At 39.8% G+C, this 72,089-nt stretch overlaps 3 protein-coding genes across 15 annotated transcripts in view; 2 read left to right on the forward strand and 1 right to left on the reverse strand.

Annotated features, from left to right (window-relative positions):
• Positions 1-3,863: 3,863 nt before the first annotated feature.
• LOC135111858 (zinc finger protein AEBP2-like) lies at positions 3,864-5,375 on the forward strand. The gene is made up of 4 exons (XM_064025571.1): positions 3,864-4,001; positions 4,316-4,560; positions 4,811-5,064; positions 5,255-5,375. The coding sequence occupies exons 1-3, from the start codon at positions 3,902-3,904 to the stop codon at positions 5,003-5,005; spliced, it is 540 nt and encodes a 179-aa protein (XP_063881641.1). The 5' UTR covers positions 3,864-3,901; the 3' UTR covers positions 5,006-5,064; positions 5,255-5,375.
• A 2,935-nt stretch (positions 5,376-8,310) lies between these two features.
• On the forward strand, positions 8,311-33,279 carry LOC135111539 (uncharacterized). Of its 13 annotated transcripts, none has more exons than XR_010273779.1 (6): positions 8,311-11,097; positions 17,309-17,407; positions 20,871-21,032; positions 22,357-22,514; positions 22,705-22,982; positions 27,899-33,279. XR_010273779.1 is itself a non-coding variant. In XM_064024951.1 (6 exons), the coding sequence occupies exons 4-6, from the start codon at positions 22,482-22,484 to the stop codon at positions 28,122-28,124; spliced, it is 537 nt and encodes a 178-aa protein (XP_063881021.1). In that variant the 5' UTR covers positions 11,022-11,097; positions 17,309-17,407; positions 21,631-21,780; positions 22,454-22,481; the 3' UTR covers positions 28,125-33,279. The 13 variants fall into 13 exon arrangements, 5 of the variants coding, with proteins under 5 accessions (XP_063881021.1, XP_063881022.1, XP_063881018.1 ...); XR_010273773.1 differs by lacking the exon at positions 20,871-21,032 and adding an exon at positions 21,631-21,780 and having other exon boundaries at positions 22,343-22,514; XR_010273774.1 differs by lacking the exon at positions 20,871-21,032 and adding an exon at positions 21,631-21,780.
• A 24,625-nt stretch (positions 33,280-57,904) lies between these two features.
• Positions 57,905-72,089, reverse strand: part of LOC135111538 (protein argonaute-2-like) — a 253,733-nt gene continuing 239,548 nt past the window's right edge. Inside the window, exon 16 of the mRNA XM_064024947.1 lies at positions 57,905-59,385. Coding sequence (XP_063881017.1) covers positions 59,235-59,385 — 151 coding nt within the window. The 3' untranslated portion in view covers positions 57,905-59,234. The remainder of the gene's footprint in view (positions 59,386-72,089) is intronic.

Below are 72,089 nucleotides of genomic sequence, written 5' to 3' on the forward strand. Positions count from 1 at the left end.
AGTGCGACAAAACAGAGAATGGAAGAGAGACTTTGCTTCACAATCTCTCTCTCTCTCTCTCTCTCTCTCTCTCTCTCTCTCTCTCTCTCTCTCTCTCTCTCTCTCTCTCTCTCTCTCTCTCTCTTTCTGATTCCTCAATAGCACATCTGAGAATCGACTGTTTGCCGTCAAGAGGGGAGGTCATGTGAAACTAATAAAAAAGAGACGATAAGGTGACTGAGCTTTATTACAGGAGTGTCAGTGATGATGATGATGATAGTGACGATTATGGAGGTGGTGATGATGATGATGATGATGATGATGATGATGATGATGGTAGTGGTAGTGGTGGTGAAAGTGGTGATGACAATGATGATGATGATGATGATGATGATGATGATGATGATAATAATAATAATGAAAGACAAAAAAAAAAAACATTTACTTGAACTGAAATAAAAAAAATAAAAACCTTTTCCACACAACTAATTTCCACAAGCTCAAAAATAAGAAAAAGAAGAAAATACACCAAAAATTAACGAAACCATAGCTAAAAAAGAAAACAAAAGAAACATGATAATAATAATAAAACAAATTAAAAAAAAAAGTGGGAGGTAACACAAGCTGGTGCTGCTGATGATGATGATGATGGTGGTGGTGCAAATAAAGGCAGAAGGAATATGAGAACGAAAACGAAAATGAAGACATCGCCCGGAGCATAAAAGAGCATGGGGAGGAAGACATGAAAAGAGCATAAGAGTAAGTCAGGAAGCATGAGGAGCGACACAGACTCGGCACAAAGGAGCAGCACCTGGCCTGGACACGGCACAGACAAAACCCTCCAGGTAACGTGTGTGTGCGTGTGTGTGTGTATGTGTGTGTGTGTGTGTGTGTTGTGTGTGTGTGTGTGTGTGTGTGTGTGTGTGTGTTCTTACCTAATTGTTCTAACTTAATAGCATTTTCACAAGTATGAGTCTAGCTCGCTCTTTTTCGTCGCTCAATATTCACTCTCTCTCTCTCTCTCTCTCTCTCTGGTAAACTGTATGTATTTAGATCTAAAGAAAGCTTTTGACAAAGTTTCCCACAACAGGTTACTATGGAAGCTACAAAATATAGGATGATTAAATGGAAAAAAAAAAAAAATGAATGTAAAATTACTTAAAAGGAAGAGAAATGAGAAAGTTAGTAAAATGTAAAATCAAAATGGAGAAAAGTAGATAGTGGAGTACCACAAGGATCAGTGCTAGCACCAATACTTTTCCTGATCTACATAAATGATATGTCTAAAGGAATAAAGAGTTACATGAGTTTGTTTGCAGATGATGCAAAATTACAAAGACTGAAATTCTACTTGAATAAAACCTGGGACTGGAGTTTAATGGGGAATGGAATTTAATGTGAAAAAATGTCATGTAATGGAAATGGGAAAAAGTGAAGAGACCAAAATAGACATATAAAATGGGAAATGAAGAAATAATAAAAGTACAAAAAGAGAAAGATCTGGGAGTGATAATACAGGATAGTCAACAGTCAGAGAAACATGTAGAAAAGATATTCAGAGGTACATTTAAAATGGCGAGAAATATTGGAACAGCATTCCACTTCATGAATAAAGATATGATGAGAAAGATAATTACCACTATAATTAGACTGAAGCTGGAATATGCTGAATCAGTGTGGTCTCCCCACAAGAAGAAACATGTAAAAAAAATAGAAAGGATATAAAGGATGGCAATGAAAATGGTTCCAGAACTGGAAGAATTAACATATGAAAACAGGTTAAAGGAAATAAGCCTGCCAACATTGGAACAAAGAGAAAGGGGGAGACTTAATACTGATTTATAAATTGTGGAATAGAGTGGAAGAAATTGAAAATAAGAAACTACTGCTAAGAAAAGTAGAAAATACCAGATACACATGAGGACACAGCAAAAAAACAAGAAAAGGAGGATGCTTGAATAACATAAAGAAATATAGTTTCTCACAGAGAAATTTAGAAGTTTGGAACAAGCAAAGTGGGGATGTAGTATTGGCAATGAATGTGCACAACTTTAAGGAAAAACTGGACAAGTGTAGATTTGGAGATGGGACCACATGAGCATAGCTCAGGCACTGTAAATTACAACTAGGTAAATACACACACACACACACACACACACACACACACACACACTCCTTAAGATTTTACTGAAATCCATCTTAGCCAGCTATCTATGTAAGTACATAGGCTCTTGGAGGAAGAGGGGGCTGATCTTCACTGGGACAGTAAGTTTCATACCCTACTCAAGTCTTTCTGCATCTGAGCCTCTGCAACAGAACTGGCTTACTCCTTTTGCATCATAAGAGACCCATCCCCTTTTCTCCAAAGGCAAAAAAAAAAAAAAGCAAAGTAACATGAAAGAAAATTTCAGAAACTGTCAATGTATATTATGGCCGATTTTAATCTTCCACACATTCAATAATATGTATTACAAAGTCATTTTACAGTAGTACCTTGATATATGTCCTTAATCCATTCCAGATTCTTGGACTTATACCAACCAGGATGTATACCAAACAAATTATTCCCATAAAAAAATAAGGGGAAAATTATTAATCCATTTCCATGAAAAAAAATCCTATTGTTATTGTTATTCTATACAGTACATTGATGGGGTTGTATAAAATAATTCAAACACTGCTTGATACTAAAATGCATACCATATTTGATGGCATATAAAATGCATCCCACATTTTAGCAGGGCATATTCAGGAAAAAAAGTTTTTTCAATGTATTTTAGCATGTAATGTTTAAAGTAAGCTAGTGGTACAGCTGAACAAAAAGCAAGCAATTGCAATAGTAAAAATATCCTACATGATTGCAGTAATAAAACAGAGGTAATGGCCTAGTCACAGAGTTGAGATGAAAAACACAGCCCAGTTGCCAAGGTGTCAACAACACATTTGGTGCACCACTGAATAGGGCTGCATTTTTATTTTCAACATTTCTTTACATCATATTATGGCTGAAAAATATGATAGAGCACCTTTGCCTATTATATGGTTGTGTACTTCTTGGGGTGTACAGGTGACGGAAATATCAAAATTAAATATATGGGAGGCCTCACATTACCATATAAGAAGCAGGGTGATTTATTGTGGCATTTTTATGAAAAAAAAAAAGGTGTGTCTTATATGTTGTCAAATATGATAAATACAAAAGCTATTAGATGAAATAAATGAAAATTTAACCTTACTTTACCTTGCTGAGAAGAGTCCAGTGCCTACTAGGGTGGTGTTGAGAAGGGGGGAGATGCCAATCTGGCAACAGTGCTCATGGGCAGTCATGACTTTGTCTTGAGAGAGGTAAACAAGAGTAGTGTGCAGTGTCATGACTCATTTTGACCTATACAGTTTCTAGCATGCAAGTTTTATTCAAAACAAAGGTTGTATAGCAAGCAAATTTTTTTGCGTCCAAACAGGACGTATACCAAGTTGGACTTATTCCAAAGTGGATGTACACGGAGGTACCACTGTACATAAAAGAGTAGGTGGGCAGTCGCCATAACATTTGTTTTGAAATAAGAAACTGTAATATATAGTGGAGGATGCTCATAATGTTGCATAGAAGGTACAGACATTGAATAGCTGTCATCCCTTGTATTTTCTGTATTATGCAAATACTTTGTTCTTCATTCCATGGGTAACTAAATCCATTTATAGTCTTATCACATCATCATCTGTTTGGTCCTTTTCAAGCTGCTTCACTCTCAATTTTCTTATTAAATTTGGTTTCTTATTATGTACTTACCCTAGATATATGGAGGCACTCCAATATGATACCAGTGTAGTTGGTCAGATAACTGTACAGACATTTTCATGAAAAATGTAGTGGTGGTAATTATAATTTGTATTTTTATCAACAGATTCTGGTTCTGAGGGAATGAGCTTGGGACCAATGGTAATCAGCGGACAAATGTCCAATAGTCAGGAGGCAGAAGTGGTGGAATATTCTCCAACTAGTATTGAAACAATGGAATCAGGTTGGTTGTCATGATTGATTAGAATATATAGTATACTGTCAGTAAATCTCTCTCTCTCTCTCTCTCTCTCTCTCTCTCTCTCTCTCTCTCTCTCTCTCTCTCTCTCTCTCTCTCTCTCTCATTGTATGGCTATATGAACATGCCTTAGTAAACTATCTTCAGGAGACAAAAATTTGACCTACAGAACCTATATATTTATATCCACTTAGCCACATATATCTATTATGTAATTTTATTGTTTCCTGTTTCAATTATGCAATTTTATTTCTTGTTCAGTATGTTATGGATTATCTGAAAGTTGCTGAATTTTGCAGGAATCTCTTTGTCATCTCCTCAAGAGCTAAGTGGAGATGAAGTTGAAATGGAAGAATCCATCTTGTCTAAAATGGTGGAGATAGATGAGGAAGAGGAAGAAGATAAGCAGAGAGGAGCATCCATGATGGATGTAGAGTCGCTGTCTTTGCAGGGCATGAGTGGAGCACAGCCCCCAGAGTCACATACTGGTTTGCCAGTTTCTGATGCTGGAGATGATGATGATAACTATGAGGACGATTTTGAGGTGAGAATGATTTCTGGTGTTGTTTTTTCTGTTCTATTTTATTTATGTATTTTCCTCTCGTATTTAAGAATGAGACACAGCAGCCAAGAAATGATGCCTTAATGGTGCTGTATATAGGTAGTGGATTACTAAAGGTGTTTGTTATTGTTCATGCTGTTATAGTTATGAGCAGCAGCATATCTATGCATCATTGGTGTGTTTATTGTTATACAAGTGGATAGATGCCATGAACATCTGGTGGTGCTTTCAGGATTATGAATCAGATTTTGAAGAAGACAGTGGATTAGGGGTGGAAGATGAGAATAGCTCAGGAAGTAGTGAAGATGAAGAATCAGGAAGTTCTCCTGAAGAAAGTGATGTAGACTCTGCTGATTCTGAAGTAGCTGCTGTTCTGCTTGCCATACAAGAGGAAAATAGATTTGAAGAGGCTGGAACGTACCTTTAGTGTTGATGTTCCAGAAGAGTCCAGGAACTCAATGTCACCTGAAAAGAAAATACAACCAGGTGAGTTATCACTGTAATTCTAAACCTGTTTATTATTCTTGGCAAGGTTGGTAACTGACAGGAAAAGACTGATATAAGTGACTGATGATAGTGTTTAATGACAATGAAAGGCTTTCTGTTTTTGTTATGTCAGTTTATTCATTTGTGTTTTTAGTAGCTTATTTTTTTATTTTATTTTTATTTTTTTCAGTGCCAATACCAGAGGTTGAAGATATTATAGATAAACAAAAGCCACAAACACAAGTTGCCAGACCAAAAACTTCACAAACTTTTGTTAACTTTGAAAGAGCAAAGAAACAGCAGAAGATGGCACAGGTCAGTGTTTATTTACTGAACTCTGTTTCATTGATATTGTCCCTAGTATGTAGTGCTAGTCTTGTTTCTTTCCCATATTGAAGATTTTCTGGTGAATATGACTGCAGGTTATTTGATGTTTCTATGTGTAAAACTACTGTTGTGTGTGTGTGTGTGTATATATATATATATATATATATATATATATATATATATATATATATATATATATATATATATATATATATATATATATATATATATATCAGAATTAAACATGGTCATACTTCCCCCTTTAAAACATCTTACTAAAGCTATGCATAGATTTTTTTGTAGGTATCATCTACTGTGTGCAAGCATAGAAAATTCTTAGGGATAGATTTGGAAACAAAAGCATCATAGTTGATGCTTACACAAAAAAAGTTAATGAATTGGCTACCAATCTCTCCGCATAATGGTCCAGCATTAACAGCATTCTCAGATTTTTTGAAGTGCTGTTTAGCTGCAATGAAACACACTTCTCATTTGTCATTTCTGAATGACCCTAGAGAGCAGAGAAAGGTGCTAGCAAAACTCCCTGAACGTATTGTTCATGACTGGAGAAAGCAAGTAATGATATATCTTGATACTAACAGTAATAACAACACTCCTAGTAGTGATGAAGAGCACCACCCACCCTTTGAAATGTTATGTGAATTTGTCCAGAAAGAAGCAAAAGGAGCAAGCAATCCCTTTGTTTCCTGGGATTCCCTAAATAGGGAAGTAAATGATTGGATCAAACCTCAAACAAAGACAACCAATTGGAAACCAAGGGAATCAAACATCATGACAAAGAATAGAGGGAGTAGAACTTTCATGGCTAAATCAATTGAGGAAAAACCAATGAAGTCATTCCAAAGTAAAGTAAATGTACAAGCCAACAAACAGTATCCTAAGGACCAGGAAAGGAAAGGACGATTCTGTCACTACTGTACAAAGGATCATGATTTAGATGATTGCAAGGAATTTGCCAAACTTGATGGTAATACTAGGTACAAATTTGCTAAAAAAAACATAATGATGTACAGTGTCTAAAAATGGGTCACAAAAGAAAGGATTGTAGAAGAAGGAAAGTTTGTAAAGTATGTCAGAGATACCATCCCACAGCTCTTCACAATGATGATATGACAAGAACTGAGAGCCAAAGGGTGCCAGCACAAGCAACTCAGCCTAAAAATGATAAACCCACAGTAGTAGCAAATAAGGTCAAAGTTACAGAATCAGTGACACATGACATGCACACCATGATAGTTCCTGTATGGTTACATCATGTTAGTAATGAAGAGAATAAAGTTTTAGTGTATGCCCTGCTGGATGAACAGTCTGATGCTTCATTCATCAAGGAAAGCACTCTGGATAAATTAGGAGTTAGCGGACCATCAGTATCACTCAATATCCACACAATAAGTGGAAAACAAATCACTGATTCTACCAAAATTCATGGACTTAAAGTGAGAGGTTATAATGAAGAAGAGGAAATATCAATCCCATCAGCATATTCAACAGAAAACATTTCAGCTGGACAGAGTCAGATACCAAGGCCCGAAACTGCTTGTGACTGGCCCCACTTAAAGGCAATCTCTGACAAACTAATGAAATATGACCCAAATGCTGACATAGGACTCCTCATTGGTCTTGATTGTGCAGAAGCCATTATGGCAGAAGAGCAAATAGCAGGTGATAGCAAGAAGCATCCCTATGCTTGTAGGACAGAGCTAGGTTGGGGGATCATTGGTAGAATCTCACCCCATTCAAGTCCATTGGAGGATACATTGGTAGTCTACAGAACAGTGACACAAGAAGTAGAAATCAATGAAGAAAAGAGGGTTAATTTCTTAGTGGTTCTTACTAAAACCAAAGAGATGATTAATCCTTCTCAAGTGAGAGATATGTTTGAACTTGACTTCAGTGATAGAAAGTCAGCTGACACTCCATTATCATATGAAGATCAAAGGTTTATGAGTAAGATGAAAGAAGAAGTACATCAGCTGAAGGATGGGCATTATGAGTTGCCTCTTCCTCTTAAAGATGATAATGTCAAGCTTCCAAACAACATACTATTAGCAGAGCAGAGACTCAAGAAGTTAAGAGCTAAACTTGAGAAGGATGATCAACACAAAGGTGATTACAAAGTGTTTATGGATGATATGATTACCAAAGGTTATGCAGAGGTAGTACCGACAAAGGACTTAGTTGGGAATGATGGTAAGGTCCGGTACATTCCACATGATGGAGTCTATCATCTGAGAAAGCCAAAGAAGTTGAGAGTTGTATTTGACTGTAGTGCAAACTACAGAAACCAGTCATTAAACAGTCACCTGTTACAAGGCCCAGACTTTACCAACAAACTTGTTGGAGTGTTGTGCAGGTTTAGGCAAGAAAGCATTGCACTTATATGTGATATAGAAGCAATGTACCATCAAGTGAAGGTCAACCCAGAACACAGAGACATGTTAAGATTCCTTTGGTGGGAAAATGGTGACCTTAATAATGAGATAGCTGAATACAGGATGACAGCTCACCTGTTTGGTGCTACATCATCTCCAAGTGTAGCCAACTTTGCACTTAAGAAAGTTGCAGATGACTATGGGTATGGATCTGATGCAGCCAAGTTTGTAAGAAACAACTTTTATGTTGATAATGGTTTGAAGTCAGTAGCTACAATGGATGAAGCTGTCACTCTTATTCAGCAGAACAAAGAATTATGTTACAAGGGAGGTTTTAACCTTCATAAGTTCTTATCAAACAACAAAGATGTATTAGCTGCAATTTCTCCTCATGAGAGAGTAGATGGAATTAAAAGTTTGGATTTTAGTAAAAATGAACACACACTGCCTATAGAAAGAACTTTGGGGGTTGAGTGGTGCATAGAATCTGACACATTTCAATTTAGAATAAAGCTGAAAGACAAGCCACTCACCAGGAGAGGCATTCTGTCAACAGTGAACTCTATATATGATCCATTAGGTCTAGTGTCACCTCTCATACTGACTGGAAAGCAAATTTTACAAGAATTATGTAAGAATGCAGTTGAATGGGATGATGAGGTGCCATATTATGTCAAACCTAAATGGATAAAATGGAAGGACGAGCTGCACAAACTAGATCAGCTAAAAGCACCTAGATGCTACAAACCTTATGACTTTGGGGAAGTAGAAAAGGTTGAACTCCATCACTTTTCAGATGCCTGTCAAGAGGGATATGGTCAGTGCTCATATATTAGATTAATTAGTAAGACTGGCCGAATTCATTGTGCATTAGTAATGGCAAAGTCACGTGTCACACCTCTAAAAACCATGACAATTCCCAGATTAGAACTAGCAACAGTAGTGGTATCAGCTAGAATCCATAAACTCTTAAAGGGAGAACTTGAGTATAATAATGTGGAAGAAGTATTTTGGACGGACAGGAAAGTAGTCCTTGGTTACATTGCAAATGAAGCAAAGAGATTCCATGTATATGTTGCTAATAGAGTAGAAACAATTAGAGATTGCACTTCACCAGATCAGTGGAAATTTGTAGAGACACAGTATAACCCAGCAGATCATGCATCTAGAGACATGACAGCAGATGAATTGTGTAACAGCAAGATCTGGTGGAATGGCCCAGAATTCCTTTGGCAACATAGCAAAATGGATAACCATTCCCAGTACAAGGTCATAAATGAAAATGACCCTGAAGTGAAGAAAGTTGTATGCCATGGTGTAGGTACACAACAGCCCACAGATATACACAAAGACTTGAGTATTTTTCTGATTGGTTTAAAGCAAAGAAGGCAGTTGCTGTATGCCTCAAGCTCCTGAACAGTTTCAGAGGAAAAGGTGATGGCACTACTAAAGTAAAGGGAGACACATATGAGCCAGTAAATGTAGCACAAGTGTCAAAAGCTGAAAATGAAATTATAAAACAACTGCAAGTAAAGGCATTCCAAGGGGAGAAAAATGTACTGAAATCATCTGCTAACCATAATTCTTTGATTAAAGGGGACAATGGCAAGGGAACAAAAGTGATAGACAAGACCAGTTCTCTCTATAAGTTAGATCCCTTCATTGACAAAATGGTATCATGAGAGTAGGAGGAAGATTGAGGCTTTCTAATCTGACAGATGAATCCAAACATCCAGTCATCCTCCCCAAAACATCACACATAACCCAGCTGATAATATGCCACCACCACAAAAGGACAAATCATCAAGGCAGGGGCATAACTTTAAATGAAATCAGGTCATGTGGATACTGGATAGTAGGAGGATCATCCCTAGTATCAAGGCACATTTCAAAGTGCATTATCTGTCATAAAGTTAGAAGTACAACACAGGGACAGAAGATGGCAGACCTGCCTATTGACAGACTAGAACCATCACCTCCTTTTACATACTCAGCAGTAGATTTCTTTGGCCCTTTCTATGTCAAAGAGGGGCGTAAAGAGCTTAAAAGATATGGAGTGCTCTTTACTTGCATGGCATGTAGAGCTGTGCACATAGAGACAGCCAACAGCATGGATACAAGTTCCTTCCTTAGTGCATACCGTCACTTTGTAGGACGAAGAGGGCCCGTAAGACAGTTGAGATGTGACCAAGGAACTAACTTTGTAGGAGCCAAATCAGAGTATGAGAAATGCTTGAAAGAACTAAATAACAATAAAGTCAGACAAGAACTCATGAAAGATCAGTGTGACTGGATTGTTTTTAACATGAATTTACCCAATTCCAGTCACATAGGAGGTGTTTGGGAGAGGCAGATACGCACAGTGAGAAATGTACTCTCTGTGGTACTTGATCAGCATGGTACCCAGTTAGATGACCAAGATCTGAGAACCTTCTTAGTCGAAGCTGAAAATATAGTTAATGGTCGTCCTCTAACTGTGGACCATCTTAACTCCTCAGAAAGTCCTACACCGTTGACACCCAGTAATTTGTTAACTATGAAAACAAGGATAGTACTGCCTCCTCCAAGTATTTTCATTAAGAAGGACCTGTACTGCATAAAGAGATGGCGCAGAGCACAATACCTGGCCAACCAGTTCTGGTCCAGGTGGAAAAAGGAGTATGTGCAGTTCCTACAACTTAGAAATAAGTGGACAACACCAAAGAGAAATCTCAGTGTAAATGACATAGTTATCCTCAAGGATCAGAATGTAGCAAGGAACCAGTGGAAATTGGGAAGAGTAACAGAAGTATCTCCTGATCATGATGGCCTAGTAAGAAAGGTTAAGGTCCTGGTGTCAGACTGTAATCTCAACAACCAGGGAAGACGCACAAAGGCAAACAGGACCATCATAGAGAGGCCAATACATAGTCTAGTATTGCTGTTAGTAGGTAATGCATAATAATAGACCGGAGCATCTCCGCAAAGGAGCCAGTGTAACAAAACATATTATGTGCTAATCCTAGTTTTAAGGTACGTACTAATGTTAATTTAAGGTAAATTGTTACACAATTTAGGGGAGCCATGTTACTGTATGTAAAGTGTATATACCTCATGTCATTATTCCTCAGTAATCATAAGTGAAATGTTCAATAGTTTTCTATTTGCATGAAAACATGATTGTAATGTGTGTAAATATCAGTATTCAATGGTATATTAAGCACCGAAGCCGATGCTCACTTGTTGGTAGAGTGTGGTTAACCCACTGATCGCCTGCGGGTGTCACTCACGGCCAAGTCGCGCTCAGACAAAGACGGGCAGGATGGTGACCGAGGTAAATACTTTAATTTTCTAGTAAAAACTGAATGTCATAGTGCCAAGTTGATTGCATGTATTGTTAATGAATATTGTAATATGTTGAAAGTGTTTAATATCAGTGTATAATGTTAATTTGTAAAAAATTGAGACTGAGAACTTGTTTGCAGTTCTTTCGGTCATGCCTATCTCATCAATAAATGTGTCAGGGAGAACTGCCTTTCCTCGACCCTACAATGATGGGTGTGATTAGTAAAATAGACCACCTTAGAGCCAATTGATGCCCAGCTGGTGTGGCTACAGAAATGGATCATGAAAATCCTTTAAATACACCCTTTCACCAGTGTAGTTTTCAATCCTAGGGACTGTTGATTTTAGTACAAGTGACTGGCCTCCAGCAGTATCCCTTATGATATTTACTGGATATTTCAAGTTATCACCAAAGGAGACTGATCCTTTTGACATAAATGGGGTAAATAACTTTTTAGATGGATCTGTTGTCGTGGTATTAAATGAGACCAGTGGTTTCGTAAAAGCACCTTTTGCTACTTTGCACTTTGGATTAGGACAATCTCTTATGAGATGGCCAGGCTTTTTGCAAAATGAACACACTGGAGAGAACTTGTTACTGCTAACGACCGACTTCCCATTGTTTACAGGACCTGCACCAGACTTTACAATTGACTCAGCCTTCCTCTCTCCCATGGGACCTGGACAGTGAATCAGTGAAAACACGTTTGCAATTTCAGTAGCTTTAAGCAAGTCTGTCTCGTCACTGCTGGTGATGTGCATTACAACTGAATGAGACACCTTGCGTTTAAATTCCTCTAAGGCGATCAAGTTTACTAGCTGGTCATATATGGTGACTAAAACCAACTTAAGTCACTTTTGCAGTGCTCTGTACTTATCTGATGCGAACTCCAAGTATGTCTAATGTTGGAGTTTGTTAAGATTCCTAATTTTTATTTGTAACCCTCTGTTGTAATGAAATATGCTGCTAGAATACCTTTCTTAACTGAGGCATAATCAGTGTTATTTTCTAGACCTCCCAAGATAGTTAAAGCTTTCTCAGTGAGCTTGGGCATTAGGAGTCATGTCCAGTTCTCCTGAGGCAATTCAAAGTGTTCAGCAGAGGATTCGAACTCCCTGAAGAAACTTTCAGGATCTTGATCTGAGAATTGTGGTAAGAGAGACAAATATTTAGGGATCTTAGCCTTGTTTGGTAGTTGTTTTTGCAACAGGAGTTACTGGTGAGCTCTTTCTTTCTTTGCTTGTTTCTCCTCATGTTCTCTTTGTCTCTTCTCTTTCTCATATTCTCTTTGTCTGTCCTCATGTTCTCTTTGTTTCTCCTCATGTTCTCTTTGTCTCTCCTCCTTCTCATATTCTATCTGCATTTGCAAGGCTTTCATTTTAACTTTTTCTATTTATAAAAGGATATTAGGATCTTTAGTCTGACTCTCTATCTCGAGTCCTTTACTAGGGCTAAGTTCTTCTCCAAGATGAATTAAAATGAGTGTCAAGAGGTCATCTTCTCGAATGTCATGTTGGAAAGGAATCTCAAAACCACTAGCAATGTATTTTAGTTGATCCTTGGTTATTTGGAGGCTTTAAGTTCTTCTACAGAAGAATTTCCTACATATTCTCTATGGTCTAGGAATTTCGCCATTTTGATGTACTCACTTGGTAGAAAGTGAAAAGATTTGATGTCAAAACTCTTCCACAAGTTATCTCCTAAGTTTCACTTGAGTTAAAACCTTGACATAAGATTCGAGAGGATTATTAACCGTAAAGATGGGATTTGCACCCTTGGACACGAGTTAACAACCTTTGAGAGAGAGGGGCGCGATCCCTGATAAGCCTTTTCCTTCACAGACGTAACCAGCCATAGGTCAGCGAATGATGTACTTCACTTACAACAAACAGGAGCTGGCCTTAATTATTCTCTGAGTTTAGACTGGTCTAATTACTTGCGAGGAAATTAAAAATTGATTTGGAGCTTCAATGGCCCCAAATGAATGAGAATGAGTCTCGGAGCAGTATGTGAGGAAGTGGAACTACACTACACGGAATAATCCCTACCTGAAACCGATACAACTACCGATGTGAATAAACAGTTAGCCCTTTACCTATTCACCAGGCCTATCATGAAATATTTAAAGGCAAGGTCACCATGCACCCACCAGCAGATACTCGTGAAACAAAAGAAGTGACGAAAACGAGTGTGAATAATGTGGTTATGTATGTATGTCAGTGGGTATGTATGCCTGAAAACAAACCTTAACAAGTCAGAAACAGTGATTATTTAAGTAGCAGTTACATTAACATACAAATGACATACCAGTTCATAAGATATTATCCCGAACAGGTTCCCAATATATGACATACCAGTTCATAAGATACTGTCCCGGACAGGCCCCCAGTATATGTTACAAGCACGGGTAGAAGTTGGTTGGGTGTGTTGCACCCTTTCTTGTAGCATAAGTAAGGAAGTTAAACGAGTATGAAATAAAACTTACAATCATTATTATACTAAATATCCACTACCTGAAGATGGTATAGCGCATGCAACTTGCCTAGGAGACAGTAGTCCCACTTGGGTTCAAGTAAGTATGTACAGTTAACATAACATATACAAGCTATTAAGCAATAAAGGAAACCAAAAATGACGAAACATATACAAGTTAATAAGCAACAAAGTGAATGTAAGATGTACCATATAATAAGCAATAAGGGAAAACAAATAGGTGCTACTTTGGTTTGTTATCTACGTGTCATGAATATTTGGTATGCGATCTACACTTTGCTGTAATCTACGTGTCATAAATTTACTTTGGTATGCGATCTACACTTTATACTGTGATCTACAACAAGAAACGTTATACTGAGCATTGTTATCATGACACTTGTCTTGGTTTCGAGAGAATACTCGTATATGGTTAGACAATCTGAAGCATGAGTGGCATGTCTGTTTGAGTGTCGAAACTCCGGGTCTCAACTCAACAAGGTACATATGGAAACAGCACACTTCATTCCAGCATAGACATCAGTCTCGACAGCTTTGGTATGTTATCTACAAGCTAGTTTGTTACCTAATTTCCAGAGATATGCTTGCTATCTAGTTTGTTATCTAGATTTTAAATAGACCAGTCCTTTACTTTTCTTAATTCCTCCCAACCTCCGTAAATCCTTATTTATATTTCAGTCATTGACATGGCCCTTAAGATACTCGCAAAAGAATTCTATACATAAATCAGCAACGAAAATAGATCACTGGCATTTTTAAGAAGACGTGGACTTTTGAATGAAGAACAAAGTGTTGCACTGTGTTATGGATGTGGCGGAGAGATGAGGGACGCTCGGAAAAAAAAGACGAAATGGCGAATTTATGCCCCTTTTGCGTTGCAGAAACCGTGGATGTCAAACTTTTCGTTCTGTTCGCATAGGCAATGTATTTTTCCACTTCACAGATTTATGTGGCAAAGTAAATTGCAAGCTCTCTCTTTGCCAAATTTTAAAATTGATCTTTTATTTTATACATGACCTCTCTTATGATCTGGTTCAAAGTTTAACTGGTAGAGGTAATGAAGCAATATGTGATTGGTTTAACATGTGCAGAGAAGTGTGTACAGCAATTGTTTCAGCCCAAAATCGTGGTCAAATGGTAGGCACTGAAGGAGAGCCTGTGCAAATTGATGAAGCACACTTTGCAGGATGGTGAAAATACAATAGAGAGAGAATGTTGAAAGGAGACCAGTCTCCAAATTCAACAGACAGTGAAACCGAAGTGGACAATAACCGTAACCATGGAAAGTGTATTGATGGTCCTTGGGTGTTCGGTTTCAAGAAAGGTTCAGATTGTTGATATTTTTACGTTCAAAGAAGAGACCGTGAGACACTTCAACCAATTATTCAGAGAGAAGTCACTGAAGGCTCAATAATCTATTCCGACAAATGGTCAGCTTACGCTTATCTTAACCAACTCAATTTTCGTAATTTTTCTGTAAATCATCACCAGTATTACATCAATCTTAACACGGGAGTCCATACACAAGGAATTGAAAGATCCTGGCTTGATGCGAAGATTCGTATATTGAAGGAAATGAGGGGCTGCAGTCTAAGAACATTTCAGTCGCACTTAGATTACCTCTGTTGGTGGATGATAAGAAGAAGCTCCTGACTTATTTTTTCCTCCACGATCTTGAGCAATTGGTGCAACACCCTACTCATATTCCTGACTGTCTTGGAGATACGCCCAACATTCTTCACCTTTTCTTGACTTCTAATCTTTCTGCTTATGCTGTCACCCTCTCTTCTCCGTTGGGCTCCTCCGATCCTAGTTGGGGGGACCTGAGGAGGTAATATGCTGATTTTCCTTGGAATGACTACTGCTTCCATGTCAGAGACCCGTCTTTGTGTGCCAAGCGCATAAAAAAGTTGATAGTGTCTGGCATGGAGGCATACATTCCTCACTCTTTTTCTCGACCTAAACCTTCCAAACATTGGTTTCACACAGCTTGTTCTCGTGCTATACATGATAGAGAGATGGGCCACAAAAGGTACTTAACCCTTCCATCACCAGAATCTCGTGCACTTTATATTTCTGCCCGGAACCATGCCAAGTCCGTTCTCCAACTAGCCAGAAATTCCTACATTAATAGAAAGTGTCAAAATCTTTCAAGATCTAACTCCCCTCGTGACTTCTGCCAAAAATATCTCCAATAACTTTGCTTCTTCTTCAATTAGATGGCACCACTGCCATCACATCTAACTCTAGAGCTGAAGTCTTCGCTCAAACCTTTGTTAAAAACTCTACCTTGGACGATTCAGGGCTTGTTCCTCCCTCTCCTTCACCCTCTGACTACTTTATGCTACCTATTAAAATTCTTCACAATGATGTTTTCCATGCCCTCGCTGGCCTAAACCCTCGGAAAGCTTATGCACCTGAGGGGGTCCCTCCTATAGTTCTCCAAAACTGTGCCTCTGTGCTTGCACCTTGCCTAGTCAAACTCCTTCAACTCTATCTGTCAACATCAACCTTTTCTTCTTGCTGGAAGTTTGCCTACATTCATCCTGTTCCTTAAAAGGGTGACCGTTTTTATCCCTCAAACTACCATCCTATTGCTTTAATTTCTTGCCTATATAAAGTTTTTGAATCTATCCTCAAGAGGAAGATTCTTAAATGTGTATCATTCCACAACCTTCTATCTGATCGCCAGTATGGGTTCCACCAAGACCGTTCTACTGGTGATCTTCTGGCTTTCCTTACTGAGTCTTGGTCATCGTCTTTTAGAGATTTTGCTGAAACTTTGGCTGTTGCCTTGGATATATCAAAACTACCATCCCATATCTTCTATGTGATGTGATGTGATGTTGGATAGAAAAGTGGGGGGGGGGGTAAAGAAGATGTATTGATGAGGGAAAGTGGGTGGGAAGAGAAGTGTGAAGGAAAGTAGGAGGTAGATAGTATGTGGGCTTAACCACATTGCTTATTTTTTATTTATTTACTTTTTTGTTATTACCAGTGACTCAGAGCACGGGGCCTGAAGGAGAGGGGAACCCGCGGCTGTCAACAGATTGAATATATGATTTATGATTTAATGTGTATATATTGGAGTAGGTGGCTGTTGGTTTGCGGCAATTATTGAGCTAGGGAACCAATTGTGATTGAAGTCATTATTTCTTTCGTTTATTAAGCTGTTGTACATATCTTCATTATTGTGTTTTTTTTGTTTCCCATATGTTTTGTGCTTTATAGTATATGGATATGTTTATAGGAGTGACCTTATATTTCAAATGCAATTGTTCAGTGTTTGATATCCTATCATTGTCACTCCAGTTAATAAATCGCAGAGCTCTATTTAAAACTATGCAATTTTAGTTTCTGACTATTTATAGTAGCGTTTATTGGTATGGGTGGATATTCTAGGATGGGTATTAATAGCGTTTTTGTAAGTGTTGTTTTAATGTGGGGAGTTAAATTTTTAAACCTGTATAGTTTACTTAAAGCTGCTGTTCCTCTGTGTATTTTCTCTGTTATGTGCGTTGTAATTTCCTTCCGGTGTATTTTAAATCACAGTAGTTTTCCATCATTGTTTGGCTCTATAATTTTGTTATTTATTGTAAGCTTTTCTGATTTAATTTGGGCTATTGGGATAATTTTAATTTTTTTTCTCACTAGTTTTAATTTTCCACATTTTTTCAAAACAATTAATTGTTTATTTCTCTTTCAGCTTTGTATTTCATCATGAGTTTTGATTTACTGTTTGTGATAATGACCTGTGTTACATCGTCTGCATACATAGTGTCGAGGCAAGATGGTCCAGCTGCAGGTAAGTCATTAGTGTATAATGTATATAATGTAGGTGATAGCACACTGCCTTGTGGTACTCCGCTCAATAAATTTATACAGCTGCTGCTTTTTTATTGCCCATATAAATGGTGGATACTCTGTTATCTAAAAAAGGTAGAAAGTATTTTTTCTAGAGATGATGGTAGATTGACTTTTAATGTTTTATACTTTAGGCCCTTGTGCCACACCTTGTCAAAGGCTTTGGTGACATCTCTTAGTATTAGTGTGATTTGTTGTTTATTGCTCAGTGCGTTGGATATGGTTTCGTAAGTTGTGGCTATTGTTGTAGTTGTACCTTTTTGTGGGCGGAAACCACGCTGCCTGTCTTTCAAAACATTATTTTCGATGAGGAATGAGTTCAATCTTCCTTGAATGATTTTCTCATATAATTTGCCTGGCACTTCTAAAAGTGAGATAGGTCTGTAGTTGATGGGATTTTTAGTTGATTTATTTTCTTTTGGGATGAATTTTATTATTATTATTATTTTATATATATATATATATATATATATATATATATATATATATATATATATATATATATATATATATATATATATATATATATATATATATATATATATATATATATATATATATATATATATATATATATATATATATATATATATATATATATATATATATATATATATATATATATATATATATATATATATATATATTGGGGAAGTATCCTGCAGCAAAAGAGGCACTGTATATATTTGTTAACATTTCGATGGTATTGTCTGGACATTTTTTTAATACAGTTTTATTTATTTTCGAGTGTTCCGGTGCTTTGTTTCTTGTTTGTCTTATACGCTATACATCGTCATATGTTATTAGTCTTGTATAGAAATTGTTGTTGTTTAACATATTTAAGTTTACTGTTGGTGATGGTGTTGTTCAGTGTTGGTTCATTTGTAAGTAATTAACATATACAGTGTTTTCCCTATCAAAGGCTGCTACTTCTAAGGGGGTTATTCTAAAAATTTTCTCTCAAGTTCTTTTCATAATATCACATTTTTCTGCATCTGAGTAATATTTTCTTCCATTATTGTCTTCCAGATATGTAATTTGTTGTGAATGCATGTCTCTAAGCTTATTGATTTTATTCCAGAATGTCTTTGTGTCCTTGCATGAATGAATTATTTTTTTTATTTGATCATCCTATTTTTTGTTATACTCTTCTTTACATCTTTCTCTTATTTCCAGCCTTATTTGTGTGTATCCCCTATAATTTATGTACGTCCAGCCATATCATTGTGCATCCGTTTTGAATGTCTGGTATTCTTCTTGTAGGTTTTTTTTTTTATTTGGGGAGTGATTTTTAGCTCATATATTTTACCTTTGCTCTTAGGAATGCTTTCCTCCACTGCATTTTTAACGGTATTAAGCCAGTTTTGAGCCTCGGCCTCTATTTGTCTTGTAGTAGAACCTTGTAGGCTTTTAAACGTAATTTTATTAGTTAGTGATTCTTTAAAGTGATCCCAGTTAGCTTTTTTAAAGTTATGTGTCTCCTCTTGTTTCTTTTTTTATTGCTGTTGTGGAAATTTTGAAAATTATTGGAATGTGGTCTGAACTAGTAACATTGCCTGGTTCACTATAGGTATTTAGGAAGTGATGTTTGATTGCTAAAATTTTGTATGGGTTGGTGGCTGCACCCTATCGTATAAATGTTGGGTAATGTGGACCAAGGTGTATCAAGTTTCCAGTGTTAATTAATTGAACTAGGCTTCATCCCACTGTGTTGCTACTACTGTTTCCAAACAGAGTGTGTGATGCAATAAGATCTCCTAATAAATATGTTGGAATATTGTTGTTCATTAAGTTGTATATATCTGGATATGGGAGATATGGTCTTCTGGGTGGCAGATACATGGTGGCTATTATTATTGGTCCTAATGTAGTATCTATTTCTACTGCTAGTACATCTGTGAGAAAATCATCATAAAATTTGTGTTGTATTGTATTTTTTATTGCTATTGCACTTCCATCATTTGCCTCTTGAGTGGTGTTAGTTTTGTATATCATATATCCCGGTAATTTTAATGATTCATTGCTTTTAAGGCCATGGCTGTTCAGGAGTGCTATATCGGGTTTGACATCAAGTATATTTAACGTTATTGACTGCTTATTAGTTTTCCAGTGCATTACATTGTGCTGTAGTATGGTTATTGAGTGTATACTGTTATTCATTATTCCTTGTTTTCCTAATGTGTGGGTCTCGCAGCTCTATAGGTGATCTTTCTATAACTAGCCCTGGTCTTATCTTTCTAAATTGTCCTTTATCAGCTGTCCTCCAACATCCTTTCAGTATTATTCTTCCACTTCTTATCATGTCTAATACTTCTTTGTCACTTGCTTCCTTTGATGTAAATGTAAATTTGTATTTCCCTGATTCAATTCCTAGTAGATCTGTTGTTGTGAAGTTGCAAAACTTTTGGCCAGCCTCTGTCTTCACTCACATGTAGCTCTAGGCCAATGTTTTTTGCTTCAAAGTTTGGAAGCAATTCTTGTTCAAGTTCGTCTAGGGTCTCATTAATTATTGTCTCATTAATTTTGTTACTTGTGTTTGGTTGGTGATCTCTGGCTACAGTGGAGGTTTTTGCTTGAATCTAGGGATTCAGGGATCTTTATTTCTGGAAGGCCATTTAATTTTAAAGTTGTATTAAGAACTTCTTGGTATATTCCTGGCTTTTCATTATTTTTGTAGTGTGTGTGTAGGATGCAAGTTTGTATTTTTAGCATCTCTTCTTAGGTTATTTCTGGTATGGTATGTTGTGCGTGTAGTGGGACAATGATCTGATTGTTGGTGCTTGTGATACTTGCGTATGTTGTTGACGTCTTCTCTCTCTCAGCTTTTCTTTTGTTCTTCAATATTTCTTTTCTTTTTGGGCATTTCATTGCAAGGATACTGTGGTTCCCATCACAATTTATGCATTTCTTTTGAGTCTCTTGGCACTGTTGCCAAGTATGATCCTGCTTTCCACACACTGAACAAATTTTATACTCTTTCTCTTTGTTACATTCCCCGGTATTGTGTTTTTCTAATGCATAGCAGTGCATGCAAGTGATGATAGGAATGTATGTTTCAATATGAATATCTCTAGTTGGTATACTTAGGTTGAATGCCAGGATGCCGTGTTCTGTACATTTTTTTGCAGTTGTTGTCTGGTGAAAGTTATCTTTATTGTATTTGAGTTCGGAAACTTTATGACTGACTCCATACACTCATCCCCCATCCATCCATTTTTCTTAATGATTTCCTCAGCAATGTCTTGTTCATTGTGATCATAAATCAATTCATCTACGCATGTAACTAACTATTTTACTTTTCTTTGCTCTCAGTTGTGGTGGCAGTATGGGGGTAAATCCATTTTCCTCTAGCTTTGATTTTATCTTTTTGGTGAAGAGTTTCTCAGCATGCTCCTCACTAACAGGGTGTATGACATAGCCTTCAGTTGCATTGAAGACTATGTGGCAGTCATTACCTTACACCTGCCACTGCCTGTGCCTCTGTTTGCTGAAGCTGCTGCAACATTCCTGTTTTGTAAACCCCATCTATACACTCCTGCAGCAGCCCCAAGCCTACACCTTATCCAGTTGGGTTGTGTCATAACTTTATTTATTGAGGCTGAATTAGCCTAACTCACTTATTTTTGTGCTCACTCCTGGTATTGTTCTTTTACCATTTTATCTTTATGTACTTGTGTATTTTATTTATTTTCATTTTTATTTTATTTTATTTTCATGCGTATGCCTTTGCAGCTATTTTAAGTTAATTTTGCACAGAAAACCAGTATTTGCTTAATTTTTGTCATATTTTGCCAGCAGTTGCTTATATATATATATATATATATATATATATATATATATATATATATATATATATATATATATATATATATATATATATATATATATATATATATATATATATATATATATATATATATATATATATATATATATATATATATATACAGTAAAATCCCTCTTATCCGGCATCAACGGGACCGCCGACAAACCGGATACTTGAATATTGCCGGATACTTGAATAGAAGTGAAATTATGTCCACAATCACCACCCTACACTCATGTATCTTACCATAACAAAGATCAGCTGATCTTAATCAGCAGCTGATCTGATCAGCTGCTTAAGTGTAAGCACAACACGCTTCCTCTTTTCTACAACTTTAGGCATGATGAAGGCATCAGGCGATAAACAGTGCACACGCGGGACTGAGTCACTGAGTAAACACAGTGCAGTGGGCCGCGGGTGGCATGAAGCAGTGTGCTCTGGTGGCGAGGGGACAAAGTATGCCTTGCGCAGGAATTTTAATCGATTTTGTGAGTACACATTGATTTTTTTATTGATTTTAAGGCCTGGGGAAATATGTGCCAGATACTTGAAGCTGCTGGATACTCGAATGCCGGATGAGAGGGATTTTACTGTATATATATATATATATATATATATATATATATATATATATATATATATATATATATATATATATATATATATATATATATATATATATATATGTGTGTGTGTGTGTGTGTGTGTGTGTGTGTGTGTGTGTGTGTGTGTGTGTGTGTGTGTGTGTGTGTGTGTGTGTTTTTTTTCTTTTTTGCCACTTGCTTACATTTCCCTATTTGGCACAACATTGTTCCTCTTATTATATTATTGCTATATATAGTTGTCTGGTAGGTTGTGTCAAGTTAATAGATGGAAGAATTGAGTTTTTGAGGCATTGAACAATACCACATTTGCTCTGCCTTAATCAGAAATTTTAGGGAGATCAGAAGTCAGGCATTCTATGGCTTCCCTGCATGAATTGTTTACTTCCTGAGGGGTTGGTTTAATACAGGGGCTACAAGTTCCTGGTCTTTTGCACCCTGTTAACAGACTCATAACACCAGGTTCTGCTCCCCTTTATGGTTGCCACTACTTGAGATCAGCCTCCCAACACTGCCACTTCTACACAATGTAGTGTGAAGCTAAGATTCACTTCCACAGGATCCTTCTCCTGGATTGAGTTACACAAATGAGGTCTTCAGCATGTTTCACCCACCGACAGGTAAGGGTTACAACAGCAAAGTCACTCTCTACATCTGGAAAATAATAAATAGCCATGTTCTAGGAGTGTGACAAACACTTATAAGGATTATAATATTCTATGGACTCTCTCAAACTACAAGACTAATATCCACCCACATCCATAGAATATTATCTTTCCTTCTGCCATGCAATACCATCTGTCTTCTCAGAAGATGAACCACAGCCACCCAGGTCTGACCGGACTTGGAGAAGAAACAGACACCATTGCACTGCAAAGACTCTTGTTTCCTGTAAGCCCAGAGCCCCCTAAAGAACACTGGAGTTTAGAAACATTTAACACCACAACAATGTTTACACAAACAAGATGGTTCCAAGCAGAACAGAGAGGGTCTACTGACTGCTCACAGACATGCCAAATACTCGACTATTACAGGCAAGGAGTCGTTATGGGAGGTATCTCTATACTTATGAGATACTACAATCACAGGTAGGTTCCTGGAGGCACCTATCTCTCACCTAACATCAGCAGAGGCTTACTGCTATACTAGTCAGATAGTATCATATTAATCTAATCACTCTCTAAATGTAAGCATACAAATTCTCCAAGCCTTGCTCTGCTTCAACTTGCATGTCCTCAACTCTCAGCAATCAAACAGTGACTGAAGAAGTTAAAGGGAGGGATGCCACTCTACCCATATCCACTGGGTGAGGGAAAGTCACATGACAAATAAGAGTGGGGGTACAAAGGAGAGGCCTGTCCCTGCCACAGACTCACTGCAAGTGGTGACGAAACAAAATCTTAAAAATTTTCCCTTAAAAAGCTAGTGGCAATCTAACTGCAACATTTTTTTTTTTTACTGTATATTCTTTCAAAAGACAGTGCTCCCAACATAGTGCTCAAAAGGGAAAGGAAGGAAATAATAAATCTGGTAGCCTACTCAACTGGGTTGTTGGGGGATGATCCACAGACCCTCCATTCTCTCTCTCTCTCTCTCTCTCTCTCTCTCTCTCTCTCTCTCTCTCTCTCTCTCTCTCTCTCTCTCTCTCTCTCTCTCTCTCTCTCTCTCTCTCTCTCTCTCTCTCTCTCTCTCCTCCTTTCATCTTTGTTCCCTTCAATACTTATGCCCCACATAACACACCCTCTCCCAAATTAGAAAATTTTGGAAGATATACATAAGCTTATGAAAATTTTAGGATACAACAATTTTAAACTCAAAACATAACTAATTGGGGCAATTTACATCAGATTTAAAACAGGGCCTTGCACAAATCACAAAACAGAGACTATGAAAACACTAATATGAACCATCATCAAAACATGAAACAACAGGGCTCCAACTTGGCCCTTCAAACTTAAAATGCGCAGTAAGCCGTTTCTTTCTCATCCACCTACTCCTCCTTCGAGATTTCTCTCTGCATTTCACCCAGGACCTGTGATTTCCCCTGCTACATCGGTATGCAAGCTTACCCATGGAGGGTGTCATATTGGTATTGTCTTCTCCAGCAACTATGGCTGCTCCACCTCCTTCTGTGACTCCTTATTTTCTCTCTTCCTTTTTTGTCATCCTCTCTTTCCTCAGCCTTCAGCACTCCTCCATTCACTCTCACCTCTTCTGCTCTCTCCACTGCACAGCCTACTCATTCTGTGCCTTCTCTTCTTTATACAAATATAAGAGTCATCATGCAATGACATCCCTGTGCCTTTGCAACACTCAATGAGCCCACCAGGAGCTGGTGGGCTCATTGAGTTAGGCCCACAATGAGCCTCCTGGTGTGTCATTGTCACGGCATTGTCAGACAATACTCTTCCTGGCTGAACAAACTTCTCATTTGGGCTGTCAAGCAAGTTTAATTCACTGGTCACCTCAAATCTCCTCACTCACTCTGCTCACATCTCTGGGCTATTACTGCCCATGATTTCTCTCCAACTTGCCTGCTCATGGTTCCTCAGAGCCTCTGTGTCACACCCATAAAACGAATAAAACAGAATTGTAGGAGGAAGTAGGCACCTGCTGAAATGATAATTACTCCCAGTGAGGTGAAAAGCACTTTATCAGGGGGTGCTGTGAAATTATCATTAAACCCAACTGTGACCTCACTGAACACAAGGGGACAGTCACAGCCTGCCCTCTAAAGACAACTCTCTTCCTTCACACAAAATTACAAGCACCTAATTACACACACACCCTTCACTCAAAATTCAAAATGATCATAGTGACTCCTACACCAGCCTCAGAGTTCCCATCTGGGGAGGGGACCACAAATGTCCCCAGGTCGGAGTGCTCTTCTGATATTGACCCTATGTGTCTTGACACTCCCCTCAACTTTTTCTTTTTAAACTTCTGCAACATTCGCAGTCTTAGATCAAATTTTTTATCTATAGAACACTACCTCTCCTCTACTAAACCTCATTTTCTTTTTCTCACTGAAACTCAGGTGTCTGAGGCAAATGACAGTAGCCCCTTTTCTGTTCCCTCCTACTTTCTCTATTCTCATTTTCAATCCAAAGCTGGATGTTGTCTTTACATGCACAACAACTTAACCTGCTCTCATGCCCATGCTCTTGAATCTTCTAAGTTTTCCACCTTTTGGCTATGTCTACAGAGTCACTCAAACTAAATTTATCTGTGATGTATATCTCTCACCTAACTCCTCTGACTATAAGAAATTCTTTGACTACTTTACTTTCTAAGTGGAGCACATTCTGACTCAGTTCCCTTTTGTGGAGATCTCCATTCTTGGAGACTTCAATGTTCACCATCAGCTTTGGCTTTCCTCTCCCATCACTGACCATCCTGGTGAAATAGCCTTCATCTTTACTACCCACCATGACCTAGAGCAATTGGTGCAACACCCTACTCATATTCCTGATTGTCTTGGAGATATGGCCAACATTCTTGACCTTTCCCTAACCTCTAATCCTTCTGCTTATGCCGTTACCCTCTCTTCTCTGCTGGGCTCCTCCAGTCACAATCTCATATCTGTATCTTGTCCTATTGCTCTAATCCCTCCTCAGGATCCCCCTAAGTGGAGGTGCCTCTGGTGTTTTGCCTCTGCTAGTTGGGGGGACCTGAGGAGGCATTTTTGCTGATTTTCCTTTGAATGACTACTGCTTCCATGTCTGAGACCCATCTCTGTGTGCTGAACGCATAACAGAGATGATAGTGTGTGGCATGGAGGCATACATTCCTCACTCTTTTTCTCAACCTAAACCTTACAATCCTTGGTTTAACACAGCTTGCCCACAAGAGATACTTGAGCCTTCCATCACCAGAATATCATGCACTTTATATTTCTGTCTGGAACCATGTCAAGTCTGTTCTTCAACTAGCCAAAAAAACTTCTTCATTAATAGTGTCAAAATCTTTGAAGATCTAACTCCCCTTGTGACTTCTGGCACCTAACCAAAAAACATCTCCAATAACTTTGCTTCTTCTTTCCCTCATTTATTTAAACCAGATGGCACCACTGTTATCACATGTATCTCTAAAGCTAAACTCTTCGCTCAAACCATTGCAAAAAAACCCTACCTTGGATGATTCAGGGCTTGTTCCTTCCTCTCTTCCACTCTCTGACTACATCATGCTACGTATTAAAATTCTTTGCAATGATGTTTTCCATGCCCTCGCTGGCCTAAACCCTCATAAGGCTTATAGATCTAATGGGGTCTCTTGTTCTCCAGAACTGTGCCTCTGTGCTTGCACCTTGCCTAGTCAAACTTTTTCAACTCTGTCTTTCAACATCTACCTTTCCTTCTTGCTGGAAGTTTACCTACATTCAACCTGTTCCTAAAAAGGGTGACTTTTAATCCCTCTAAGTACCATCCTATTGCTTTAATTTCCTGCTTATGTAAAGTTTTTGAATCTATCAACAGGAAAATTCTTAAGCATCTATCACATCACAACCTTTTATCTAATCACCAGTATGGGTTCTGTCTAAGCCGCTCTATTGATCTGGCTTTCCTTACTGAGGCTTGGTCATCCTCTTTTAGTGATTTTGGTGAAACTTTAGGTTTTGCCTTAGACATATCAATAGCTTTTGATAGAGTCTGGCACAAAGCTTTGATTTCCAAACTACCCTCCTATGGCTTCTATCTTTCTCTCTGTAGCTTCATCTCAAGTTTCCTTTCTGACCATTCTATTGCTGCTATGGTAGACAGTCACTGTTCTTCTAAAACTATTAACAGTGGTGTTCCTCAGGGTTCTCTCTTGTCACCCACTTTCCTCCTATTATTCATCACTGATCTTCTAAACCAAACTTCTTATCCTATCCACTCCTACACTGATGATACTACTCTGCCCTGTTCCATATCTTTTCCAAGACTTCCAACCCTTCAGTGAGTAAACATTTCATGCCACAAAATGCCTGACTTCTGATCTCTCTAAAATTTCTGATTGGGGGAGAGCAAATTTGGTACTGTTGAATGTCTAAAAAAAACTCAATTCCTTTATCTATCAACTCGACACAACCTCCCAGACAATTATTCCCTCTTCAATGACACTCAACTGTCCCCCTCTTCTACACTGAACATCCCCCAATCTGTCCTTTTCTCATAATCTAAACTGGAAACTGAACATCTTATCTGTAGCTAAAACAGTTTCTGTGAAGTTAGGTGTTCTGAGACGTCTCTGCCAATTTTTCTAACCTCCACAGCTGCTAACTTTGTACAAGGACCATATCCATCTATGTATGAAGTATGCTTGATATGTCTGGTGGGGGTTCTTCTCATACTGCTCTTTCAGACAGGGTGGAATCAAAAGCTTTTTGTCTCATCAATTCCTCTCCTCTAACTGACTGTCTTCAGCCTCTTTCTCATTGCAATGTTGTATCTCTAGCTATCTTCTGCCGCTATTTTCATGCTAACCAAACTTCTGATCTTGCTAACTGCATGCCTCCCCTCCTCCCTGCACAAGACTTTCTTCTTTCTCTCACTTCTATTCTGTCCACCTCTCTAATGCAAGAGTTAACCAGTATTCTCAGTCATTCATCCCTTCCTTTGGTAAACTCTGGAACTCCCTGCCTGCTTTTGTATTTCCACATTCCTATGACTTGAACTCCTTCAAGAGGAGGTTTTCAAGACACTTATCCTTCAATTCTTGACTGCCACATCAGACCCTATTCAGGGACTGGCATCTCAGTGGGCTTTAAAAAAAATTTTTTTTATTTGGTTTTTGTTGCTTTTGGCCAGTGTCCTACATAAAGAAAAAAATGCTACTTCTCCAACAAAAATAAGAGGTGCCTTCTGGCCACTGTTAACAAAACAATATTGTACTTCTGGGTTGTGACACGACCAAGACTGCTTCTCAACGTCAGGTACAGCAATACTATCATACCTCATTCCTCCCACTGACCACTTGACGACACAGGTATCGCCACAGTGAACTGATGGCTGCTTCTTTTCAGGGCACAGCACACCCATTCCCGCACATGGAGCCAAACTCCCTCACGTGGCCAGCACAGTACAACAAACACTGGGGTCAGCCAACACACCTCTGGGCCAGCCCCACTTGTCCCAGCAACTGCTCCTGTGTGCAGTCTTCTCTCATCAAATCTGATTCCTTGTCACTTTGAAGAGGACAGCATCCATCAATACACACTTTCCTACTCAGGCCCAGCATCTGACAATTAACAACAGCTTGCCCACATGAAGTCCCCAGCAACACTGACTGCTGTATTATTAAATTCCCCCTTCCCCTTCCCATCCCCTTGCCTTTCCCATGGCCATTTACAGTATTATTAATCTCCTCCATCCCCAGGGCTGTGTTTGAAAATGAAACAACGGGGGCAGGATAGGGTAGAAAAATGCTGACTTGGTGGGGTGAGAGACAAGATACCTTCACTTTCCCTTCATATATTTTTGGAAACAATACACTTATTGATTTGTTTTTTAGAGAAGGTAATGCGTTTATAAACGTGAAAAAAATAATGAATCATGTAGCATTTCAGACTTTGCTTATATGGATATGTTTGTAATGTTTCTGGAGACATTGGTGTTCCTGTGTGATTGTAAACATACCCCCACAGTGATGCAGCCTCCTGTTACCAGTATGAGTTGCCAGAGAGAGAGAGAGAGAAGGAGAGAGAGAATGGTATGCATTTTCTTACACACACACACACACACACACACACACACACACACACACACACACACACACACACACACACACACACACACACACACACTAAACCCATCTAGAGACATAAATGTGATCATATCTTGATCTTGCCAAGAGAGAGAGAGAGAGAGAGAGACTATAGGGAACATCATACCAGATAATGGTGTGCAGCTCCTCAAACACACACACACTACCTGTAAAAGTGAGTATCTCTTGCCAGCAGTGTGTGTGGCAAAGCATGATAGAAAGCGAGACTGGTAAACATTAGACAATGGTGTATATAAATGCATAAATCACCTGTTGTGGCATAACTGGGAACTCATACCAGCAGGCCTAGCCAGCCTCCGGGGCCCCCGCGCTCCCACGTGTGATTTTCAAGGTTGCTAACATAGCTCAGATTTTTTATTTGCTATTTACTTGTAGATTATCAACTTTATGCATTAGTTTATATTATATAATGTATATTAGTGAAAATGTAAGCAAAAAATGCATTCATTGTCTCATTTCTGAGAATTATTGGTTTGAAAGTGTTACCAACATTAAGCTTGGCCATTGTGGTGAACCTCACGCGCAGGAAGGGGACAGGGTTCTCAAATACTTTAGCCCCGTGGATGAGGTCGGGGACGGGATGGGGAAGGGGTGATTTAATATGGCCATGAGGGTACTTCCTGAGTGGCAACCAAAGCATCACCGGCAGCCTTAGTCAGTGCTGCCTAAAAGACACTGCACTCTAATGCTTTTGCCAACTACATCTTTACAACTCTTCCAGAAAGGAGGAATTGGGCTAGAAATATCACTCACAACTCCCACACTAGGGGAAACAAACCTAGACATAATGCAAGGGAGAGGGGTCCCAGACAAGAGGTCATCAGACTTGTCTGGGGCCAGAGCTTAACCCATGCAGTTACACTCAACAAGCTGGACCACACCCAGCTCCCACACCCACAACCACGCCACAAGCTCTTGAGTCATTCTTGGTCTAAAATGGCCAAATACCAGGCTGCTATGTGCTATTAGCACCCATGCCTCCTTGACTGCTGATGGCACAAGAAAATGGAGCAACAGACCTCTGTCCTCCTCTCTCCTCCAGCTATTCAAATTATTTTTATCATCTGCCAACACTGCCCAAGCCTCTGCTTCCTTGCCATCCACTACTGCCATGGCAAGTAGTGAGGCAGCACATACATGAGGGGCAAAACCCTCCTTAGGTACATTGACAGCTGTAGCAACAGCTGCCAGCAGGAGCAACTCACTACATGAGCAAGCACCCACTGTGTCTGATCCTGGCAGGAGAGTAGCCTGCTTCCCATCTCCGGTACCTTCCACAGGGGAGGAAACTCCCATCTCCCCACCTGAGTTAGGAGTCTCCTCACCCTCAGCAGTGACCCCTAACACACCAGACACAACAGGGTAGAGCATGGACTGAATACCGGTGCCCACAGCCTCAACTCCAGGTGACAACTCTGGTTGAGCATCACCTCCAAGAGGCTCCGTAGGGTAAGGCAAGGCATCAAACAAACCACCTAAATCTCACACCCCAGCCTCACCCTCAGCACAACTCCCATCAAAGTCAGGTGCTCTCTGTGGTGTCTTCGCTGTTGCAGTCAGCCCCAGCACACTGACTCAAAGATGAGTCCAATTATGACTCGTTCAGAAACTTGCCAGCAGTGAGACAGGTCTCTGGGCACTCTGCCCCCACTGCAGCATCAACATAAACTCTGCACTCCTCAAGTGGTAGTCCTGCATTATTGCAGCTGACCCAGGAGTCACAGAACCCATGAGCACCATGATGCTGGGGTGTTTGCCTCACCTTAGGGCAAGCGACAACAGAAATAGAATCATGAATATCAGGAGCTTCCACATCCAGGACAGTTTCCTCAGATGGGAGCTGTACCCAAACCTTTCCCCCCTGCCAGGTCATTCCCCAGAAGGAAATCAACCCTAGACACTGGCAGGTCCTCTGCTAGTGCCATCCATGCCTCTGCAATCACTAGCAGGCATACAAGCTTTCTGTGGCGTCAATTCTCCAGCACCAGACTGGCTTATCTGATGTAACCCACCTCTCAGTCACATTCCTGCACAGCAACTGCTGTGCAGCTGTGTCTCTCAAAACAGTGACAGGGTAGTCAACCCAATCAATTTCAACAGTGCCCTGGCACAAAAATGGACGGCACCAGTCCAAACCAAACTTCACAGGGTACGAGGGGGTTTCAACAGATGAGGGGGCAGTACTTCCTGCCTTTATACCCTTAGTACTAAACATGGACTGAGTCTCTTCACGCTCAACACCTTGGTTGTGTGATACAATCAAAGCCACCAGCTTCTCAGATGGCTTAGAAGCCGTGGCTGTCACAAACTTGGGTTAGTTAAATTTAAAGTGCCCATTATTTTTACAATAGTGACACATGGGCTGCATACTGTACCAGGGAGGGCTGTGTTGCATATTCTCAGACTGTCTCCATCAAGGGCTGAGTGGAGACTTGTTACCTACGGAGCTGACTTGTCCTGACTTATTTCTGAAGCCACTGCTATAGCGTGGGCTTTCTGACAAACTGGTACTTGCCACACCACCAGACAAAACATCACCAGCCCTGCTAGACATACTACCAATCCAATGTGGCACAGGCCAATAAGCCAACACGTGGTCATCTGCCCATGTAGCTGTCTCCTTCAGGCTTTTAAACCATTTCTCATGGTGCAGCAGTATCAGTTCTTTCTTGGCCATGTTTACAAATTGCTCCATTATCATAAGCTCTCTTAACTCATGATAGGAAGTGGCCTGCTCGTTAGCAATCCATTTTCCAAACATCTCTTCGAAATAGCAAGCACACTCAAGGTAGGAGTTACTAGGTCTTTTCTTCCCACCACAGAAATGCAGCCTATAAGTCTTGGGTCATAGCTTGTAGGCTCTCAGGATGTCAGCCTTAAACTTCTCATAATCCTCCAGGTCTTCAACTGACATTCTGTCATAAACCTCCAGAGCCTTGCCCTTCACCATATTTGCAACAAAGCCAACTCATCTCTTCTGAGACCAATCAAATTCCGAGCCTTTCTCAAATCTGAACCATTCTGTTACTTTCTTTTCATCAAACTCAGGTATCAACTTCAAATTCTTCATCATTTGGCTCTCTACGGCATTTTCTCTCACTCCACTCATCAAGCCATGAGGTGAGTTAACTTCTATCCGCATCTTCTCCAACTCAAACATCCGTATCATCGTTTCTTTCTAATATATTCTCGCCTTCTTCTCCTTTTCTGCTTCTAGTAATCTCAGCTCTTTCTCTTGCTTAAGTAATCTCACTTTTTCCTTGGCTTCCAGTCACTTGGCTTCCCTCTCAGCCTCAAGCCTCCTGGCTTCTCTAGCCTCCACAGCCCTCAATCTCCTTTCCTCAGCTTCCAATTCAAACCTTTTTAATTCTCTCTCACTCTCAGCCTCTAGCTCCATTCTCCTCATTTCCAGTTTAAACCTCATTTTCTCAGACATGCCTTCTGTCTGGGAAAATCCACTAATACTGTGGGCAGGACTTACTTGACCATGGGCACTATTTGTGGGACTATGTGTCCTCATGCCAAACTGTGTCAGATCTACGCTGCCACTTCTGGCAGAAGCAGGAGACTCGGGTTGCGAGCCACTCCTGTTACCAGCCTTTCCCTTCCTTCATGGTGCAACCTGAGTGTGGGCACACAACGGGTAATGAAATGAATAACAAGCAACTGTCTCCCCCATGTAGCTACGAAGCTTCCAGCAATCTCGGTGAGGTTGCCAATTTCTGTTACAACCACAGGTGCTGCCCCTCTCACAGCGGCCTTTATCTTGGCTCGCTTCCCCGAGTCACCACCTATGTAACTTGGTGCAGAGCTTAATAGAGGGGTCACAAGGTCCTTCTGGTCTCTTGAAACCTGTTAACAAAACAGTTATAACACCAGGTTCTCCCCTTTATGGCCACCACTACCCAGGATCAGCCTCCCTCCACTGCCACTTCTACACAGTGGATTCACCTCCACAAGGTTCTCAGAGAGTTACACAACTGAGGTCATTAACCTGTTTCACCTACCAACAGGCAAGGGAATATTACAACAGCAAATTCACTCTCAACAGTTGGGAAAGAATCAAAAGCCACATTGTAGGAGGCACTGCTATGATGAGTGACAAACACATTTAAGGATTATAAGATTCTATGGACTACCGCTCTCTCAAACTACAAGACTAATATCCACGCACATCCATAGAATGATCTCTTCTGCCATGCAATACCATCTGTGTCTTGTCAGAAGACGAACCACAGTCACACAGGACAGACTGGGCTCAGAGAAAAAACAGATACCACTGTACTGCAGAGACTCGGGTGTCCTCTAAGCCTAAAACCCCCTAAAGAACACTAGAACTTAGCAACATTTAACAACACAACAACATATAAATGAATAAGCTGTCCCAAAGCAGAACAGAGAGGGTGTTTTGACTGCTCACAGACATGACAAATACTCGACCGGTCGAACGAATTGAGCATTTAAGCATTGTCCTTTCCAGGTATTCCAGGTATTCCCCCAGGTATTGAAAGTGTTTAATATCAGTGTATAATGTTATTTTGTAAGAAATTGAGACTGAGAATTTGTTTGCCATTCTTACTGTCATGCCTACCTCATCAATAAATGTCAAGAGAGAGAGAACTGCCTTTCCTCGACCCTACGCTGATAGGTGTGATCAGTAAAACAGATCACCTGAGGGCTAATGAAGACCTGCCAGTGTGGCTACACAAGGGAAGAGCAGAGTCCTGTAAGCGTATATGGAGTAGTGTTACCAGCAAAATTAAGAAAGACAAAACATTGTAATTAGCCCCTTTGAATTAGAGCTCATGTCAAATGAAGCAATAGAGGCATTTCATCAGTATTATGTGGAATACACAAAACTGGTGGAACTAGAGCTAAATGAAGAGCTGGAACACAACCAATGAGTTCACCATGAAATATTAGAAAGTATAGAATGTAAAAGAAAAGAGTTAAAGAGTGACAAAGGATCAATTTGTTCTAGCAAATGGTGTAGACATTCTAGAGTCTCATCTACTTCATCATGTTCATCAGCACAAAGAAAGCAAGAAGCAGCAGCAAGGGTATCCAGACTTAGAAAGGAAATGGAATATCATGATAGTTTAGAAGAGGCAGAAGTTAGGTTAGCTAAGACAAAAGCAAGGTTAACTAAGACAAAAGCAGAGGCAGAAGTTAAGTTAGCTAGAGACCAGGCAATGTTCTCAAACAAAATGAAAGAGAGAGATTTTAGCAGTCGCTAGTGCAGAACTTAATGCTCTTAGCTTAGTTGAAGAAGTAAAAATGCAATAGAGATAATGAATTGATGACAAATGAAGTAGATGAACAAATAGTTAGTGAACCTCAAGCAATAAATCTCAACCCTACAGCCCAAAGTTTTGTACCAAGTTGTCGTAGACACACTCATAATGTCAACATGCCTAATAATGTGACAGAATCGTTAATGTTTTTTCCCATCCTAGGGGAACTTTTGCAATTAACATACCTGATCCCAATTGGAGCCTCCCTCCAATAGAACCTAACATTTTTTATGGTGATCCCCTGAAGTTTCCAAGTTGGATGAAAAACTTTGAAACTTATGTAGAATCTAGAACTTCTATTAGTAAAGAGAGACTTGTCTACTTTAACAAGTATACAATTGGTGAGGCAAAGGATGCTATTAAAATGTTAATGCACTTTAACTCTGATGCTGACTATGGGCAAGCAAAGAAAATTCTTAGGGACAGATTTGGAAACAAAAGTATCATAGCTGATGCTTACACAAAAAAAGTTAATGAATTGGCTACCAATCTCTCAGCATAATGGTCCAGCATTAACAGCATTCTCAGATTTTTTTAAGTGCTGTCTAGTTGCAATGAAACAGACTTCTCGTGAAGTCAGCAATGACTTCAATAAAACAGCAAATAAGGTCAAAGTTACAGAATCAGTGACACATGACATGCACACCATGATAGTTCCTGTATGGTTACATCATGTTAGTAATGAAAAAAATAAAGTTTTAGTGTATGCCCTGCTGAATGAGCAGTCTGATGCTTCATTCATCAAGGAAAGCACTCTGAATAAACTGGGAGTTAGTGGGCCATCGGTGTCACTTGATATCAACACAATAAGTGGAAAACAAATCACTGATTCTACCAAAATTCATGGACTTAAAGTGAGAGGTTATAATGAAGAAGTGGAAATACCAATCACTTCAGCATATTCAACAGAAAACATTTCAACTGGATGGGGTCAGATACCCCCTTAAAGGGGTATCTTGCCCACTTAAAGGCAATCTCTGACAAACTAATGAAATATGACCCAAATGCTGACATAGGACTCTTCATTGGTCTTGATTGTGCAGAGGCCATTATGGCAGAAGAGCAAATAGCAGGTGATAGTAAGAAACATCCCTGTGCTCATAGGAGAGAGCTAGGTTGGGGGATCATTGGTAGAATCTCTCCTCATACAAGTCCAGTGGAGCATAAAGTGGTAGTCTACGGAACAGTGACACAAGAAGTAGAAATCAATGAAGAAAAGAAGGTCAATTTCTTAGTGGTTCCTACTAAAACCAAAGAGATGATTAATCCTTCTCAAGTGAGAGATATGTTTGAACTTGACTTCAGTGATAGAAAGTCAGCTGACACTCCATTATCATATGAAGATCAAAGGTTTAAGAGTAAGATGAAAGAAGGAGTACATCAGCTGAAGGATGGCCATTATGAGTTGCCCCTTCCTCTTAAAGATGATATTGTCAAGCTTCCAAACAACAAACTATTAGCAGAGCAGAGACTCAAGAAGTTAAGAGCTAAACTTAAGAAGGATAATCAACACAAAGGGGATTGATTACAGTGTTTATGGATGATATGATTACAAAATGTTATGCAGAGGTTGTACCAATAAAGGATTTAGTTAGGAATGATGGTAAGGTCTGGTACATTCCACATCATGGAGTCTATCATCTGAGAAAGCCAAAGAAGTTGAGAGTTGTACTTGACTGTAGTGCAAACTACAGGAACCAGTCACTAAACAGTCACCTGTTACAAGGCCCAGACCTTATGAACAAACTTGTTGGAGTGTTATGTAGGTTTAGGCAAGAAAGCATTGCACTTGCATGTGATATAGAAACAATATACCATCTAGTGAAGGTCAACCCAGAACATAGAGACATGTTAAGATTTCTTTGGTAGAAAAATGGTGACCTTAAATAATGAGATAGCTGAATACAAGATGACGGCTCACCTGTTTGGAGCTACATCATCTCCAAGTGTAACTAACTTTGCACTTAAGAAAGCTGTAGATGACTATAGGTGTGGATCTGATACAGCCAAGTTTGTAAGTAACTTTTATGTTGATGATGGTTTGAAGTCAGTAGCTACAATGGATGAAGCTGTCACTCTTATTCAGCAGAGCAAAGAATTATGTTACAAGGGAGGTTTTAACCTTCATAAGTTCTTGTCAAACAACAAAGATGTATTAGCTGCAATTTCTCCTCATGAGAGAGCAGATGGAATTAGAAGTTTGGATTTTAGTAAGAATGAAGACACACTGCCTATAACTTTGGGAGTTGAGTGGTGCATAGAATCTGACACATTTCAATATAGAATAAAACTGAAAGACAAGCCACTCACCAGGAGAGGCATTCTGTCAACAGTGAGCTCCATATGTGATCCATTAGGTCTAGTGTCACCTCTCATACCGACTGAATTTTACAAGAATTGTGTGGGAATGGAATTGAATGGGATGATGAGGTGCCAGAGTATGTCAAACCTAAATGGATAAAATGGAAAGATGAGCTGGACAAACTAGACCAGCTAAAAGTACTTAGATGTTACAAACCTGATGACTTTGGGGAAGTAGAAAAGGTTGAACTCCATCACTTTTCAGATGCCTGCCAAGAGGGATATGGCCAGTGCTCATATATTAGATTAATTAGCAAGACTGGCCGAATTCATTGTGTATTAGTAATGGCAAAGTCACACCTCTAAAAACCATGACAATTCCCACACTAGAACTAGCAGCAGCAATGGTGTCAGTTAGTATCCATAAACTCTTAAAGAGAGAACTTGAGTATAATAATGTGGAAGAAGTATTTTGGACAGACAGCAAAGTAGTCCTTGGTCACATTGCAAATGAAGCAAAGAGATTCCATGTATATGTTACAAATAGAGTAGAAACAATTAGAGATCACACTTCACCAGATCAGTGGAAATTTGTAGAGACACAGTATAACCCAGCAGATCATGCATCTAGAGGCATAACAGCAGATGAATTGTGTAACAGCAAGATCTGGTGGAACGGCCCAGAATTCCTTTGACAACAAAGTAAAATGGATAGCCATCTGCAGTACAAGGTCATAAATGAAAATGACCCTGAAGTTAAGAAAGTTATATGCCATGCTGTAGGTACACAACAGCCCACAGATATACTAGAAAGACTTGAGTATTTTTCTGATGGGTTTAAAGCAAAGTGGGCAGTTGCTGTATGCCTCAAGCTTCTGAAGTTTCAAAGGAAAAGGTGATGGCACTACTAAAGTAAAAGGAGACACATATGAGTCAGTGAATGTAGCAGAAGTGTCAGAAGCTGAAAATGAAATTATAAAATAACTGCAAGCAAAGGCATTCCAGAGAGATAAATGTACTGAAATAATCTGCAAACCATAATTCTTTAATTAAAGGGGACAGTGACAAAGGAACAAAAGTGATAGACAAAACCAGTTCCCTCTATAAGTTAGACCCCTTCATTGATAAAAATTGTATCATGAGGGTAGGAGGAAGATTGAGGCTTTCTAATCTGACAGATGAATCCAAACATCCAGTCATCCTTCCCAAAACATCACACATAACCCAGATAATATGCCACCACCACAAAAGAACAAATCATCAAGGCAAGGGCATAACTTTAAATTAAATCAGGTCATGTGGATACTGTTCTCTCTCTTGAGATTTATTGATGAGGTAGGCATGACCGTAAGAACAGCAAACAAGTTCTTAGTCTCGATTTCTTACAAAATAACATTATACACTGATATTAAGTACTTTCAACATATTACAGTATTCATTAACAATACATGCAATCAACTTGGCACTATGACAATCAGTTTTTACTACAAAATTAAAGTATTTACCTCGGTCACCATCCTGCCCATCTTTGAGTGCGACTTGGCCGTGAGTGATGCCTACACACGACCAGTGGGTTAACCACATTCTGCTGACAAGTGAGCATTGGCTTTGGTGCTTAATATAGGACTGAATACTGATACTTACACATATTACACGTCTTCATGCAAATAGAAAACTACTGAACAATTCACTTATGATTACTGAGGAATAATGACGTGAGGTACATACGCTTTATGTACAATAATAAAAGGCGTCTTCGGTTATTCACAAGCGCCTTGGAAACTCATTTTCTGATGCATACCTTTCATGCAGATCTCGTGGGAGCTTCAGAACCTTATAAATACCCTGGCCTGTAAGCTTTCTAAGGGTTTATGAGAATTGTGGGCGGGTAATGGGGCAGAGAAAGACACGGCCATATTATTAAATTCCCCCCTTCCCTTTCCTTGGCCATTTGTGGTATCATTAATCTCCCCCATCCCTGCAAGTGTGTTTAAAAAATGCGGCGTGAGAGGGTGAGAGACAAGACAAAAAATGGGGTGAGAGACAAGACACCTTCAACTTCCTTTTGTATATTTTTTGGAAACAATACATTAATTGATTTGTATTTATAGAAGATAATGGGTTTACAAACGTGAAAAATTATAATGAATGATGTAACATTTCAGACTTCACTTAAAAGGATATGTTTATAATGTTTCTGGAGACATTGGTGTTCTTATGTAATGTGGAGTTTTCAGAACTAGTGGTTGTCACCAGGTGGCAGCACAGACACAAACTCTTTCACATACAAGCAATATCAGATATACCTACAGTGTTATTCTATTAACATGAAGATACAATGGGCTTATATATATTTTTCTACGTAATCCCTTCTAAGTAGTAACAAAAGTAAAATAAAACTCTTCATGAACAAATGTATAAAAGTTGATTTTCTAGTGAATGGCATTTAGATTTATTTGATCATCTTAAGATTTCCAAATGAATACACTCTTGATTGGAAACGTCTTAATCTAGATGACAGTAAACATGAATACAACATGTCTGTGACAGTCAAAAGTCCAAATTACATAGATCTCCATCCTAGTTTATGGAAACGGCAATTTTAATAAAGAATAAATAAAAAAAAAATAATAAATTGGCAGCTCGAGTGTCCTGGCGATAGTAATGATGTCTCTCTAACCAAAACAAACACTTGACTCGGCCGCACTGGTTGAACTTAAGAAACACGTTGTTGGACAAGAAGTTGAATGTTGCTGCGGCGCCCATCTCCACTACGCCCCAAGCCAGTGGTTTCCAACCTTTTCGAATTCTTGCCCCCCTTCATTAAGTGACAAGTTCCCTGTGCCCCTCCACTCTGGTTTAAATACTGCTATTTACTGTCATAGTCGGCACAAGTCAGAGATAAAAAAAATATACAATACATAATTATGTATGTATTCCTTAGTTACTTAGTAGCATTTGAAATAATTTATAATTGTATTTAAACAATAACATTTCATAATTCATATCTGAAATGTTTTCTCAATACTTAACCAATTATGTATTCCATCAAAATCAATTATGTTGATATATAATCATCTAAGTAATTTTTCGGTTTTATTATAGTTTAAGCCATTACACACTACGTGGTAATAACCTACCTCATTTTGTTCTTCTCACTATTCACATCATTTCTAATGATTACACTACTTCTCGGAAATTGATAATAACGCCACAATAGGCCTGGGAATGCACAGTGCTCTCAACTTTTTCTAAGTCCACAGGTAAACATAAATGGTGTATTGTTGCCTGAACTTCAGTTGTTTAACCCTTTCCTTCCGGCGCTTAAATTATTTTACCGTTTTGTATGACGGCTAAAAATGGTAAACCTAGAAATTGTCAGAAAATTGTTTGAATACTAATAATTATTTTTTCTTTGTTATTCTGAATACAATGATATACTTTGTAGCTCGATGTGACCTCTCAAAGTTGAGTTTATGCCTTATAAAAGATTCCTCCTCCTCCCGCTGTGTGATCCGTCATCCAGAAAGAGCCCGGAGAGCGATGACTCCGCACGCACACACTCTCTCTCTCTCTCTCTCTCTCATCTTGGAGGGGAAATTGTACACTTCCAATGAGAGAGAGAGAGAGAGAGAGAGAGAGAGAGAGAGAGAGAGAGAGAGAGAGAGAGAGAGAGAGAGAGAGAGAGAGAGAGAGAGATTTCATCCCTTTTCATATCAAGTTTCAGGCAAATAACATTATCTCTCTCTCTCTCTCTCTCTCTGACAAGTTACCTTCTACCATTTTATTATAAAATCGAAGATAATGAAAAAATTACCATGAAAGAATGATAGGTATCATCTCTCTGTTCTGATAAAACAGGTGGATCCTGTAAATCATTTTCCGAGTCCTCACTAATGTCTTCGCTTTCTTCATCTTTTAAATATTCCCTGTCACTGTCTTCAAACTCAGAAGCACTGCTAAATACATATGTTGTGTCCTGCTCCATGGTGAGTTATGATCTGAGATCCTTGGCTCTTATCAGGATGTCTCTTCACACTTATCATGGTGCTTTCCACCCGGCGAGTGCTTTCCACCTGGCAGGTCGCTGGGGTTGCCAAGTGTCGCCCGGAGAAAAGGAAAATAGCTTAGTTACCGCTAAATTTCCAGAGCTAGTGACAACACTACATGTGGAAACATGCCAGACACTTCCACTCACACCATCTGACTCGAGAAACCGCGCTTGGACCTCAAAATTGAGGCGCGAAAATTCTTGATTATCGGTATGATCACCGTTGCTACGGACGCATTTTTGCAATCGTATATATACGATTGCCGGAAGAAAAGGGTTAATGCTTTGAATTGTGGGAAGCTGCTGGATAGGATCACTGTGTCTATAATTCCTCGGGCCAATCACATGCTACCACCACTTAACACCACGAGTTGCACCAATAGGAAGTCTCTATAAGTACCCATAAGCTGCGCGGGCAGGTTAGGTTAGGTTAGGTTCCCAACAGGCCCCCAAGCTTGCTTGAGGGATTGGGGGGCCGTGGGTAGAGATTGGGGACATTGGCTTAAACTATAAATTTACTAATTTTTCTACTTTATGAAGTGCTTACGCACACCCTGGCAGCCCTTCGTGGCCCCTTTGGGGGGCGCGCCCCACAGGTTGGAAACCACTGCGCCTAAGCAATAGATTACGGTAGCTGGACACTACAGCAGCAGCAGGATCGCCTGAGAGATGTTTGTTTTGGTTCTCGATTACTTTGCCTTGTCGCTCGCTTCGTGAGAGCGATGCTAAAATCACCCCCCCCCCCACAAAAAAAAAAAAAATAGAGCCATATATCACGATGTTACTGAGTAGGTTGTGTCATACTATATAGTACAGTGTAATTTTTTTTTCATTATCCAAATCAATAGTTTTTATACTTGTAATATGCTTTATTTAAGATAATGCTAGCAGTTTACTCGATAATCACACAACAAAAAAAAAATAATTTGACCACATTCTCTCAATATTATCCATACCAGATATTGAAAAGTCGATACATCATTTCAATAGTATCATAATGATCAATGTTCTATGCATCTTTACGCACCTGGGATTTACTATAACAATATTCTAGCTCTCTTTCCTACAGTTAGATGAGCAGCAACGACATCTAGCGGTTTAGTTTCGAAAACTCCCCATTGTAAACATAACCCGCAGTGGGGCCGCATCCCTCTGCCAGTATGGGATGCCAGAGAGAGAGAGAGAGAGAGAGAGAGTTTGCATTTTCTTGGATAACACACACACACACTATGCCCATCTAGAGATGTAAACGTGATCATATCTCGATTTTGCCTGGAGAGAGAGACTGTAGGGAACAATACCAGACAATGGTGTGCAACTTCTCGAAGAACACACACACACTACCTGTAAAAGTGAGCATCTCTTGGCAGTAGTGTGTGTGGCAAAGCGTGATAGTGAGACTGGTAAACATTCGACAATTATGTATATAAATGCATAAATCACACAGCGTATCATAACTGGCAACTTGAATTTTAATGGAGGAGGCAGTAGGCATCTGGCGAAACGATAATTACTCCCAGTGAGGTCTAAAGCACTGGATCAGGGGTTGCTGTGAACTTACCATTAAAGCCAGGTGTGACCTCACTGAACGTTTTCTTTTGTGTCTCACAATACAAGGGGGCAGTCACAGCCTGCCCTCTAAAGATAACTCTTCCTTCACACAAAACTACAAGCACCTAATAAGACACACGCTTCACTCAAAATTTCGAAATTATCATGGAGACTCCTACACAAGCCTCGGAGTCCACATCTGGGGAGGGGACCACAAATGCCCCCAGGTCGGACTGCCCTTCTGACAACGACCCTAACTGTCTTGACACCTCCTTCAACTTTTCATAAATTTCTGCAACATTTGCAGCCAAAGATCTAGTTTCCAATCTGTAGAGCACCTCTCCTCCTCTAAACCTCATCTTCTTTTCCTCACTGAAACTCAGGTGTCTGAGGAAACTGACAGTAACCCCTTTTCTGCTCCCTCCTACTTTCTCTATCCTCATTTTCAATCCAAAGCTGGAAGTTGCATTTATGTGCTCAACTACTTAACCCACACTCTTGAACCTTGAAAGTTTTCCACCATCTGGCTATGGCTACAGAGTCACTCTCAAACTAAATTTATCTGTGTTGTATATTTCTCACCTAATTCCTCTGACTATAAGAAATTCTTTGTCTACTTAACTTCCAAATTGGAGCACATTCTAATTCTCTTCCCTTTTGCAGAGATGTCCATTCTTGTAGACTTTATTGTTCATCACCAGCTTTGACTTTCGTCTCCCTTCACTGACCATCCTGGTGAACTAACCTTCAACTTTGCTATCCTCCATGATCTAAAGCAATTGGTGCAACACCCTACTCGTATTCCTGCCCGTCTTGGAGATATGCCCAACATTCTTGACCTTTTCTTGACCTCTAATCCTTCTACTTATGCTGTCACCCTCTCTTCTCCATTGGGCTCCTCCAATCACAATCTCATATCTGTATCTTGTCCTATCGCTCCAATTCCTTCTCAGGATCCCCCTAAGTGAAGGTGCCTCTGGTATTTTGCCTCTACTAGTTGGGGGGACCTGAGGAGGTATTTTGCTGATTTTCCATGGAATGACTACTGCTTCCGTGTCAGGGACCCATCTTTGTGTGCTGAGTGCATAACAGAGGTGATAGTGTTTGGCATGGAGGCATACATTCCTCACTCTTTTTCTTGACCTAAACCTTCCAAACCTTGGTTTAATACAGCTTGTTCTGCTATACATGATAGAGAGGTGGCCCACAAAAGGTACTTAAACCTTCCATCACCAGAATCTCATGTACTTTATATTTCAGCCTGGAACCATGCCAAGTCTCCAACTAGCCAAAAACTCCTTCATTAACAGAAAGAGTCAAAATCTTTCAAGATCTAACTCCCCTCATGACTTCTGGCATCTAGCCAAAAATATCTCCAATAACTTTGTTTCTTCTTCTTTCCCTCCTTTATTTCAATCAGATGGCATCACTGCTATCACATCAATCTCCAATGCTGAACTCTTTGCTCAAACCTTTGCTAAAAACTCTACCTTGGATGATTCAGGGCTTGTTCCTCCCTCTCCTCCTCCCTCTGACTACTTAATGGTACCTATTAAAATTCTTCGCAATGATGTTTTCCATAGCCTGACTGGCCTTAACTTGCGGAAGGCTTGTGGACCTGATGGGGTCCCTCCTATAGTTTTCTGGAACTGTGCCTCTGTGCTTGCACCTTGCCTAATCAGACTCTTTCAGCTCTGTCAACATCTACCTTTCCTTCTTGCTGGACGTTTACCTACATTCAACCTGTACCTAAAAAAAGGGTGACTGTTCTAATCCCTCACACGACCATCCTATTGCTTTAATTTCCTGACTATCTCAAGTTTTTGAATCTATCCTCAATAGGAAGATTCTTAAACGTCCTTCTCTTCACAATCTTCTATCTGATCTCCAGTATGGGTTCCGTCAAGACCACTCTACTGGTGATATGGCTTTTCTTACTGAATCTTGATCATACTTTTTTAGAGATTTTTGGTGAAACTTTTGCTGTTGCCCTGGATATATCAAAAGCTTTTGATAGAGTCTGGTGTAAAGCTTTGATTACCAAACTACTTTCCTATGGCTTCTATCCTTCTCTCTGTAACTTCATCTCAAGTTTCCTTTCTGATCGTTCTATTGCTGCTGTGATAGATGGTCACTGTTTTTCTCCAAAATCTATTAACAGTGGTATTCCTCAGGTTTCTGTCCTGTCACCTACTCTCTTCTTATTATTCATCAATGACCTTCTAAACCAAACTTCTTGTGCTATCCACTCCTATGCTTATGATGCCACCCTACACTTTTCCACATCTTATCATAGACATCCAACCCTTCAGGAAGGTTTGACACAACCTTACAGACAGCTATCCCCTTTTCTTCAGTGACACTTAACTGTCCCCCTCTTCTACACTGAACATCCTCGGTCTGTCCTTTACTTATAATCTGAACTGGAAACTTCACATCTCATCTTTAGCTAAAACAGTTTCTATGAAGTTAGGGGTTCTGAGACACCGCCAGTTTTTCTCACCCACCCCGGCCCTGAGCTGCTAACTCTGTACAGGGGCCTTATCCTTCCATGTATTAAGTATGCTTCACTTGTCTGGGGGGGGCAGTTCCACTCATACTGCTCTTCTGGACAGGGTGGAATCAAAAAGCTTTTTGTCTCATCAACTCCTCTCCTCTAACTCGACCCTAAGTGTCTTGACACCCCCCTCAAATTTTTCTTCATTAACTTCTACAACATTCGCGGTCTAAGATCTAATTTTCAATCTGTAGAACACCACCTCTTCTCTTCTAAACTTCATCTTTTCCTCACTGAAACTCAGGTGTCTGAGGCAACTGACAGTAGCCCCTTTTCTGTTACCTCCTACTTTCTCTATCCTCATTTTCGATCCAAAGCTGGATGCTGCGTTTATGTGCACAATGACTTAACCTGCTCTCGTGCCCACGCTCTTGAATCTTCCGAGTTTTCCACCATCTGGCTACGACTACAGAGTCACTCTCATACTAAATTTATCTGTGCTGTATACCTCTCACCTAACTCCTCTGACTATAAGAAATTCTTGGAATACTTAACTTCCAAAGTGGAGCACATTCTGACCCTCTTCCCTTTTGCAGAGATCTCCATTCTTGGAGACTTCAATGTTCACCACCAGCTTTGGCTTTCCTCTCCCTTCACTGACCATCCTGGTGAACTAGCCTACAACTTTGCTATTCTCCATGACCTAGAGCAATTGGTACAACACCCTACTCGTATTCCTGCCCGTCTTGGAGATACGCCCAACATTCTTGACCTTTTCCTGACCTCTTATCCTTCTGCTTATGCTCTCACCCTTTCTTCTCCGTTGGGCTCCTCCGATCACAATCTCATATCTTTATCTTGTCGTATCACTCCAATTCCTCCTCAGGATCCCCCTAAGGGAAGGTGCCTCTGGCATTTTGCCTTTGCTAGTTGGGGGGACCTGAGGAGGTATTTTCCTGATTTTCCTTGAAATGACTACTGCTTCCGTGTCAGAGACCCATCTTTGTGTGCTGAGCGCATAACAGAGGTGATAGTGTCTGGCATGGAGGCATACATTCCTCACTCTTTTTCTCGTCCTAAACCTTCTAAACCTCGGTTTAACACAGCTTGTTCTCGTGCTATACATGATAGAGAGGTGCCTCACAAAAGGTACTTAAGCCTTCCATCACCAGAATCTCATGCACTTTATATTTCTGCCCGGAACCATGCCAAGTCTGTTCTCCAACTAGCTAAAAACTCCTTCATTAACAGAAAATGTCAAAACCTTTCAAGATCTAACTCCCCTCGTGATTTCTGGCATCTAGCCAAAAATATTTCTAATAACATTGCTTCTTCTTTCCCTCCTCTATTTCAACCAGATGGCACCACTGCTATCACATCTATTTCTAAAGCTGAACTCTTCGCTCAAACCTTTGCTAAAAACTCTACCTTGGACGATTCTGGGCTTGTTCCTCCCTCTCCTCCACCCTCTGACTACTTCATGCCACGTATTAAAATTTTTTGCAATGATGTTTTCCATGCCTTCGCTGGCCTAAAGTCTCGGAAGGCTTATGAACCTGATGGGTCCCTCCTAGTGTTCTCCGAAACTGTGCCTCTGTGCTTGCACCTTGCCTAGTCAAAGTCTTTCAGCTCTGTCTGTCAACATCTACCTTTCCTTCTTGCTGAAAGTTTGCCTACATTCAACCTGTTCCTAAAAAGGGTGACCGTTCTAATCCCTCAAACTACCGTCCTATTGCCTTAATTTCCTGCTTATCTAAAGTTTTTGAATCTATCCTCAACAGGAAGATTCTTAAACATCTATCACTTCACAATCTTCTATCTGATCGCCAGTATGGGTTCCATCAAGGCCACTCTACTGGTGATCTTCTGGCTTTCCTTTCTGAGTCTTGGTCATCCTCTTTTAGAGATTTTGGTGAAACTTTTGCTGTTGCTTTGGACATATCAAAAGCTTTTGATAGAGTCTGGCACAAAGCTTTGATTTCCAAACTACCCTCCTACGGTTTCTATTGTTCTCTCTGTAACTTCATCTCAAGTTTTTCTTTCTGACCGTTCTATTGCTGCTGTGGTAGACGGTCACTGTTCTTGTCTTTTCATAGACGTCCAACCCTTCAGGAGGTAAACATTTCACACAGGGAAGCCACAGAATGCTTGACTTTTGATCTTTCTAAAATTTCTGATTGGGGCAGAGCAAACTTGGTATTGTTCAGTGCCTCAAAAACTCAATTCCTCCATCTATCAACTTGACACAACCTTCCAGACAACTATCTCCTCTTCTTCAATGACACTCAACTGTCCCCCTCTTCTACACTGAACATCCTCGGTCTGTCCTTTACTTATAATCTGAAGTGGAAACTTCATATCTCATCTCTAGCTAAAACAGCTTCTGTGAAGTTAGGTGTTCTGGGACGTCTCCGCCAGTTTTTCTCACCCCCCACCCAGCTGCTAACTCTGTACAAGGGCCTTATCCATCCATGTATGGAGTATGCTTCACATGTTTGGGGGTGGGTTCCACTCATACTGCTCTTCTAGACAGGGTGGAATCCAAAGCTTTTCTTCTCATCAACTCCTCTTCTCTAACTGACTGTCTTCAGCCTCTCTCTCACTGCTGTAATGTTGCATATCTAGCTGTCTTCTACCGCTATTTTCATGCTAACTGCTCTTCTGATCTTGCTAACTGCATGCCTCCCCTCCTTCCGCGGCCTCGCTGCACATGACTTTCTTCTTTCTCTCACCCCTATTCTGTCCACCTCTCTAACTCAAGAGTTAACCAGTATTCTCAATCATTCATCCCTTTCTCTGGTAAACTCTGGAACTCCCTGCCTGCTTCTGTATTTCCACCTTCCTGTGACTTGAATTCCTTCAAGAGGGAGGTTTCAAGACACTTATTGATCAATTTTTGACCACTGCTTTGATCTTTTTATGGGACTGGCATTTCAGTGGGCATATTTTTTTTAATGGATTTTTGTTGCCCTTGGGCAGTGTCCTTCCTACATAAAAACAAAAAAAAAAAAAACTGACTGTCTTCAGCCTCTCTCTCATTGCTGCAATGTTGCATCTCTAGCTGTCTTCTACTGCTATTTTCATGCTAACTGCTCTTCTGATCTTGCTAACTGCATGCCTCCCCTCCTCCCACAGCCTTGCTGCACACCCCTATTCTGTCCACCTCTCTAATGCAAGAGTTAACCAGTATTCTCAATCATTCATCCTCTGGTAATCTCTGGAACTCCCTGCCTGCTTCTGTATTTTCACCTTCCTATGACTTGAATTCCTTCAAGAGGGAGGTTTCAAGACACTCATCCTTCAATTTTCAACTACTGCTTTGGACCCTTTCCTGGAACTGGCATCTCAGCGTTTTTTATTTTTTTATTTGATTTTTGTTGCCCTTGGCCAGTGACCCTCCTTCATAAAAAAAAAATAATAAATAAATAAATGAATATGAGTAGGCCTAGCCAGCCTCTAGAATCCCTGAGTGATCTTCAAGGTCACTAACATATCTCTGATTTTTCATTTGCTATTTACTTGTAGATCATCAACTTTATGCATCATTTTACATTATATAATGTATATTAGTGAAAATGTAAGTGAAAAATGCATTCGGTGTCTCATTTCTGAGAATTATTGGTTTGAAAGGGCTATCAATATTAATCTTGGGCACTGTGGTAAATCCTGGGCATGGGAAGGGTTCTCAAACACTCTAGCCCTATGGGTGAGGTCGGGAACGGGATGGAGAAGGGGGAATCTAATAATATGGCTGACAGCCACTCGCAGGCAGCATGGAAACATGTTAGGTGAAAACAAGCCAGTGAGCTTGTATTGTTTTCAGTAAAATCTTGAACATACAAAATTATCTGTATACAAATCAGTCATGAGTAAAAACCATTATTAAAACTGTGTAGCGTGAATTGTTTCATATTAAATGAATAGCAACATATGCTTACAATGAGCGTGGAATAGTCAAGCCTTCTAGTGGTGTCTGGCATTCTGACAGGGCAGGTAAAGGTGTCTGAATGGCCTTCCTGTCTTTGGCCACAACTTCCAACACACCAATGTGTTCTGGTACAATGCCATAATGCAGTGTGAGGTCATGACTGATACAACCAATTCATGTGAAAATACTCTTCAGAGTGGCTTGTATTTGTACAGTCGATGAAATAGGACAGGTCTGAAGAAGCAATACACGGGATAGAACGTTCCCTTAACATGATGAAATCTGAGGACCGGGGCTAGGGACCTTGCTCTCGCCCCTGTGAATGACGTGTGACCTGAACAGCTGCTAGAAGTGCTCCCTATATCACAGTTTCTCTTTGTTCCATAATTGCTATTTCATTATATTATAATACTTCAAGTCTGTGTAGACAGACTAGGATAATAAAAAGGGTTACCTAAGAGATGGAACACACCCAAAATGCAGATTGATTGATTGATTGACTGATACTTTCATTGTTGTATTAATAATGAAATACAACAAAGGAGGAGATGGACCTTGCCACTCACCCCCTGGGCAAAGACTTAAGGGTAGAGTATCAAAAATATAAAAATAGACAGTATACATTACAAAAATATAAGTAAATAAATGAATACAGATATTACACACCTTATTGCATAAATATCCTACAGTCTGGAAGCAAACATAGGATATTCCTTGAGTATATCCCTGAGAGTGGCTGAGTCTAAGAAATGGTCAATGCGGGTATACAACCTTGCAGCCTAAATTTAGCAATGAGAGGATATTAAGTGACATAATGACGCAGAGTGTGTCCCCTTGGTGCAGCACATAGCACACAGCATATATCAGGAGAAGCACTGACTTCCCAAAAGTATTTATAGCCTAATCTGAGCCTCAATGCCACCCTGTCATGTGATGCAGTGTATCTCCCATAGGTGTAAGCACAGCTCTGGGAGACATGTACATAGTGAAGACTACTGCCACTGCCCCTATGGCAACAAAGCACCAACTGATCACTAATGCTGCTATGTACAAAGTGCTTAATGCTACTCTTAACATAGCCCACAGCATACTCAGCTCCAGGGTCCACTGTCATTTTGAGGGGCACAATGAGCAAGGCGGTCTGCCTTTTCATTAAGTGGGATACCCACGGTGAAATGGACCATGGCACCAGCACCTTATAGGGTGTGGATGAGATCAAGACATTTATTAACTAGATCACAGTCCATGGGGAAGGTAGATAAGAGAGCATACAGTGCAGCCTGACTGTCAAAAAAGAAGTATACATCCTTATGGAGAGGTGCCATAATATGGAGGCACCTCCAGAACAACATACAGTTCTGCCCTAGTGGAGGACATGTGTGCAGGGAGCCACCTGGAAACCTCAGTGTCATAGCCTGAACGTGGGAGTATTTGGACAATTTAGTCATGAACATGTCTTGCAGCACATGAGGGAGCCAGTCCCTCTTTGACTGATGCAGTGAGTGAATATCAACACTGACACAGTGAGGGTTCCAAATGGGTTGGAGCAGTGACATAACAATGTTAATACAGGCCTCGGTTATACCTACACTTGTAAGAACTCCCAAGATCTTCCTGAGGTATGGAGTTGTAGGAGTCCAAGCATCATGATACAGGGGGGTCAGTGATCCCTTCAGAGAGTTGGAGCCTGTGCATAGCATCCGACCAACAGTATGACAAGTAATTTCCTGTATCCTACACATAATACTCGGCAGGTGCAGTTCAACTCTGAGGACCTCAATCCATGCAGTCTTGGGGCATCCCAAAATTATTCTCATGGCTTCATTCTGAACAAGCTCCAGGGGATGGAGCTGGGTGGCATTAAACTGCATTAAAATAGGGGCTGTGTAGTTAATGAGGGACCATATGACAGATATATAGAACATCCTTAGGACTGGAATGCCAGCTCCTAGGCCCCTGTTTGTTAGCAGGCAAAGTGGCGCTAGCTGTGGTAGACAGAGGTCTTGAACATAGTGTACAGCTTGGAGTGACTTCCTGAAACTCAGCTGAACACCCAGGTACTTGTGTGTATGAACTCTAGGGATTTATTTACAGTGGGCAGTCAAGAGACCTTCCCTTTTCTTGAAATTTGGGTTTACATTCATTAATTACAAGTCCCATTTGAACACACAATGCTGCTAGTTGTGACAGAGCTAACTGGAGAATCCTCGGTGCGGGGCATTGGCGGAGTATGTCATCAGCATAGATGAAGATCTGGGTGCCCTGCGGGAAGGAACAACGCACAGTTTTGTCCATTAAAATATTGAAAAACATTGGACTGAGGACTCCACCCTGTGGTGTTACAAGCTCAAAGACTTCCTCAGAGGAGACTGCACCTTGAAACCAAATCTGTGCTGTTCTATTGTACAAACAGTCCCTGATTGATCCTAATAATCTACCTTTGACACCTTTGAGAATGAGTTCCTCCATAATAACATCTTTGTTGGCCCTGTCGAAGGCACCCTTGAGATCAACGAAAGCTCTGCAGGTAGCATCTTTATTTACAAGGCACTCAACAAAACAATGACTTGTAGAATGACCTTTTAGGAAGCCATATACATTGCCAGAGAATGCATGGCCCACCTTATATATAAGCCTGTTCAGTATTACCCATTCCATCATCTTACACAGACAGCTGGTGAGAGAAATGGGGCAAAAGGTGCCATCACCTTTGGAGATTGGGATGATAATGGCTGTTTTCTAGGAGTGAGGAAGCTTGCCTGCAGTGAGAGACATGTTAAATAGATCTAAGACAGGGTTGTCTACCTTTACTTTCAGGAGGGCATTGAGGATGTCACAGGTGATGCCATCCTTGCCAGGAGCTGTTGACTTGCCCAGTTTAACTGCTGAGAGAAGTTCATCATGTGTGATAGGCACACAGGTGTCATCTGGCAGAGAAACACTGTGGCGAATCAACTCCATCCTTTGTGGTCTTTGCCGGTCGAGCACCTCCTGGTGTTCCACAGGAAGGCCAGAGAAGGATGAGACTTCCTTCCACTGCAGGACAAGCTCTCGTGCCCTGCCAGCAGGATCAGGGTCACACACCTGCTGCCTGGGCTTGCCCCAGACACTGTTGACTTGGTGGCACACCTCCCAGAGGGACCAGGTCCTGTGCACCCAGTCCAGGAAGGAGACCCAGTACTTCTTTCTTTCCTGCTACCTCAGATCTGTGAGGTGTCAAGCCACAGTAACCATAGCATCCCATGACTCTGTGTCTGCTGGGTTAAGCTGTCAATGTCTCTGGTAGGCAGCGAGCGTCTGTTGGCAGTTCAGGATCACAGGGTCAGTAGCATAAGTCCAGCGGCGTGGAGTGTGAGTCCTTGCCAGCACCCTTGGAGTTGCGATGAATCTCTCGATGGTGTGTAGCAGTCCGTTGTACAGTGCCTCTGCGTTGGCGAAGAAGCCCTTCATGGCAGAGTATCACATCACCATATGGATGAGGCCCGCCATCCTGGATGATGGCACCGCCAGGCGCTTCCTGGGCACCGCTGGGGTGGACTGCACCGGGAAGTTCGTCTCCAGGGTGAAGTGGTCACTCAGCAAAGACCTGACAAGAAGGGTTTCGGCAGTATATGTTGGCATATTGATAAGGGCTACATAGTCAAGTCTGCCTCCTTATGCATGTGTGGGTGCATGTTCCCCAGAGAGCACTGTTGTATCTGTGGTGTCAAGGAAAGCCTTCCAGTGCACACCATTAGCATTGGTGGTGAGATGGCTTCCTAATTCCTTTTGCCTGACATCAAGGTCACTCATGATGTCTGCTCCTCAAGGACATAATCAGGAAAATTTACAACATTCAAGGCACCAGCATGAATGTGCATGTTTACAAAGTAAATAACTTCACCCAAGGTGTGCAAGCAAAAAAGTAATAAATTCAATATCCTTGGTGACCCACATTTCCCTGAAAGTAATTGGAATCCTATGTCTAATGTAAGTAGCTATCCCCCAACTACTGCTGTCACCACAACTGAAGGTATGGGAGGCATAATCCTGCAGCTCAAGCACCCATGACCCTACCTCCTGTAGAGCAATAATGTCAGGCTTATGGAGAAGGACATGAGAGTGTAAGTCAGTGAAACAAGCATGTAGACCATTGACATTCCATGTTAAGGTACGGAAAGTCTTACCGTTCATTGTGATGGTGTTGCACCTGGATCTTTAGGTCATCCATGTCCTGTGTCAGGCAAGACATCTGCTCCACCAGAGTCTGCAGGGCTGACATCACACATCCCTGGTCTGGCTCAGGGCTGGCGGTCGGGACTGGAAGCGGGGTGGAGTAGCGCCTCTTCCAGCGGATGACCAACGTCCATTCACCAGTGGCATCCCCATCATGGTCTGCCTCAGGTGACTTTTTCTCTGAGACAGGGGAAGCAGGAGCCATCCCTGAGGGGCAGCCTTCCTCAGAGAGGGTGCAGCGGCACCCACACACTGCCCTGCAGTATTGTCCGCTGCCTAGGATGGGTCACACACACTCTGCATGCACATGTCACTGTCTCCCTGGTCCTGCTTAGTGTCACTGACTGAACACAGGGTGGGGGCCACAGGGGGCATCCCACCAGGCACTGTTTGTTGCTGCTGCTGCTTCTTAAAAGTGTCAAACTGATTACTGAGGGCAGAGACCATTTCAGAAAGATTGTCCACTTTAGCAGCTAGCACGTTCACCATTGCCATGAGATGCTCGGTGGAGTTAGTGGCAGGTAGCTCCTGAGTGTCCCCAAGCAGGGGCACTGTTGTGGAAGATGCAGAGGGCACTGTAGCAATGTGCTGTGGCAGCAGCGGGAACACGGCAGGTGTGGCAGAAGTGCCAGTGGTGGAGCAGGAAGGCTGGGGGAGGTGAGGGGCAGCAGACAGGAATGAAGGCCTATTCATTCAAGCATTGGTCTGAGGAGGTGGAGCCTGGCAGAACATGAGTCTGGGCTGAGTCACCTCACCAGTGGCAGGCTCCTTGTGGGGCCAAGGCCTGACAGTGCAGAGAGTGGAGTGGGCATTGTGATCACCCCCACAGTTGCAGCAGTGAGGAGGGATTTTGATGCCCTCCTTGATCTTGTCCAGGCACTACACTGACTTCTGGGAACCACCACAGTACCCACACAGAGGAGCAGACTGGCAACACCACTCCTTGTGGTCCCAGCGACTGCAGTGGCGATGCAGGTCCGGCTCTGGTGTGTACCACTCCACACGCCAACGTCCAAGGCCCAGGAAATGCACTTCACTGGGCACCTTCCTAGTCACCACGCCCAACAGTTGAGGCCTTGGCTTCTGCCCCACAATCCTCCTCTTGAGCCCATGAAAGCCAGCTGGTACCTCAATAAAGTTAACATTAATGTGGGTTGACACACCATGTATGATGACCGCTTGAGTGCCCTCCTCACCAGGGCACTCCATAACAACGCCCATAAAGCCCTCACTCACCAGGGTGGTATAAAAGGAGGATTCAGAGCTCACCATGATGTACGGCTGGTTCCTTCCCTCCTTGTAGAGCGGTTGCAGGTCCAGGTGTTGTTTGAGTAAGGCTGCAAACCAGCTGAACAATTCACTGGTGGTCTTTCCATGGCCAGGGGGGAACAGCAGGCGGCATCTTTGTCTGGAGTCTGGGGCAGGAGTGGAGGCGCGTCAAAGTGAAGGCTGGTCGGTAGTGGCAGTATTCTGTTGACTGACCTGGGTAGATGGTGTGGGATGAGGGTCCTCAACAATGTCCGTGTCTTCCAGGGAAGCTAAGCTGTCTGGAAATGGTGTAAAAATACTGGCAAAGAGACACCTTAACATTACATTTCTTAACTGCCGTATGCACAGTACCATGCTGCAAGTTTTACTGCACTGTTTTTAATCCTGGAAGAATGTTTGGACGTTGGGTGAGTAGGGGAATTTCCTATGTGCTGCATTGCCAGATCTCCACAGGACCAATTATCGGTTTAACACATTGGTGGAAAGGACAGGCAATCCTCAGCCTCTCTCTCTCTCTCTCTCTCTCTCTCTCCTTATACAGTTAAATGTTACAGTAGAGTAAGTTACACAATTTTCATTGCATAAATATTTGTAACCTTACACAGGCTAAAGACAGCATTATAAGTGCTATCTACCTTAAAGCCCAACTCTTGCCTTTATTGTCTCTTATTTAACCTCATCGGCCAAGTGTTTACTCACTCCTTGAACAACTCTCTCTCTCTCTCTCTCTCTCTCTCTCTCTCAGTATTGTGTGAATGAGGACTTTTTAATATTTTTTTATTTGTTCATGTTTCGACTTCTTTTCCACACCACCTTAGAGGTAAAACTCAAGGAGCATTCTTTTTAGAGATTTCCCCTATAGGCCTAATCCTCTATCTGATCTTTATTCAGAAAGTTCATCATCTGAGCATTCGCTAATGTTAATTGTGAAGGAGTCTATGAAATGTTCTACTGCTCTGTCCTGCTCTGCATCCTTTTCTTGGAGATTTTCTGCATGTTGCACAGCTTGCATCCAGTTTTCCTGGGATAACCCAACTCAAGCCTTCTTCAACAAGAAGTTGCAGGTCAGCCATTTTGAATTTTTCGTTTTTTGCAACATATTTTTTCACTTGAGCTCAGATGAGTTCAGTAAGGTTATACTGGCAATGGTATGGTGGCAATTTTACAACTCTGTGCCCTTCATCTTGAGCAGTTGTGTCAGTCACATATTTCTTGCCACCAGTCATTTTCTTGGCAAGCTCATACAGCTCAGCCTTAAATAGGTCAGGACTAGGTTGAACTCCTTTCTTGATAAGCCAATCCTTTAAGTCAGCTTTCCTCTATGATGTGTTTGGCACTTTCTCCAGGAGCACAGAATGGTAGGGGGCGTTGTCCATTGTTGATCGAATGTGTTGCCATGTTAGGTAACAGCTGTTTTCTGAACCATTTTTCGAAGACAGTGGCATTCATCTGGTGATGATAATCACTGTTGTTTTTTGCTCGGGAGAATAATTTCGCATTGTTGATGAAGCCCCCTCTGGTTCCTGCATGCAGAATTATGAGATGACTTCCTCTTCCAGTAGGTGGTTGTACACCAGTTGCTTGCAGAAGTGTTTTGTTGATCCAGCATTTTTCAACTGTAATTCTGGTTCACCCAGATCTTGTCAAGGTACACAATGTTGTAGAAGGACTGCTTGAGCTTATGCATTTCTCTTAAAAAGCTGAACCGGGTTGCTACCACATCACTCCTTTCCACGAGAAACTTTCTCCCATCAGTCAACCTTGGCATACTGGAATCCCATCTACAGTAAAATCTTGAAAAGCAATATGATGCATCCATAGAAGGAAATATTTCTTTGAGTTCCTCCTTTATTTTGTGGTGTGGGGAATTCCTTCCTTTCATAAAATCATAAAATGATTTGTCTCAGCACACAAGTCAAAATCATCTGTTTGTTAAAAGTGCTTTGTGCCTCTTGGTTGGTGACGAAAATACAGGCTGTTCTGGTGGCAATTGTGTTGCATTATCTCGATTGGGGGCAGAGCCAATTCGTCGCACTGTCATCTCACTCACATTGGTGGCTTTGGTTGTTTGAGCTGTTGCTTTGGAGTGTGCAATGACAGGACCTCTATTGGGCTTCTCCTTTAAGAAATACTTATACATGTTGTAAATAAGTTCTTTCTCCCAGCTGTGAAGAACATGCGAGCGATTGGCCGTTGCTTCCATCGTGGGTGGTGGCCTGCGAGGGAGTGACCCCTCAGAAGCTGAGCCACCCCTCTCCCTGACCTGAGTCACCTGGCCTGACTGATGAGCACCCCAGCTGCTCTTGACCTATGTGACAATGTTGCAAAGCTATGTTGTCAAATGTGATATTCCTGTAAAACCCAGACCATTATTTTAAAACCTGAACCATTCATAGCACTGCATGGTTTGATAAGCTAAAATAATACATACTTAATACTTGAATTTCAATAAAAAGTAAAAGAACTGATATATTAAAGAGAAATTGTGTGATGTGGCAGAGTGGATCTTAGCCAATTCCTAAATGTTCTTCTGAGAATAAAAAGAGTAGTCATATTTTACCAACATCAGGGATCATTTTGACCCAGAATGTCTCCACCAGACTACAGCATATTATTATATGCCTCTTCTTTAGATGTAATAACCTCTAAACAACAATAACCATTGTCTGTCTCTCTCCTTTGATCAAAAAAAAAAAAAAAAAAAAAAGGGCCCTATAAGATTACTTTTATTCAACTGACAATATCACAAAGCCTGGAAGACCAGCTATTCACTTCTAAATACCATAAACTTCAAGGAGCGAGTGGTTAAGGCTGCTGGGGTCTCTGTGAGGGACACATTGCTAATGAACTGTAGGACACTTTTTCCTTGGGCAGCATGACAGGCATCTCCACTGCTCTGTTCTTCAATAGTTAAGTGGGTGGAGCTCCAAGGAGCAAAAAATCTAAGCCCTTATGAGAACTGAAGAAGATGCCTTAAGTAACATTCTTGAAAATTCAATATCTGAAGATAATTGGTTACACAACTAATATACCATTACAACTTAAAATTGCAATGGTACATTAGTTTAAATTGAATTGCTGCTGCTGTTGCTGCTTCCCCATGAAGGCAGAGAGCAAAAGAGAGAAATAATATAGAAGATCAAACTTACCAAAGTATAAAATCAAGAGAAAAGCATATTCTCAACTTTCTTTGGGTACTGAACCCAGAGAAATTGCAGCCAATCAGGTAGTAGTAGGATTGCCAATATAAAGTGTCAGGCAGAACCTGGAGAGCAAAACATGGTGTACACATTAGTTATCCCTTCCATTCACGTGGGCGGAGCCTAGAGAGCAAGATGTGCACTGATTGGCTCTGATCTCTTTGTGTTTGATATCAGAAGGAAGATGGGGAATATGTGTCTGGGCCATACTGGTGGAATTGTGAGCCTGATATATAGATAGATAAACAGATAGGAAATATTCAGTTTCTTTTTCCACTTTTACTGTACTAAGCAGTAATAAATAAACCTGCACCACTTAACAATTATGAACTTTTTATTTTAATCATTATTAACAAATAAACTATAAAAGTCAAAGTTTTGTTTTGCTGAAAAAATATGCTTAGCAAATTTCATTCTAAAAATTCCATTTGTTTCAATACAATTTAAAATTAAATGTGTTGATGATCTATTGATATAAAAACATTTAGTTTTCCTGAAAATATGCATTTTCTACAAGGAATTCCATTGGTTTTGTTTTAAGAAACATTTACAATGTTCAGTTATGCATGCCCTTTTCAATAACTATGAGACAATATATGTAAATAGAAAAAAAAGGTAAATGTCAGTTTCTTCATTATTTAATGTGTTAAGCAGTGACAAAAATAAATCTGAATCAAGAAATGTATTAATTTGGTTTTCATATTATCACTGACAAATGAACTATATAAATAGAAGCTATTGCTAACCTGGTAACCTTTGGAACCATTTTTAGTCCCAAATAAGTTGATTAATTTTAAGATGTAAAAAAAAAACCTTATTATCAGATGAATTTTCCTGATACTATACTGTATAGTTTAGATTCATAATAGGTGTTGTTGTGCTTGTGTATAATGATGATGATTATGATGGCAATGTCTAAAACAGGTTCAATAAAACTGGTTATTATATGGTAATATATTTTTGATCTGCCCTTCAAAAATAGGTAAATATATAGGACAGGAAATGGCACACCAATGATAAAACAATTTCCATTAACTATATCTTTTACATTGTATTACCATACACAGGAATCAGAAAACCTACTTAAAAAAAAAAAAAAAAGTGAAGGCACAACTCATAGAAATATATATATTCCAGATGATCATAAAGTAATGCAACCTCTGGAAAAAAGCAATTTACTTCAAAACAAATGATGGAAGTAGGCACTTGGGAGGTGATAAATCTGGAGATTGTGCAACAAATTGACAGATCACTTGTCCTTTTTCCAAAAGAAGCCATGGTATTTCTAGCTACGAGTATATGGATTGTGGCACCATCCTGTTGAAACCATGTATATTACAATCTCTCAAAGGGATGACAAAGTCTTGCATCAACACTATGTACCAATCACTGTTGGCCAAGGTTTAGAAGAATATTATGAAGATTATAATTGTGGCCAGTGCAATCTCTGGATTTATCACCTGATTTCTGGGGTTACCAAGGTTTAGAAGAATATTATGAAGATTATAATTGTGGCCAGTGCAATCTCTGGATTTATCACCTGACTTCTGGGGTTACCTTGAAAAGATATAGCATGCCACTTGGCCACACAGTATTCTAGAAATGCAAGCAATGATTCAGAGCTGTATTGGTGCAATTTTACAGCAAAAACAGATAAGGGTCTTTGATAATATAACTTGCCATATCTACTTGTATAAAGCATAGATCCACGTTCACTTCCAGCACTTGCCATGAAATAAGTATTTTCTCATGGGTTGCTTTATTTATTATCATCCTTTATATATATATATATATATATATATATATATATATATATATATATATATATATATATATATATATATATATATATATATATATATATATATATATATATATACACACACACACACACACACACACACACACAAAATCTAAAAGATACTGTATCATACTTTTATAGGAAATCTGTTACCATTTTAATCAATATCATATTCTCTATTTCAAGGCAGGTATCTCTGTTGTAGATCACTAGTGATCTTTCCTCAATCATACAGTATCAGAAAAAATACCCATGTATATTAATACAATGTGCCCTTTTCCAAAACAAGTTGCATCTAAAACACTTAATATTCCTTAATATTACAGCAATTTTGTTGACCTACTACCTAAGAATGATAATGAGTTCCACTGTGTTCAAATATATTGTATATTTCTATACAATCTGAAAAATGGAAGATCACACTGCATGATGTATGTTTGTGAGTGTGTGTGTGTGCATGAGTAGGATTTACACATAGTAAAGCTGTGTGGCTATTTTGTCATTTAGGGCTATTTTTGTTGCTTCAGCAAGTAGAGCATCAGATAGAACATTCTGCTCTTCTTCCGATGACAAAGATGAAGTTTCACTCGGGCAGATGTCACGGATATGAAGCTTCGCTCTGAAACATAAACAACAAAAATCACAGTGTGTACCAAATTAATCGTTACTAGTGCCACATTAATTCCTTTACTACCACTGGTCCAACTAAGAATATGCTGCAACATAAAAATTGTTTCTTTTGTGCACTGCTACAGTCAGTGTGTACTAGTAGCAACATCATTTAATATGTGATTTCTCTGGAGGAAACAAAGGTTTCTAATATGGCATTTTGTGTGGTTGGATGGTAAGTGCACTCAATATAAATTTCACAACTTTCATTCCTATTCCATTCCGCTTCCCATTTTGCATGGTTTCATGAGCATGCAATAACTTCATGTGTTGAATGTTGAATTTTAACTTATATATTTTAATTTCATGTATATAATGTACAGTGGGACCTTGGTTCTCAAACTTAATTAGTTCTTGAAAGCTGTTTGAAATCCAAAATGTTTGGAAACTGGAATTATTTCCCCCACAGGAATCAATGTCAAATGGATTAATCTGTTCCCAGACACCCAGACACCCTGCCTTAGTGGCTTATGACAGTTTCACTGTCAGGATGGCTGCTCCATATCTCCAGCTTAGAAATCATTTATCCAGATAGGACGTACTGAATTAACTTAGTGACATGGAACTCATCAGAAGATATTGTTCAGACTGTGCATTCTCTTTGTCATTGATCTGGTGAGGAAAGCCTTAAAGAATGACACAGAAAGGAGCAACCCACTTACTGCCAAAATGAAGGTGATCACAACACTTAGGTCTCTTGCTGCTAGGAAAAGCTACTGGGAAAATGCAGCTGTGCAGTAGTGATAGCGTTGGGGGTCGTCAAGAAAACCACAGGTGGCTCAGGATTCCTCCCAAGTCATGAAAACTGTTTGTTTACATTGAGGCTCTTCAACAGGATCACATTTACCTTATTTTAAAGACTGAATTACTGTCTTACCCACAGTGTCTCTCCTCCAAATACATAATGATGGAAATACTTATAGAAACTATAAATTAGTAATGAACAGCAGTTTTTGTTTTCTTTTAGAATTTGAAAGTAACTCTGTTTGAGAACTAAATTATGGTACAGCAACCAAGCAATTATGAGTTAAAAATTTTGTTTGAAAACTGATTTGTTCGAAATGGGAGGCATTTGGTAACTGAGGTTCCACTGTGTATTCTGTAATTTGAAAATAACATGGCAGGGAATGTCGTCTGTCTAACACTTACACCACAAGTTCTGATGGTTAGTTTTTTGTTCTGATCTTTTTTTTGAGTTATGAGGTGACAGTGATATAGAAGTGTCTGTTGATGATGAGGGCCACTTTAATGAGCAGTTGTGTGAGTGACAAGGAATATATGCCAGATAGTGAAGCAAGTTTTGATGATGATGCAAGTGAGGAGGATGAGTCTGCTGGGTTCCCATTTTTTTCCTTCACTTAGAGGCAGAAGGCTATTTATCCTGCTGGCTGACCCTTCCTGCAACAACTGATCTACTGCCATCCCTCCCTTAGATTAGCAGTAGTACAATATATTCTTCTTCTTTTGTTTTAATGATTTTTATTTATATTTTTTTTTTATAAATTGTATTTATATGTATGTTGCACTTTACTAAATTTATTTGTTAAATAACTTATATCATATGTACACTAAAGGACAAAAGTTGCCAGGAATTTTGGTGGAAACATCTGGTACAGGGCTATTCTTATGGTGGTGTCTGCTGTGCATCATGGGAATGTTTGGTAGCACTGCTATGGAGGCTTTGATACTCACCACACCTCATGTCATAATAGTTTATATCCTCAAGAGTATGGTTTTCTGATACATTTGATATCTTTTTGAACCAATCATGTTTTTGAAGCAATGTCTAAAGCACACATGATATTCAGTATATCTAATAAATTGGGGATTGTCTAAATCACTGCTTGGCAGAGTATACTATGCATTTCACATTGGATATGAAACTTAGATGCAATAAATCTTTTGAACCTTTCAAATCTCTTGGTTTGGTTTAGCCATTATCTCATCAATGGCAGATTTGAAGCTCTGAACCCTTACTTTAACAGAAGTTTTAGACATTCAAGCTTGCCAACTACTAACATGTGACTGTGTTTGGGTTTTCATAATGTTTCTTAAGTTACATTTTATAAACAGACAAGTCTTTGATACAACTTTTGTCTTAAATGGTACATTACTTTCACACATCACATATGCATCTCATGGTAAATATCTATGTATACATGCAAAACATATACACTTTTAGAATATATATATGTGATGTAATGATGCAGTGATGATGCCCTGATGCAACCTGGCAGTTCATAGGACATGGAGGTGCAGTGGAATAAAATTCTAAGGGCATCTGCTGAAGGGTATTGGTAACAAATGGGTAAAAAGAGCAGGGAAGGAGTGAATACAAGAATTGCACATTTAAATACAAATACAGATAAAAATTTGAACTTGAATACATTGAATGGGAATCAAGGAGAGCAATGAGACAATCACCTTTAGGCATGGTGATGGGCAACACATATATATATACTGTTGCCATGTCAGTTTGGCCATGAACTGTAATGCCTAAATAAAGATAATTTCATTTAATTTCCTGCTGCATAGCCACTTTTACTGTACTTGTCAGATTAAAAAGAATATATTAACCTGTTTCAATAAAATACTCATAATGAAACCGAATGAAGTAAAGTGCAGCAGGAAGTGGTGTGTGTGTGTGTGTGTGTGTGTGTGTGTGTGTGTGTGTGTGTGTGTGTGTGTGTGTGTGTGTGTGTGTGTGTGTGTGTGTGTGTGTGTGTGTGTGTGTGTGTGTGTTATTTATTTATTTACCTAGTTACCTAGTTTATCTACCTAGTACAGGGTCTGAGCCAAAGCTCAATTAGTCCTGTCTCCATACCCGAATTTATCTAATCTCTCTTTAAACGTGTGCACACTCTTTGCCGCAACCACTTCTTCTTTTAAGTTATTCCATATTTCAACCGTTCGATGCAGAAAGCTGTATTTTTTAATATCTCCCAAGCAATGACTCTTCTTTAATTTCTTCATATGTCCCCTTGTACGTCTATCTCCTTCCTCCACTTTTACAACTAGGTCATCTCTGTCTATCTTCTCCATGTTGTTTATTAATTTGAACATTGTTATCAGGTCTCCTCTTTCCCTTCTTTCTTGCAGTGTTGGTAATCCAATTTCTTCCAGTCTTTCCTCGTAACTTAGGTCTTCCAGTTCAGGTATCATTTTCGTAGCTGTTCTTTGTATCCTTTCCAATTTTCTTATATCTTTCTTCTTGTGTGGAGACCATACCACTGCTGCGTATTCCAGTTTGGGGCGTATTATGTGTGTTATAATTTTCTTCATCATTTCTTTGTCTAGGTAATTAAATGCCACCCTGATATTTGCTAGCAAATTACATGTAGAGCCAAATATTCCATTGATGTGTTTTTCTGGTGATAGCGTGTCTTGAATTATTACTCCCAAGTCTTTTTCTTCTTTGCTCTTTGGTATTGTGATTCCTCCCATCTTATACTCCCATTAAGGTCTCCTTTTACTTCTTCCCATCTGCCATTACATGGCACTTCTTTATATTAAATTCTAATTTCCACTGTTTACTCCATTCATAAATTCTATCAATATCCCTCTGTAATTCCTCACAATCCTCTTGGTTCTTTATAACTTTCATCAATTTTGCATCATCTGCAAACATGTTAATGTAGCTATTTAAACCCACCGTCATATCATTTATATAGACCTGAAACATTATAGGTGCCAACACAGACCCTTGTGGTACTCCGCTTGTTACTTCGCACCAACTTGATTTACTATCTCTGATTACTGTACTCATTTCCCTACCTTGGAGATAATCCTTCATCCACTTAAGTATTTTTCCTTTTAGCCCTCCTCGATGTTCCAGTTTCCATATGAGACTTTTATGTGGAACTGTATCAAAAGCTCTTTTCAGATCTAAATAGACTGCATCAACCCATCTCTCTCTTGTAGTTTATCTATTACTCTTGTATAAAAGCTCAGTAAGTTTGTTACGCAAGATCTCTCTTTCCTGAAACCGAATTGTTTTTCTGTTATTATATTTTCTTGTTCAAGATATTGCACCCATCTGTTTTTAATGACTATTTCACAGAGTTTACTTACAATACTCGTGAGTGAGACTGGTCTGTAATTCAGTGGTTCCATTTTATTACTTCCTTTGTATAACGGTACTATATTTGCTCTCTTCCATTCCTTTGGTACTTTTCCCTCCTTCAAAGAACTGTTAATTATCTCCCATATTGGTTCTTCCAATTCCTTTCTACATTCTTTCGATATCCATCCATTTACTTCGTCTGGTCCCATTGCCTTCCTAGTATCTAGCTCTTCCAGTAGTCTTTTAATTTCTTTTCTTTCCACTTGTATGTTTTCTATTCCTTTCTGTTGTTCCTCATCTCCCAGTGATGCAAAGACAGTTTCTCTTGTAAACACAGACTTAAAGCTTTTATTCAGTATCTCAGCCATCTCTTGTGTGGTTTCATAAATTTCTCCATTTTTCTTCAGCTTTGTAATGGTATCTCTATGCTTTATTTTTCCATTTACATATCTATAGAAAAGTTTGGGTTCTTCTTTACACTTTCCAACTACATCTCTTTCAAAATTTCTTTCTTCTTCTCTTCTTATTTTAACATAATAATTTCTAGCTGTCCTGTATTCTTCTCTATTTATCTCATTCCATTGTTTCCTCATTTTTTTCCATGCCCTCTCCTTCTTCTTTTTTGTCTCTGGACACTTTGCATTAAACCACACTTTCTTATTTTCTTTTACCTTATATCTTGGCACATATCTTTCAACACCTTCTCTAAACTTGCTTAAAAACACTTCATATTTTTTTCTGCACCTCCATACCTCTTAATAAATTACTCCAATCAAGCTCTCCGTAGAATTTCTTTAACCCTGTAAAGTCTGCCTTAGCACAATTTTTTCTCTCATTTTTATATTCCTCATTGAATTTTGGCACTTCTTCTTTGATCTCTATCTCCATCTTCATATGATCACTTTTTCCCACTGGACACAAATATTCTATACTTGGTTCATTTTCTGGCTTTTTTGTAAAAACCAAGTCTAGTAGTGATGGTTCATCTTCCCCTCTGTACCTAGTATTTTCTTTCACCCATTGATCCATCGTGTTTACCATCATAGTCTGTAAAAATTCTTCACTCCATGTACTGGCAATCCCTGTCACCTCCATCTCCCCCCAGTTTATCTCCTTGCTATTAAAATCTCCTAGTAGTAACACCTTGTTTCTTATCTTTAGCATGTCATCTATACTTTTTATGAACTCGCTTTGCATGTGCTTATAATCATCAGTCCCCCAAGTGTTGGTCTTTGGAGGCATGTACGCAACAATAATTTTTCTGCTTTCTTGTCCTTGGATCTTGATCTCCACACTTAATGTTTCTGACCTCCCTTCACCATATTCCACTGTTTCTATCAAGATTTTTTTTCTTACTAGAATCATCACTCCTCCTCCTCCCTTATTCTTTCTGTCTCTTCTCCATGTTATATCCTTCTTCAAATTCAACATTAATCTCCCTTGTTAGTTTTGTTTCCGTAATGCATGCCACTTCTGGTTTCTTTTCATGTAAATAATCTCTTAGTTCCCTTAGGCTGGACCCTAATCCATCTATGTTTGTATACATAACTTTAATTCTATTTATTGTGGACCCATTTCTTTTGTGTTCTCTCTTTGTTGTCTTACTTCTTGCCCCGCATTCTTTAACCACCATTTCCTCATTTTCATGTGTATCACTTTCCATATATACCTTTCTGCCTGTTCCTGTGTTCTCTCTTTGTTTTTTGTCTTGGCCTCCTCTTTTAACTCTTTCACCTTGTTTCTTTCCTCCTCATTCATTTCTCTTCTTATATATACATCCTTCATACCCTCTATCTTTCTTAACAAACTCGTTCTTCTCAAGATGTATTTGGCTGCCGCTTGGGTATTAAGTCTTATTTTCATGGGATGTTTCCCCCCTTCTGAATATTTCCCAATCCTGTACACTTCTTCTATTTGTATATCTGTTTCATCTCCTTCTTCTACAATTTTCCCAATGATTTCTCTTGCTCTTTGTAATTCTTCTCTTTCTCTTAGAACTTTATTTGATATGGTCTTCTATTTATCCCCAAACACCATCATGCACATCTTTTTTTTGTACCGTATCCCTTACTATGTTATCTTTTTCCTTAATGATTTTCACTACTTTTTTTTCGCCATCTCTTTATCATGTTCTTCTTGCTGTTTTCTTATTATTTCTGTCATATCTATCTTCTCTTGTTCTCTCTCTTCTTTCCAACTTTTCACTTCCTTTTCAACTAAGCCTTTTACTTCACTCTGGATTTTGCCTTCATCTATCCTAACTTCTTTCTTCTCCACCATGCTCCTTAACTTTCCATTTTCTTTTTTGAGTTCTTGTATTTCTTCACTGTACTTTACATTTAAATCCACTATCTTTTCCACTTCCTCTCTCAGTTTCTTGTTTTCCCTTTCTCTTTTCAACTCCCTTCCTTTCAACTCTTCCAGCTCTTCAACAATGTCGTTCGTGTCTTTAAGTCCCCTCTCCTTATCTCCTTTCCATCCTCTGACTAATGTCACCAATCCTCTTATTTCCTCTCTTATCTTTTCATTCTCTTCTTCTAATTTCCATAATATTGCATTTAACCTGCCTACCTGTATATCTTTTTCACTAAATCCTTCAAATTTTGGTGTGCCTCTGGGTGACGGTGATGCGGTGGTGGCTGCCATCACGCTGTGTGTGTGTGTGTGTGTGTGCGTGAGAGAGAGAGAGAGAGAGAGAGAGAGAGAGAGAGAGAGAGAGAGAGAGAGAGAGAGAGAGAGAGAGAGAGAGAGAGAGAGAGAGAGAGAGAGAGAGAGAGAGAGAGAGAGAGAGAGAGAGAGAGAGAGAGAGAGAGAGAGAGAGAGAGAGAGAGAGAGAGTGGGGGGGGTGAGGAGGGGGCATCATCTGAGCTGGGCTCACTTAAGGAATTGTGAGAGGTCAGGCTGAGCTAGATGCATTGCAATGTTCAGCTGTTTAGCGTGGGGTTTGATGGGAAGTGTTGTTTTGGAACAAGAGGGAATTTGGCACGGAACATGGACACTTGAGGCATTGGTTTAGAGGTCTGGATTGTGTGGCTATGTCAGCATAGCAGGTATGTGATAGTATATTTCAATGTGAAGATATTGTTGGGAAAAGTGTTGGATGTTAATGAAATGTAGGGAGCGGGAGAGAGGATGATTAGAGTGCACCATGGGTGTGTTGCAGGAGTATCACAGTAATGCTTAAGGACCGTAGCCGCAGCCATCTTCACCAGTGTGTGCCTGTCTACTGGAGGAGTGGTGTAGTGTGTGGCCACCCTGAGTCCTATCAGTATGTGGTGACAAGAGGGAGACGCCTATCATCACTGTCAGCAGGGGACCAGAAGCGTTTGTGTGAACGAAGGTTACCCGTTGTGTCCCTCAGCTGGAAGTTTTGAGGTGTACAAGTTTTATTTAGTTATTTCTTCTTGTTGTGAGTTTACACAAGTTGTGTATTGATTTATTTTGATATCCATTAAAGTGTTATTTGTATGCTTCATGTTTGTTTACCCTGGCAGGAGATTTGTTTTTAGTTTTCACTTCAGTGGTGAAGTTAAGGTGAGCCCAGGCTGGCTGGTGGGCAGCTGATACTTCATTACAGAATAATATTGGCATGTGGAATACTGAAATTTTCTTGGTGTTGAGAGTCAAGGAGTCACCAAAATTCATGACAAACCTGACAATCTACCACTTGCAAAAGCCATCATCAAATAGAGATGAATTTAGGGTCTTTTAGTGTGTAGCCTGACACCACATACGCACACAGACATTTTACTTCAGACATGCTTAAATATCTCTCATGTTTTCCTTCCTTTCCATTCTCTCTCTGCTTCTACCACTAACTATCATATTCTTGCTATTTCTCGACATTTCATTATTTATATCTTTTCTTCTTGTCATGTTTCATTACTATGCACATCCTCATCCTCTCCACATCACATGACATACAAGTACACACACATACACATATATATAATGTACAAACAATATTTATCTTTGTAATTATATACAGTAAAATCCCTCTCATCCGGCATTCGAGTATCCGGCACATTTTTTCCTGAGCCTTAAAATCAATAAAAAATCAATGTGTACTCATAAAATCGATTAAAATTCCCGTGTGAGGCATACTTTGTCCCCTCGCCATCAGAGCGCACTGCTTCGTGCCACCCATGGCCCACTGCACTGTGTTTACTCAGTGACTCAGTCCTGCATGTGCACTGTTTATCGCCTGACGCCTTCATCATGCCTAAAGTTGTAGAAAAGAGGAAGCGTGTTGTGCTTACACTTAAGCAGTTGATCAGATCAGCTGCTGATTAAGATCAGCTGATCTTTGTTATGGTAAGATGCGTGACTGTAGGGTGGTGATTGTGGACATAATTTCACTTCTATTCAAGTATCAGGCAATATTCAAGAATCCGGCATGTCGGCGGTCCCGTTGATGCCAGATAAGAGGGATTTTACTGTATTCCATGAATTTTAAGTGTTCAGCCATATATATATATATATATATATATATATATATATATATATATATATATATATATATATATATATATATATATATATATATACACACACAACTCAAACCAGCTGATAATCAAGAGAAGACAGAGGAACAGAGACAAAATGCTTTCCTTAACCCAAGCCCAATGAGAATCTATAGATATTTATTTCAAGAATAATTATAGGCCAATGGCTAAGGTCTAAACAGTCTCAATCCTTGATGCCAGCAGTGGCAGCACCAAGTGGACTAGACCCCAGCAAGGATGATACCAGACATTACCACAGCAGCCTGACATGCAACTCTACAAGTAAGTCTAAGAAGAAAATACAGTTACAGTAATTTAAATTTTCAGAATTTTTATTACCCAGTTCAAGAAAATTACGATTAAAGGACAATTTTAATTACAAGAAGTTGGATTAAGAGACCTTTCCTACAAAGTGCTCCCATGTTATATGATGCATTTAAAAAATTTTCCTTATATAATTTCTATATATTAGGGAACATATTTCATTATAATATAATATAATAAGTTTTTGCTTTATGATTGCAAGTGCAATGATCACTATATCAGTGCCAGTGCCATCTGAGCAGAGCGGCCAACTCCGTAAATTCTCTCCAGTAAATTAATAGGATTTGTCTTTGCATTTCTTTATTCTTTAATGAAGATGGAACATTCAAACTTAAAATTTGAAGGATTTGCTTGCCATCCCTCACCAGCCAGAAGAGGGATCCACATTGTCCTTCAGTTCAGCTGTTAAATGTAAGGTTTTCTATGAATCTTTTAATTTATTTATTCACTGTTTTATACCTTTATTTTATTTAAAAAATATAGATATTGTGTATGTTTTTGTGTTTGTGTGTAAAATGATGGTCAGGGAGAAAGAAAAAAAAAAAATCTTGGTTGGTCTTGGGGTGTCTCCAGAAATGCATCCCCACTGACCCATGTTAAAATGGACTGACATTACAATAGCCGTATTTTCTGCCATATAAAACACCAGAGTATAAGGCGCACCTATAATCTGGCAGGGGGTATTTAGGAAAAATTTTTAAAATTCCATTTTTCCCTGAATTTCATAGCCTGCCCTCAATCAGCCTTAGGTTGAAGTTGAAGCTCAAACCAACACAGAAGGGTAGAAAATATCATACCAGTTTATCACTGATCATAACTGTTGCTGGACAATTATGACTATGATACTACACTATGTTGCTTTCTGCCTTTCTCTGTTTTCAAGATGTTCCGCTATTAGCTGAAGAGTTACAGTGCTCTTACCCAGTTGTCCTTGAAATGGTAAACAAAACACTTCTTGTGCATGTTAAAGTCTCTGATCTTGATGTAACAAGTTCTTATTTTAGCATTAATTTGGTTTATAAACATTATCTAGTAATTTTTAGCACTTTCGATTTGTAATCATTATCTAATAAACATATATATTTCATTCTACGGTCAAACAATGGTAGTTATGAGTTAGTTCAGTACTGGTAACTATAACCCAAATGCCTAACTAAACCTAACCATCGGGGTATAAGATGCAGGGAGATTTTTTGAGCATTTTTATTTATTTATTTTTTTTAAAGGAGTGCATCTTATATGGCAGGAAGTACTGTATATGCTTTATGATCATGATTTTCAGAACATACTGTAATTATATATAGCAAGGGAGCAGTGTACGTATTAACAAATTTATTGCAGGACATAATTATTCCCTGAGAATTAGGGTCGTCAATCCAGGCAGTTTTAATATTAGTCTTTCTGATGAATGATATTTGCAGATGAATAGTCTATTATTCACTCACACTTCCACACTTTATTAAGTTTTAATTAATTTGACTTTTTATAATTCATATAGGCTACTTGAAATATACTCCACTCATTATTACTATTTGTCAAATAGTATACTTAATGGGCATATGTTCAGTAACATCCCCAAAAACCTTACACACTCAGATGACCTAGGCTAACTTTGCCAAGAGTTTAATGTATATTAGGTTAACAGATTTCTGAAGTTAACCAGCATCCTCTTTATATTGTGATAGTGTTCTTCATTCTGCTGTTTGATTGTCATCAAGATGTCTTTTGGTCTGCACCAGACCATCTTCAGGAGAGCATGGCAAATAGCAACTTCTCCAATGAAGTGTATGTTAAGTCAAACAACTCAGGGTTCTGCCTTAACACTGCCAGTGAGTGCCCAGAAGTACTGCCACAGTGTCATCAATTCCTTGGTCAAGTGAACCCACACACACTCCTCTTCCTGACTCTCATGCACAAAGAACTAACAAGAATGTCCCAGTCCCAGATTCTCTAATAACAGATATTTCAAGAAAAATATTGATAAAATCATCAGACACTGTATAGGTGAATTTCTTTTATGCATCGAGCAAGTGGGACTACCATCACCATCACCGTCCTGGTAACAAGTAGGACAGTAGGAACAGTAGTATGCCTAAGTAACTCATTCCTTTTGCATAGCAGCAATTCTTAATCATGAAACCCAGTTTAGTCTTCAGGGTTAACATGATGGATTGGGGCAACAGTAACAACACTGCTAATGTTAGACAACCATCCAATGAGCTTTGTTTACAAAAGTGAGACAATCCACTGTAACTAGTTGCCAGTGCTGCCACCAGAATAACTAATTATTCAAACTCCAAATACACACCAGTGTTAATAGGACTATTCAAGGCAACAGAATCAATGTCCCAGATGTTACATACTCTTTGATAAACTTTGTTGGATGAACCACAATGACTGGCTGCTGCCACTGCCATTGCAATGATCTATCACTTAGACCATAAAACATCTGGGGAGGGGACCATAAATGTCCCCAGGTCAGACTGCCTTTCTGTCGACGACCTTAAGTGTCTTGACACCCCCCCTCAAGTTTTTCTTCATTAACTTCTGCAACATTTGCAGTCTAAGATCTAATTTTCAATCTGTAGAACACCACCTCTCCTCTTCTAAACCTCATCTTCTTTTCCTCACTGAAACTCAGGTGTCTGAGGCAACTGACAAAAGCCCCTTTTCTGTTCCCTCCTACTTTCTCTATCCTCATTTTTGGTCCAAAGCTGGGTACTGTGTTTATGTGCGCAATGACTTAACCTGCTCTCGTGCCCATGCTCTTGAATCTTCCAAGTTTTCCACCATCTGACTACGACTACAGAGTCACTCCCATACTAAATTTACCTGTGCTGTATACCTCTCACCTAACTCCTCTGACTATAAGAAATTCTTTGATTACTTAATTTCCAAAGTGGAGCACATTCTGACCCTCTTCCCTTTTGCAGAGATCTCCATTCTTGGAGACTTCAATGTTCACCACCAGCTTTGGCTTTCCTCTCCCTTCACTGACCATCTTGGTGAACTAGCCTACAACTTTGCTATCCTCCATGGCCTAGAGCAATTGGTGCAACACCCTACTCGTATTCCTGACCGTCTTGGAGATACGCCCAACATCCTTGACCTTTTCCTGACCTCTAATCCTTCTGCTTATGCTGTCACCCTCTTCTTCTCCTCCGATCACAATCTCATATCTTCATCTTGTCCTATCGCTCCAATCCCTCCTCAGGATCCCCCTAAGTGAAGGTGCCTCTGGCGTTTTGCCTCTGCTAGTTGGGGGGACCTGAGGAGGTATTTTGCTGATTTTCCTTGGAATGACTACTGCTTCCGTGTCAGAGACCCGTCTTTGTGTGCTGAGTGCATAACAGAGGTGATAGTGTCTGGCATGGAGGCGTACATTCCTCACTCTTTTTCTCATCCTAAACCTTCTAAACCTTGGTTTAACACAGCTTGTTCTTGTGCTATACATGATAGAGAGGTGGCCCACAAAAGGTACTTAAGCCTTCCATCACCAGAATCTCATGCACTTTATATTTCTGCCTGGAGCCATGCCAAGTCTGTTCTCCAACTAGCCAAAAACTCCTCCATTAACAGAAAATGTCAAAACCTTTCAAGATCTAACTCCCCTAGTGACTTCTGGCATCTAGCCAAAAAGCATCTAGCCAAAAATATCTCCAATAACTTTGCTTCTTCTTCTTTCCCTCCTCTATTTCAACCAGATGGCACCATTGCTATCACATCTACTTCTAAAGCTGAACTCTTCGCCCAAACCTTTGC

The sequence above is a fragment of the Scylla paramamosain genome, chromosome 22, assembly GCF_035594125.1.
Source record: "Scylla paramamosain isolate STU-SP2022 chromosome 22, ASM3559412v1, whole genome shotgun sequence".
In the NCBI taxonomy this organism is placed as follows: Eukaryota; Metazoa; Arthropoda; class Malacostraca; order Decapoda; family Portunidae; genus Scylla; species Scylla paramamosain.

Bases quoted from the DNA above. Each gene is read 5' to 3' on its own strand.
- LOC135111539 (XM_064024951.1), top strand. From the start codon at position 22,482: ATGAGGTCTTCAGCATGTTTCACCCACCGACAG. The intron at 22,515-22,704 runs GTAAGGGTTACA...CTGTCTTCTCAG, and splicing joins CATGTTTCACCCACCGACAG to AAGATGAACCACAGCCACCC. The intron at 22,983-27,898 runs GTAGGTTCCTGG...GCTTCTTTTCAG, and splicing joins ATGAGATACTACAATCACAG to GGCACAGCACACCCATTCCC.
- LOC135111858 (XM_064025571.1), top strand. From the start codon at position 3,902: ATGAGCTTGGGACCAATGGTAATCAGCGGACAAATGTCCAATAGTCAG. The intron at 4,002-4,315 runs GTTGGTTGTCAT...TGAATTTTGCAG, and splicing joins TATTGAAACAATGGAATCAG to GAATCTCTTTGTCATCTCCT. The intron at 4,561-4,810 runs GTGAGAATGATT...TGGTGCTTTCAG, and splicing joins ACTATGAGGACGATTTTGAG to GATTATGAATCAGATTTTGA.